Raw genomic sequence first — 59,638 nt, forward strand, 5'->3', positions numbered from 1 at the left:
TCCGAGTCACGAGTCAATCCACATTTCTGATACGCCGAGTCAAGTCAAGTCAAGTCATTTTTAGCAAAGTGACTCGAGTCAATTCAAGTCATACGAAAAAGGTGACTCGAGTCATCCCAACACTGGTACACACTGGCTTTCAAGCTCATTTTGTGCGACATGTGAACTCTGATTATTTCTGCTCGGTGACGTCATAGTGGTGCGACAGTAATTTTTACCCTGTGACACTGGTCTTTACAAGTGTGTTGATGTGGAAACAATGGTCCGAGCTGCTAGTCAAGCAGAAGTCAGGCAAAAATCTCTTCTCAATTAGAGATAGAGGTAGACATTTCAATGACATGCATGACAAAACAATTCAATTAGAATCAAGATCAAGATCTGAAAAAGAATCAGGCAAATAAGTAGTGCAATTGGTCAAGAAGTCGCATATACGTAGCAGTTATTCGGAGCTGGCTACTTCCGAAATTAAATGATGTGCCTTCCCGACTCATGCGAAATGATTAATGACACTGCAAATAATGAAAATATTCGAAAATATATTCCGTTACGGTGATATATGATTATTTGAAGTTGTTTTTATACTTTTTAAGTATATATAGAAGTGGCAGTAGTCTACCACTTTGTACTGCTGCAAGTATAGGTAGAACCTTCTTGTGTACTCCAAAAAAGTAGAAATACTTAGGTACAGACCACCTCTGGGTACAATTGTAATGTTTTAATTCCAGCAGTAAGGTCATTATAAACTCTCACGGCAGAATCTCGTCTATTATTGTATTCAAACGGTGAAGCAAGCATGGACGCAGCTGTGGGTTGACAGTTTGTCGCGACATGGGCAAAATTACTCAAGTACTCAATCTGAATCTAGTACATATTGTAATGACTCGAGAAGACTATAGTGTCCGATTTCCCAAAAAAAGTAAGACAAATCCTGCTGAAGGAGAATATATGGTAACCCTATGTAAACCACGATTGGTCGAATCGCGGCATTAGAAACATGGGTGACATCTCCATGAAGTTGTGATCAACCCATAGCATTCCCACAATGAAATAGGTATATGGTCGAAAAAAAACACCAAAATGCGTAAAAGGGACTTCTATGGACTATTTAGAAAACTGTATTAAAATACGAAATTAACAGCTCTATTTGTGCACCAAGATAAGATGTAAGAATACGTGGTCACGTCGCTCACGGCTGTGCAAGGCGTACTCAATTGGAAATTGTCATCAACGCTCAACATTCCCTGTTATGTAACAATCATAGTTTTCTAACCCAGTAATCACTCACTGAACAGACTTATTAGCCTGCGAGGTATATGATCCCGAATTAAGACGCCTGTAAAACGAAAATGGCGAAGAATGATTTATAGCGCTTACACGGCACAACAATGGAGTGCGACGAATTTGGACCGGGAACTTTCCTGGCACGATTTTTGTCGCTGAATGTCTCTGTCGCGGAATGCCTACAGGGTTGACTCTGACATACAGCGTGCATCGACCTGCTTACAATTTAAGTCAATCATTTCCGCGTGAAGGGAACTTCTAAGCCTTACATGGCTCACAATATCACAGTATTCCGTCGCATGTAGTCAATTGAAACTATGATTTCGATATCATAGTTATTTTATTATCACGTAAGAGTGCACGATGCAAACGTTATGTGTCATAGCGTCGGTCATTGACTAAGGTATTTTTTCGTCGGACTGCTACCACGTTCTATCATCGTGGTCCTTTCCTCCCCACGTGGCGAACGAAGAGAATATAGGAAACTTATTGTAGCTTTTAGAGTTGATATGAGTAGCAATTCTATCTAATGCTTCAAATCGCTCGATGAACTGATTAATGTTTCCGAGATCGTTCAATATGTCTGGGAAAAGAAGCCGGTGCCAATCCACGATCTCGTAAAGAGCGAAGTCCACATACGTTAATGTGCTGCCAGAGACATAATCCCGTCCTTCAAAAAACTTGTTGATCATCTTCAGTTTGCTCGAAAACGAAGGTCTTATTTCATCCAGCTTTTTCACCATGTCCGCATCGTACGCTAGAGTGGCAAATTCGAAAAGCATACTTTGAAGGACTCCATCTACCATATCGCAGTCCCTTTCTTCGGCATCATTAGTTGGCGCCAGGTCCAATTTACGCGCCAGATATCGGTTTATTGCCCCGCTCTCTGTCAGCTTTACGTCGTCGTCTATCAGGTAAGGAAGATTCGGAAACGCGAGTCCAAGAGATTCCTTCTCCTTGAACCACTGACATTGATATATATCAGATTTGTTGAAAGTATATGTCGCATTTTCGTACTTCGTTCCCTTGTACGCCAGCATAAGACGCGCGCATCCAGCGCGGCCACGGATATCCCAGTAACCTAGTTTCATGATATTGCGCAGTGTAAACACTCTTGCTACGTTCCAACGAACACTATATAGTACTGGATGGTCTGAATGTAACCAAGTCGCAGCCCTACGTACATCACTAAAATGCCCCGTCATGATTGAACATTCTATTTGTGGATACAGATCAAACTAACTCAAGTCGTTCGGCAAACACTCTAATGACAATAGAAAGCGATATCCTAATTCAATATTTATCTATACGTAGATATTAATATATGAAACATGGATCGCATTTAAAATTGCTAGGCATACCATATTCATAGTACCTGAAAAGATGACATTTTTGTCGGCAAGTAAACGAAAGAATAATTCTAATGATTCAATTTGATGATGTTTTACATTTCCTTGCTATTTCCAGCAGATGTTACAAAAACAAAGCAAAGCAATATGTACAAAAACAGACAAAAAAAACAGATCCACTTTCTTTTTCAGAATGAGCCGATAAATATACTTGGCGATTCCCGTAGCTTTTGCCAATAAGGAGATATCATTTTGAAAGAGTTCGTGGAATTGTTCACACCAACCGATGCAACTAATAGGTCTGCAAATTTCGAACTTGGACCAGAAAAATTGCGACAGATCCTCACATGTAGTGTAGGGGTGCATTAAAAAAAATTCAAAACAAACAAGGTGTGAGCGTGAGCTTCACGTTCGCGTTCGGTGTGTGCACCTCAGAAATTTGGAGGAGGTTCGCATTCGCAAACAAACCTTTGTAGGTTTCTGCACTGTGAACCAGTGGTGGGATGACTCTCGAGTCATGACATGACTCGAGTCACCTTTTTCGTACGACTTGACTTGACTCGAGTCACTTTGCTAAAATGACTTGACTCGGCATATCAGAAATGTGGATTGACTCGTGACTCGGAGCTAAATTAACGAGTCCATTTCAAGTCATCAAGCAATCGATGTCAATAAGAATCACTGTATCTTGTACATGGTCGGATTGTTCACGAAATGCTGGTGTAACCCGTGAGAGCGACCAATCATTCAATGATCGTGCGTTTTACTGAGCCTCCATTGTTCTCTCACAAATAAATTGACCGCAAACGAAGTGATCAAAGAGCTTACGCTGTCGTAAACTAGTATAGTAAAGTAATTCAATAGCAAAATGTCTATATCTGTTCTCTGTTCTTACCTTAACCAAACCCATTGTATTATTAAAATTCAATTCGAATATAGTTTATGTAGTCCTCAACTATTGGCGCAGGCTCGAATCGTGTCACATCAATTTGTAAATGGGTAATGTATTGCATCTTATCAATTCGTTTCGCTATTCTCTATTTTGGCTTGCAACTATAAACTGAGGCTATGCAATTACTTCAGTCGTTTAGCGATACATCGCCTTCTTGCGTGTATATTTAACTCTATACGTTTCACGACAAGCTGTACCAATTATTTATTGAGAAAAGGAAATAGAGATATGCATTTCGCGGACATGACGTGCAAAACCTCTAATAATGCCGACGTTAAACTGCTTTCATGCGCTCTTAAATTTTACTGCGTTGAACACTGTAAGTCATAATTCGGAATTTTTATAAAGGGCAGCTATCAGTTAATTCCCAGCAATCCGATGCTGATTTTACTGTCCTCGTTACCAGGTCCTGTCGTCGTGATCCTTGCCGCCCCAAGCAGCCATTGGAGCAAATATCGGGAATCTCTTGTATTTGTCAGAACTAATGTAAGCAGCTACTGTTGGCAGAGCTTCAAATCTTTTGATGTACGATTGCAAATTATTCAGGTCGATGAATATACTCGGATATAGCATGCGGTACCAATCCATGACTTCGTACGCCACGAAGTCCACGTACGTCAATCTGGCGCCCGCCGCAAAATCCCGTCCCACCAAAAACTTATCCAGCAATTTGAATTTTGCCGATTGCGTAACCCGCGTGCCTTCCCGTTTTTCCGCTACTTCTTTGCCGTACACCAGAGTACCAATTGCGACGATTAGATCTTGAAGCACTCCGGCCACCATGTCAATATCGCGCTCCTCGCAATCGCTAGTTGGTACCAGGCCGAACTTTCTAGCCAAATAACGCATGACCGCCCAGCTTTCCGTTAGCTTCACGTCGCCGTCGATAAGATAAGGTAAATTGGGGAATGCGAATCCGAACGTTTCCTTTTCTTTAGACCATTGCCTTTCAGCTGGATCGGAGACGTTGAATTTGTATCTGACGTCTTCGTAATCGACTTCCTTGTATGCCAGCATGAGCCGTGTTGGCCCAACCCTGCCTCGAATATCCCAATAGCCAAGCTTCATACTTTATCAGATTTCTTGTTCCTCTTCTCAAATTAAGTCACCTCGATTGACTTATTACCTGGTATTTTTAGAGTTCGCCTGATGGAAATAGAAGTTTAGAGTGGACATGCCTCGGTCAAAGATATTCAAGGTTATCTGAGCTTAGCAGCTGCGCCCCAAATTTATAAAGCACAAGACTGTCTCTGTGATATTGCAATGTGTTTTGTTTATACTATATTAGGAAGTAACAGGTCTTACAATATTCCAAATCAAAACATAAGCTGGTTGGGATTTGGGAAGATATCCTCTTCGCTTATTACATCAACTCAGTCTGCTTGTAACTACTATTCTACTAGGTATAAGTGTTTCGTGACGTTTTCAGTAAAAGCGAATTCAAACACGTCGAGTGATACCACAATAACACAGCGTACACATTGCATCAGTGCTCTACAGTTCTTCATTACGTAAGGAAATATACTGATGCCGACAAAGCTCAGACGCGTCGTCAATGAAGCATAACCGTGTTTTGTCAATGCGTAAACGGATATCAAAGGTCAAACGAGATCAGACATGGCCATGGATCAGATCATATATTAACATTGCATGCCCACTTCATCAGACTTCTGCGAATATCTGCGAAACCGTTGCAATGTATTTAAATACTCCGAGGTGTTACCATATCCAAACCGTCAAATAAAAAGCAAATAAAATCCGTCACCGTGTGAAGATCCACATTGCGCCCTGCAGCTTACGGAACTGAAGACATTAACGACATGCCAAGTACGTATAGCGTTAATCAAATTAATATTATGAATGTCCTTATCGGCCTGATCGTTTTAATGAACGTGTCTATTCTGCAATATACTATCGTCTACCACAATGATAGCCGGCATCCCACTCGCTGTTTTCATAATGCTTCTGAATATCCGGGAATTGGTAGTGTATGCAGATCGAGTTTCAATGTACAAACCCGGATACTTATCGGGTTTAAGATCATTACTCAGAATAACTAAATAAGACTAATAAATATCCATATAGCATGGCTCGTGGCTCAAGCACATATAGATAAAGTTGTGGTCTATGTACCTTACGGAAAGCTCAAACCATATGTTGAGATTTTACCGAAGGTCCACAATCAGCAAAACTCCCTGAAAGCAATCCGTAGATTCGAAAAATATGTTTAGATTTGTAGCTGCTGCCACAAAGTGGCAACGAAACAAAAACCACGGGGCAAGGTCAAAGGAAAAATAACTTTTGGTCTCTCGATTAGCGAACGGTACGTCTGAGCTACCCGACATACGCAGCACTTGCCATAACCTGTTCAAGAGCGCATGCGGCAGAATCTGCGCTGTTGCCCAATCGAATTAATTGAAAAGAATACACTACGCAGTATGCACTACGCCGGGGTAGTACGCACACACGCACGGATTCAGAGCATGGAGATCCCAGTATCCTAGTTTGGTGATATAGCGCAATTTAAGCCCAAGCCCTCTTGCTACCATTCCAACGAGAACATTATTTCCATATCTTACCTAAGTCTCCGTCCTACTTAAATCACTTGAATGCCCAATCGTGCTCGCAACTTCTATTTGTAGATACAGATCAAATAACTAACTATATTAGTTCGGCAAACACGCTAATGACAATAGAAAGAGACAATGGTATTCAATATCTATCTACGCGGAGCTTAATATGAAATACGCATGTGCAGGTGTGAAATATTATTATATTCAAGTGTAGTAATCCATTAAAAGTAGAAGTATCAGAGAATTTAGTTTGGACTTGCCACCACTAAAAGTAAAAAATGGAAAACGAACCTTTTGTTATAGTCAATCGCCGGTGATTGATATCAAAATTGTGTGATGGTTGATGATACATCGCCAGGAGTAACGCAGAATTCATGGGGATGCCACAGTTTCGTTCATAAAACTGATGCATATCCATCCAAACACTTGACAAAATAAAATACAGGCCTACTAAATGTGGAATGTGAGAAGCAGTTACATAGTTTGCCTTCAAAATCAGTTGAACTAAAAAAGGAAGTATTCTTCACCATCATCACTGAACTCGGTAACGTGAGTACAAAAAAACCTGCAAAAGTACTCCGAAAATGCAGAAGCAGACACTTCATTACTGACCTCTTTATTTATTCTACCGTCGTACCTACTCGACTCCGCGGTAGGACCGCATATTATTCTCTTGTAATGGGTTCTTCGTACTTCATTGACGTGCACCCTACACATAGTCATATATTTCGCGATATGCTGTGCGTACAATTTATTGTGAAAAGGAAATAGCGTCTTCTATCAGTGTTGGGATCAAGTCACTACCTTCGAGTCATTACACATTTTGACTCGAGTCAAGTCAAGTCAACCGATTTTCGAAGGTGACTCGAGTCAAGTCAAGTCACTCGATTTTTGGAGGTGACTCGATTCAAGTCGAGTCAAGTCAAGTCAAGTCACGAGTCAAGTCACGAGTCAAGTCACAATTCAAGTCAAGTTGTCTTTTCGAAGTATGAAGCATGCTTACGTCATTACATTTTGCTAGCTGTCTGAAATACAAATTGAGTGGTCATTGATTCCGGGCCTATGAACGAATATAGAGTTAAATATAAACGCAAGAAGGCGCTTTATCGCCCACATATAGGTAGAAATGCTAAACTATACGTGTAATTTCATACCCTCGGATTATAGTTACCAGTCAAAATAGAGAATAGAGAAACGAATAGATAAGATGCAATACATTACCCATTTAAAAATTGATATGATACAATTCCAGTCTGCACCAATGGTCGAGGACTATATAAACTATATTGGAATTCAATTTCAATAAAAGTAAAAGAGTAAAGAACAGAGAACAGAAATATACATTTTGCTCTTAAATTACTATACTATTCTAGTTTACGACAGCGTAAGCTGTAAGCTTCGATCACTTCGTTTGCGATCAATATATTTGTGAGAGAACAATGGAGGCTCAGTAAACGCACGATCACGATCATTGAATGATTGGTCGCTCTCACGGGTTACACCAGCGTTTCGCGTACAATCCGAACATATACAAGATAAAATGATTTTTATCGAAATCGATTGCTTGATGACTCGAAATTGACTCGTGAATTTTGCTCCGAGTCACGAGTCAATCCACATTTCTGATACGCCGAGTCAAGTCAAGTCATTTTAGCAAAGTGACTCGAGTCAAGTCAAGTCATGCCAAAAAGGTGACTCGAGTCTGACTCGATTCATCCCAACACTGTCATCTATCTCTTGCATGATGTACAATTCATTTCACAATGCCGACGTTCAACTTTTTCGTATATGCTTACAAATTTTACTGCATAGTCCCAATTTTGCATATTCATCAAAGGAGATGATTTGGCTCCTTTGACGAAGATACGGACAAAAATATATTTAACCAGTGCAGTATACTATGTCGGTATGCAGCACTTTTATGATCATCAGAACATCCCACGACGATTTCGAGGGTTCTAACCATGCACGCCATATTGTATACGTCGACTGTATCTGGTGAAAGTCGTCCTTATGCAGATGCTACATCATGCTTTTCGAAAATATTGACACAATTGCGGCATAATTATACTGCTTTAAAAATAACTCGCCTTTTCTGTAATTTGTTGAAACACTGTTTAAAACATGTTTTAAACAAAGTGGTTTAAAACACCACTCGCATGTCGAAAGGCCCACACGTTACAGAGAACGTCGAAAAATGTCTGCAATAACAATCAAGAAGGTAGAGCTGGCAGGGCGGTTCGTTGGAAAACCATTTTAAACCATCAATTTAGCTTGTTTAATGGCTATGCAGTGTTTTGTGGGAAATATATACAACGTCTCACTCAAAAGTCTTTATTTAGTGATGTAGAAATAAGCAACTAACTCGAAATGCGATAAATGCTTAGGCTACCACATTCCCTCTTTTAGGATGATTTGTCCTCTTCTTTCAAGATAAGTAAATTGTCCTTTGAGGATGCCTAAATGTCAGAGGTGGTCAGTAACGAAGTACTTCTACTTTTTCGAAGTACTCAAGTAGTTTTCCTCTACTTCTGGTACTTACTCAAGTAGATCTGATTTTCGCTACTTCTACTTCTACTTCGTAATATGTCGTGAGCTACTTACTTCCTTTTCGCTATTTTCAGTTTGTCAAGTAGAAGTAGTTCAATCTTCCAATCAGGAAGATAGCCTGAGGAATCTCGGGGCTGTTTTTACGGAGTATCAACATTTAATTTTCATAAAAGTTTAGAAAAGCCCAGAATTTTCGTCGCGCTTCGCGCGCAGTGGATACGGGGTGACCAGTGTGATTTCACGAAAGTATCGGTAGATATAATTTAGGTAGAGGGTTGGCGTGGTTCCGTTCACACCACATTGTCGCCCTTCACCCATATGAAATAATTCATCACAGTATATATGGCTCATCCTAACGTTTGAAACTGATGTTTCGCAATCCAGCATTTACTTGTCATATCGTAATCTAGCATGTCCATGGCGTGTCCTAATCTAGGAAAGTGGACTCTGACTTTTTTTAGTTTTAGAGCTGTTTTAGAATACCACCTTTGAAACTTTCTGGACTAAAAACATGAAATACATGTTCTGCTTTTAGAAGTAGTATTTATATTTCACTTTCAATTCCCAGTATCATATAGTTTGAGTTATAATTAATTTCAGTTCTTTTGTCTGGATAACATACATGTTGAAGTATAAAAGCAAGTGTAGTAATGCCTTTAATTTCTGGAAATAAAGCTACACAATATGGCATTTTTACGGTCCACCATATTTTTTATTTACGTTTACTAATCGCGCAAAGTGTTTACACCGTATCCTATACAACTGCTCCGTATTGCTCTTCGACTAAACTACGGGCCTTATAGCAGTGGTTCTCAACCGCCGGTCCGCGACGACCTTCCTGCCGGTCCGGCAGGTATATTACAATTTTATACCTTAATTTCAAGATGCAATGTTGAAGGTGACAGGTACAAAACAGATACGAGCTGACTCATCGCTAAACAGCGCAGTTTGCGCGATCATTCGTTTTCGATTCATTCATTTTGTGCAGGACCGTAACTGGGGCACCCCGAACCGCCCAATTGGAGAGGGCCGAGCTTGAAATGGGCCCGAAAGTCGTTTGCAAATGAACATAAATCATAGAGTTTTTTTTTTAAACATTTCCCAAAATTTTTCAATTTCCATTCGCGCTTTGCGCGATTTAGTGTCACTAAATGCCGTGCTTATAGGTGCCCTTCTCCGAGAAATACGCATGGTCTATAGCAGTGGTTCCCAACCTTTTTGCCTTCATTCGAGCCTTCATTCCCCACCAGGACCGTAGCAGCACTTCGTCAGCCGCGCCAAAAAAACGTTGATCCTGGGCCCCCGCAGCCCCGCCGAGCCTGTACGCTTTCCCCCGCTACTTATCAGCTATATTGGGTCTACTGTTTAGTGCGTCGCCTTATTTCGACTAAACGCGCGAAGCGCGCAAAATTTATATAATTCGTGTTTGAATCGGTCAATATGATCGGGAATTGCATATATTTTGATATCAATTTTTTATCCGCTCTCTGCTCACGTAATCACATTTACAGGAAGAGCTGAGTGAGGGGTGTTAGAAAAGGTAAGATCCCTAATTAAGAAATAAACATCTTCGGGAGGACCCGTTGGTATATTGACTTCATTACATTATGCTATTTCGTGACCTCCTATATCTGCTATGTCAAAAGATATGGAAATCGCCAAAACTAAAAGGCACACACGATTTCAAATTGGTATTGCTTTACCGGCAATTAATTTTTCTTTGCGGGATGGCATTTGCCCTGCGTGGGGTTCAGATCGCCAGGACAGGAACATTCGGCACCAGCCATTTTGTCACCTATGGACAATTAAGCATATATGTATATTGTATATATATCGAAGTTTTCGGTCACCACAAGGCCATTCCGTCTCCGCCCAGGTCTTCTCGCTGCTGATCGTTCTGGCACACTTCTCGGAGTTGCATGTTATATGACCTATAACTCCATATGCCTTGGTGCGTCGTGGCGCAGTAATGGCCGACGCCGAAGTCTCCATTTCTATAAATTCTACGTGTTTTCGAGGGAAAAGGGTACCCAATAATCAGATAATCGGCAATATCAAATCACGCAACCAGCGCGAAATTCTTTTGAAAAAGTGGCATAAATTTCCAAAAAATACTTTAATTTATGCTAAATTCACGAAATAATTTTGGGCCTCTTCGAGCTCGATTGGGGGGTTTGGAATGCGCCAGTTTCAGTCCTGTTCCCCACTACCCAGTACTTTTGTCATCACAGAGCAGCTATCTGCTGGTTTGACTACACCAGACACACAACCACACCAGTACGCAAGACAATCGCCTATAACTGCAACAACAAACCTATTGTGAACCGATACCAGTAACGCTCAAAATTTCGCGAAAGCGGTATTTCACGTCAAACTAGTCGTGCTGGATGCGTTTGTGACGCCATCATTGGCCATCCAGAGTTAAAAATGAGGTTTGTAAACAACACGCAATATAATTCTCGATACATATATTCCAGAGCAGTCAACTGGTAATGGTAATTGTGCATGTGTCTCCGTGACTATGTAGAATGTCCTGTATATCCTTTTGAACAAATGCGTCTATTCCCCACCAGAAACCATTGAATACCCCACCAGTGGGGAATTCCCCACCGTTTGGGAACCACTGGTCTATAGAAATAGGCATTTTGGCGTCAGCCATTACCGCGCCACGACGTAGCAACACATAATGAAGTTCAGGCTAGCATGGGACTCCGAAAGTTGTGCCAAAAATTCGGCAGCGATGAAACCGATTCAGTTATGAATGATCGAAAATTTTCGCCATTGGCGCGATTAGGCTTCATAAACTCTCTGTTTACACTGAGTAGTATGAATGTGCTCACAAGGTGAAAACATCCACCCAACTTTAGGGTTTGGGGGAGAAGCCCCGGACGTTTGGCTTATCGACCTGTGGGGGCCCGAGACAAACGTTTTTAGAGGTGGGCTGACGAAGTAATTTTTCGGCCCGGATTTACCCATGGCCAGTATAGCTGCTGTAAGGTGTTTTCTTGCGGCATGCATTGTATTCGTATAGTTGCCAGAGTAGCCTGTGTCTGGTGACAGTGGGCAATGAGCAAGGTAGCACCACAAGGTGCTTGGTTCTACTCCGAAACGCTTCTTCTCTCGATATTGTCAAAGACAAGAATATTATTCGTGTTGGCGTGGTCGGCTATACCGACGATCTTCGGCGCGAAACACTGTAAACGACTCAGGGCGGTACCACGTTTACCTGGACAAGGCAATTTTACCTCGATTCAACAGACTCACTACCATAAAATCACATGGATGGCATCATTAAGATAATTATTTACGATCACAACGCTCTAAATGTCACTCTCTAGCAACATATAATCGCAAAAAAACGGTTGCAAACGGTTGCATTTTGACTTCATTTCAATTTTAAAAGTTCACCGGTCCGCCAGACGTTCTTTGAAATTTTACCGGTCCACGAGGTGAAAAAGGTTGAGAACCACTGCCTTATAGTATGGGGGATGGCGCCATACCATGCTATTTTCTAGAACGTGCTGTTCGAGAAAACAGAGGATTAGCATCGCATTTTCATATCAATACTATCATTTTCATCACATGATGTGGACGAATGCTTATTGCTTATGCTATCGAAAATTGGATACCTGCTGGTATGCATCAATATGAATCAAGCTCGTCACCTATCGCATAGCTCAATTTGCACTTTTTTACAATCCATGTGAACGGATCAGGACCGTTTTCACAACTACTTACTTACTTTGAGTACTTTTAAAGTCAGTCAATTTTACTTCTACTTCAAGTAGTTTTAGGTTGCTTATGGAAGAAGTACTTCTACTCGTACTTGAGTAGATTTTTTCGTCGCTACTTCTACTTGAGTAGCTTTCTTGACTACTTTGACCACCTCTGCTAAATGTCCACATGTCATTAGTTGCTTATACTTTTAATGAGACTTTTAGGGGAGACGTATCCCCCCGCCTGTCTGCCAGCTACGAAAAATCTATTCCAAAATAAGTTTGAGTTTATTGTTGCTGTGTCTGTTATTGTAACTTTTTAAACTACCAAACAAATGCAAAACTTCATGAAACTCAAACTTGACAACACTACTTACGCTTTACTTGTCCTCTTATGGGGTTTTGAAAATATGGAAGGCCTAACATTTCTATTAGATTACTTTGCTACTGTATACTTTACGACAACGTAAACTGTAAGCTCTGATCACTTCGTTTGCGGTCAATTAGTTTGAGATGTAACCAGGGCGTGGTATGGTATGGTATGGAAGTATGGTTTGGTATGGAATGAAATTTCAGCATGGAATAGGGAAGTGTGCAAGTATGGTATAGGAATTTTTTAAGTATGATGCGGAATGTTCTTTCCATACTTCCATACTTTTTCCATACGTTGGCAGTTTTTTCCAGAATCATGACAATGATCCTACTTTCGATTTGTCAAATTGATTGCATACCTCAGAAAATCGCTCACTGTCTATTTTCATATCTCAAATTGCGATTTATCACTCAACCACCCGGTCGACATCTATTTGACGACAACAAAGTAGCGCTACGCGCATAAGAAGGAAAATAATATTAATAATGAATATTCAAATCAAATCTAACTATCATAAAAACGAATGATAATCGACCGCTGTCGCGTTACAACTTGCATTTCGCATATCGTAACTTCCACTCCGTAAACATACCAAGGGAGGTTTAAAATCGTAGATACTGAGAATGTAAAAGTTACATGAATATTTTTATTTGTTGAACTTGGAAATAATTTTCTGCGCTTTGGTAGGATGATCATCACGCTATATCTATTTCACATAACCATCATTGTAATTCAAAAATATGAAGTTTTTCTTGGAGCGACGTTACGATATGCCGACTTCCAACACGCATTAAACTTCATGAAATTTGATTATCTCTGATAAAAGAATAGACACTCTGATCTGGGCCTATGAATTTAATGTGTGGCCACAGATTGGCGGGAAAAATGAACATTTGATAGGCTACGATGTACCAAAATGATTGTAGCGATGTCAATTTATATTCTAAGATATATTCTAATGCAGTGGTTTCGAACCGGTGGGTAATTTAGGGGTTTCCGGTCGCGTATAGACTCACTTGTAAAAAAAAAATCACATTATTACCCTCGTTTATTAAACGTCTGTATGAAATGCTGATCGTATCGCGAATATTTAGGCCTATTAGCTCATTTGCAATTCAGCAATTCGTATTATCAGTGCCTCCAATTAGCGAGAATCGACTGGACAGCGGCACGCGATCTCCCGCATCTACGTTGTTATTCAGTCGCATGCGAAATGGTGTGATTGAAATCACCTGATTCGTTATAATACGATTTCATATGTATCATGTATGTGTATATATATTCAGGGAGATCGCGGACTTGCTAATTGATAGCTTAGCCGGACTCGTTACAGTGCGGCTTATATCTAACAGCAGGAAGTTTATCTTGCCCATGCATTGTTTGTCATTTACACATGTAAATGGATGCTACCTCGGTACATTTGGAAATATTTCAAACCCTTTCTATTTTTCTGGCGTCTTACACATACATTTGACTGAGGCGTAACATTGCGTTTACGATTACCAGTTCGCTGCTCATTCATTTCATTGCGTGCTGTTCAATTCTGGGGGTCTTAACTTTCACCAATAGCAAGTCTTTACAAAACTAAGTCTCACCAAATTTTATTGGAGAGAAAAAATTCAAAGGGTGGAAATATAGGTTACAGGATGTGGGGAATAAAGAAAAAAGGGTTGGGAACCAATCTTCTAATTTCACAATACCTATGGTTTATGTAATTTTGTAGGAGATGTTACTCCTAGCAGTCCGTTACCACACTACATTTACATGTCAGGAGATTCTTTTGTGATTTCCGAAAAATCCCGTGTGTAGGCCTATCTATAATACGTTCCATCTTCGATGATTAGGTAACATACATTGATGACGACATATGATATCTAAAGAAACTGGGGATATCATAAAAATGCCACAACATTCCCACATATCAAAAATAGAATATCACTGGAGAGTTTGGGCAAGTTGCGAAAGTATGAAAAAAGCAGGGATATATAGTTCTATATATCCCTGGGAAAAAGTATCAAATATGGTATGGAAGAAGGTTGCTATGGTATGGAAAATTTTCAAGAATGGTATGGAACGATTGAGTGGGTATATGGAGTATGAAAAATTCCCATTCCATTCCATATCATACCATACCATGCCGTGGATATAACAATGAATGCTCATTAATACTGAGTCAGTATAACGGAGCACCACTGATGACTGGTTGTTCACGCTCACGCAGTTCGCACCAGCGCATAACTAACAAACCGAATATATACAATGTGGGGCGACTTAATCGACACCAATTACCTGATGACTTGAAATTAACCCGTAAATTTCACTCCGAGTCCCGAGTCAACCCATTGTTCTGTAGCGTCGAGTCAAGTCAAAACAAGTCATAGGAAAACGTTGACTCGAGGCAAATCATGATTTGAGTTAGGGTTGCGTTTAAAACAAATGGTTGTTTAAAACACTTTGTTTAAAACATGTTTTAAACATTGTTTTAAACAAAGGCCTTTTAAATAACAATTGTGTTATATATGTTGTATAATTATGCCATAATTATGTAAATACTACTTAAAAAACATGTTGTATCAGCCTACGTACGATTACCCCCGATATACCCGACGTGTACGGTATGGGGTGGTTGGAAACCTCAAAATAGTCGGTATAGTACGTAGATATTTCAGCAAAGGAGCTATATTTACTCTAAATTTTTAATTGTCAATGTCAATCCAATATGACGTCACAATTGAATATTCATGACTTGAAGAAACAGTAAAATCACGTTTTAAACAAGGGCCTTGTTTTAAATGGATTTTCGTTTTGAATGCAACCCTATAATTTCAGTCATCCCACACTGCTACATGGTATGGCCGCACCATATTGTGTTATTCTTAATCCACCTACGAGCTCACTGCATATATAGGTACGTTTCACGACATGCTATACAAACTATTTATTGCGAAAAGGAAATAGAGGTATGCATTTTCACGGACACGACGTGCAAAACCTTTCATAATGCCGACGTTAAACTGCATTCGTGTGCTCGTAAATTTTACTACGTCGCAGACTGTAAGTCATAATTTCGAATTTTGATTAAAGAAAGCTGTCAGCTCATGCCCATAGCCATTCGATAATGATTTTACTTTCCTCGTTACCAGGTCCTGTCGTCGTGATCCTTGCCTCCCCAAGTGGCCACTGGACCAAATATCGGGAATCTCTTGTATTTGTCAGAACTAAGGTGAGCAGCTACTGTTGGCAGAGCTTCAAATCTTTTGATGTAATATTGCAAATTGTTCAGGTCGGTGAATATACTCGGATATAGAGTGCGGTGCCAATCCATGGCTTCGTACGCCACAAAATCCACGTACGTCAATCTGGTACCTGCCGCAAAATCCCGTCCCGCCAAAAACTTATCCAGCAATTTGAAATTTGAAATTGACGGGGGAGATAGTGTAGTGATTACGATAAGCGTCGGAGGTTCATCTGGGCTCCTCTTCCCCCGTCGTTGCCGTTCTTACGGCGACAAAAAAGCCCAGTAAAAGACCCGACGAAAGAAAGCACTCACAAGGAATGGAAAGAACTAGTAGAAAGGGTCCCGGCTTCAAAGAAGATCAACATCGAAAAGAACTGTGAGATCGGGCACTCTAGGCCGAGGGGGTGTTAGAATAAAGGATCGCTACTGATGCGTGTCGTTCGACATCCTCCTATCTGTTCATGACATCGCATTGTGTCTTATCGCATTGTACATTGTGTGTGACTTGTTCAGATAAAAATAATAACCCAACGATGTTATGTTATGTTATGTTGCCAATTGCGTAACCCGCGTGCCTTCCCGTTTTCCCCTACGTCTTTTGCCAATTGCGTACGCCAGAGTACCAATTGCGACGATTAGATCTTGAAGCACCCCGGCCACCATGTCAATATCGCGCTCCTCGCAATCGCTAGTTGGCGCCAGGTCGAACTTTCTAGCCAAATAACGCATGACCGCCCAGCTTTCCGTTAGCTTCACGTCGCCGTCGATAAGATAAGGTAAATTGGGGAATGCGACTCCGAACTTTTCCTTTTCCTTAGACCAGTGGTTCCCAAACTTTTTCGGTGTGAGGGCCAAATTTAGAATTTCAGAGTACGGTCGGGGCCGCTCGAATACTACGGCTATGATACGGACCCAAACAGTCATCATGGCTATTTCGGAGTAGTTTTATTGCCCTGGCGAGATTTCAAAACTGTACACTGTTTACCGCTACTTATCTGCTGCATTGGGTGTCCGTTGAGTGAATCAGCTTTTCTCGCCTAAACGCGCTAGGCGCGAGAAATTTCTTTAGTTTCATGACTGAATCGGTCAATATGATCGGGAAATGCATGTATTGCTATCAATTTTCATCCTGTCTCTGTTCACGTAATCTGATTTACCGGTAGAGCTGAGTGAGGTGTGTTTGAAAAGGTATAGGCCCCCTCAATAGTAATTAAACATATCCGGGGGTATACCCGTTGGCAGGAACGTAACAGCACTTCGTCAGGACCCCAGGCTCCCATAGGGTGATTAGCTGAACCTGCATCACGTTGTTCGCTTTTGCCACGAAATTAAAGTTGGACTGTTTAGTGAGACAGCGCGACGCGCGAAAATTTCAATAATTCATGATAAAATCGGTGAATAAGATCGGGAATTGCACGGTTGTCCTCTTTGCCCACGTAATCAGATTTACCGGTAGAGCTGAGTGAGAGGTGTCTTTGAAACTGCAGACCCCGTAAAATTAATCATCTTAGGGCGGGCGGACCCCTAGGTATGACTTCTTTACATGATGTTATTTCGTGACCTCCTGTCAGCTATATCAAAAAATGTAGAATTGCCTAAATCTACTAAACTGAAAGATCACACGATTTCAGATTGGTATTTCTTCACTGGCATATAATTTTCTTTCCTGCGGGATGGCATTTGTCTTGTGAGGTTCAGATTGCCAAGACGAGAATATTCGGCGCCAGTCATTTAGGCGCCTATATGGACAATTAAACCTATAGGTATTTTGTATATATAACGAAGTTTTTGGTATTTCGAAGTTTTTGGTCAGCATAAAAGCAGTCCTTTACGGCCAACGCTTCCTCGCTGCCAATCGTTCTGACACACTTCTTGGAGTCACATGTTACATGGCCTATAACTTTATATGTCTTGTCACATTGTGGTGCGGTCATGGCTCACGCTGATATGCCCATTTCTATAAATCTTGTGTATTTTTTCTTGGGGAAGAGTACCCAATAATCAAGATATGTGGCGAATTGAAATCGCGCGCAGCGCGTAAATGTTTAAAAAAAGTTGCATAAATTTTCAAAAAATACTCTATAATTCATGCTAATTCACGAAATAATTTTGGGCCCCCTTCGAGCTCGGCCCCCTCAATTGGGGGGTTTGGGGTGCGGCAGTTACGGCCCCGACTAATTATGCTGCTTTTAGCCGGCTAAGCAGTATGCATCTCGGCGTATTCAACCGTTAGTCACGTGTTGCATATCTAGTTATCATAGGGTTACCATACGTCCTCTTTTAAATTGATTTGTCCTCTTTTTTGATTTTTTTCAAAGTGTCCTCGGAGGACGCCAAAATGTCTTCTTTGTTTGAGATTTTTTCTTCTTTTTTGGGGATTTTGGTTCCATATAGGGCCAAATTCGTCTGATATACATTAAGTCAGCACTGTATGGACGCTACGGCGGCTATTTCGGAAGCTGGACCGGAAAGTTGACCTTTTTTTCAGTCAACCACCTGTTAATGGGAAAGAAAAACTGTATTTTCCGGGAGTTGAGCCTCTTTTTCTTTTGTAGTCAAGCTACCACGAAGTGGGAAAAATTTACCATTTTTTCAGGATTTTCCTCCGGTTTTGAAAGTTATCAATACCTATTTATATCTATAGCTACTGCTCGTTCAACTGGAAAGTTGGGCACATTGAATTGAAACAGCAGTGACGTAACGTTAGCAGTCTATACACACAACTTTCCTGCAATTCTATAATTAAAAACTACAGAGGCCAAGCCAAGCAAGAGTATTTTATAAATATAAATTTTAAATTTTGTCATAAATCGATTTCTTAACATATTTTGAGGGCCGCAAGAAGGCTATCTGGGGGCCGCGCTTGGGAATCACTGCTTTAGACCATTGCCTTTCAGCTGGATCGGAAACGTTGAATTTGTATCTCACATATTCGTAATCGACTTCCTTGTATGCCAACATGAGCCGTGTTGGCTCAACCCTGCCTCGAATATCCCAATAGCCAAGCTTCATACTTTATCGGATCCCTTGTTCCTCTTCTCAAATTAAGTCACCCGGTTGACTTATTATACCTGCTATTTTTCGAGTTCACCTGATGGAAATAGAGATGATGTTTAGAGATGAAATGGGACAAGCTACGCCTCGGGTAAATATATTCAAGGTTATCTGAGCTTAGCAGCTACGAACAAAATATATAACGCACACACGGTCTCTGTGATATTGCAATGTGTCTTGTTTGAAAGTAACCAACCAAATTAAAACATATGCTAGTTGTTACAATATTATCCTCGCTTATTACATCAACTCAGTCTGCCTGTTACTACGATCCTGCTAGGTAGAAGCGTTTCGCTACGTTTTCAGTGAAAGAGAATTCAAACATGTCGAGTTATACCACAACAATAAAGCGTAAGCTTTGAATTAGCGCCAGTGTTGCCAAAACCGGACGGACAAAAATCGCTAAAACTGGTGTGGAAAATCGCTAGATGTCGCTAAATCCCGAAACAAAATCGCTAAAAAATGTCGGTAAATCTGCATTTATTCCCAAAGTTGATAGGTTGAACCAGAATATCCATTCAGTCTCGTCAGCTGTGTGTTAAACGTTTGTTTCAAATGGCACTTATCATATTTCTAGTTCGTAATACGCAATATTCATGACAGTAATCTCAAAAATGATCAAATGTGCGATGCATTCCATCACAGAAGATCGCTCCGCGCAATGATCGCCCTGCGTGACCAGATTTGCAGTCATGACCCCTCGCACTCATTACATAGGAGTGATACGAACTGCCGCTGGAAGAGAATATGAGGTGGAAAACATCTTAGGTATAAAAGTGCCTTGCTCGATGAGTCCGTGAATACGAGATGCGATATACCGATGATCGCGGAAAGGATATTGCCTTCCCTAACTGGGTAGGAATACTTGATCACGACATGCACCGGGTTTGCAGGCCATGTAGCGATGCGAATACTCCCTAATTTCTGTTCATTCACGAAATAATTTTGGGCTCCCTTCGAGCTCACCCCACCCCCCTAATTGGGGGTTTGGGGTGAAGCAATTACGTTCCTGTCACTACCTATACCGCCTGACCATCGAATTACAGTTCTATTTGCGAGGGATGGTGTGAACGTGAGGTTCACGTTCGCGTTCTGTGTGTGAACCCCGGAAATTTAGAGGTTCACGTTCACAAACGAACCTTGGCAGGTTCTGCACTGTGAACCTTTTTTCTATATTACAATTTTCGCATCATTATAACATCTTTGGTTGAAATTTATTGCATTTCGACTGCGGGCCACTCTATGAATGGAGTTGGCAGCATAAAAAAATCAACACTAAACGAGCATGCACCCTGACAATCTCAAATATTTTACATGCTTTGTTGCAAAAGTTTGCTCGAAATATCTACCTTTCCGTTTGTGAATATTTAGTGAATCTTCGCTGTGAGCTTGACCCGCAATCACACAACATCAAGAGTGAAATACACTGCATAGGTGGTCAGTGAATGATGCTTATTCAACCAATCAATGATATTGATATAGTTGTCTGATGTGTTCGGGGTCAATATTGATTTCATATGTTTATTGTATCATAAAAACCAAATCCGTGCGATCGGGATGTTGGGTACTGCTGTGCAACTTTTCAAAGGGTAATATCGGTAGCAAGTACAGAAACCCGTTTTCCACTGTGCTCATATCAACGTATAGCAATACTCAGACGCCGAATACATTGTCCGGTCTGGCCCAGACCGTTGAGACGTAAGCTTACATTGCCTTGCAAGTCCTCGTCGAAATTATTGGCAAAGCGATGAAAGATATCGATTTTGTGGGATTGATACATTTGGCGACGTTTAAAACGGCAATATGTACTTCGGCATTGCGGCATTGTGGCCCGAGTCGTCGCTATGTATCGTTTACATTAATACAAGCTATCCCTTCATTGAAATGTAGGGTTGGAATTAGCAATATGACGTCACGTGACGTCATGAAGTTCGCGTTCACACAGAACCTTTCGAAAAGGTTCGCGTTCACACGAACCTGAACCTTTCAGAGGTTCACACCATCCCTACTATTTGCCGATCCATCCATCCGATCAATGGTATAACAAATCGTTTATTTTTGTTTCAATTATCTTACGATAATCTGATAGAAAACTCGGCATTCAAGTACTGTGGGGGGATTGGATCTAGATAGAATTAGGTACGGATATCGTTATAGTAGCTTACTACCACTGCTATGTGGTCGTAAAGAATTCATATATCGGACCTTGTATAGCACATTACATTGGGCGAGCATGATTGTGATTACTCCTATTGTGTTAGGGGTCAATAGCTCAGGATTTTGACGAGTTCGTTGAACTGGACACTGTAGATTTTTGTGGCGGGAAGTTTTGGCGAAATTCACTGAAATGACCAGGAAAGTCACCATATAGACGTTTCGATTCATGCACGCTACCTGAACGCAGATCGGCGATGCGTGCTGACGCTGTGGCGCGCATAAGATATGGTAAACTTGCATGATAATTACCGTTCAAAATTGATTGCTATCAGATATTTTCGTAAAAAATCGCTAGAAAATCGCTGAATATTTTTCACAAGTCGCTAGATCGACATTTTCTGTCGCCAAACCGAATGAAAAATCGCTAGATCAAGCGACAAAATCGCTAAATTGGCAACACTGATCAGCGCTCTACAACTCAGTCTTACGTAAGGAAAAAGATTGATGCCGACAACGCTCTGACGCATCGTCAATGAAGCATAACCTTGTTTTGTCCAGGCGTAAACGGATATCAATCAATCGATAACTAACCTACGGTAGGTTAGTTATTTATAATCAAACGAGATCAGATCATATATTAACATTGCATGCCCAATTCAACAGACTTCTGCGAATCCGCTGCAATGTATTTTTTAAATGCTCCGAGGTGTGACCATTTCCAAACGGTGAAATAATAGATCCAAACGGTTAAATATAACTTGTGTGAAGATCCACATTGCGCCCTTCAGCTTCTGGAACTGAAGACATGCACGCCATGCCAAGTAGGTATAGCGTTGGTCAAATTAATATTATAAATATCCTCATTTACCCGATCATTTTAATTAAGGTGGACGGTTCAGTGATTATATTCTGCAATATACTATCATAATGATAGCCGGCATGACACTGTTTTCATAACGCTTCTGAATATCCGGGAATTGGTTAGTGCTTCCAGATCGGGTTTCAACGTATAATCCCGGATATTTATCGGGTTTATGATCATTACTCATAATAACAAAATAAGACTAGAAAATATCCACATAGCGTTGCTCGTGGCGCAATCATAGCTACAAATATGGCCAATGTACCTCACGGAAAACTCAAACCACATGTTGAGATTTTACCGAAGGCTCACAATCAGCAAAACTCCCTGAAAGCAATCGGTAGATTCGAATAATCTGTTTAGATTTTTAGCCGAGACCACAATGTGGCAACGAAACAAAAACAACGGGGCAAGATCGTTGATTAATAAAACGAAAAATAACTTTCGGTCTCTTGATTGGCGAACGGCTCGTTTGAGCTACCCAAGATGCTTACTATAACCTGTAGTGTTCATTATAGCGCATGTGCTAGAAATTGCGCTGTTGCCCAATCGGGTTACTTGAAAAGACCACAGAACGCAGAACGCAGTACGCACTACGCCACCACACTCGCAGATATTCAGTGCGTGGAGATAGTGAGATACCAGTAACCTGGTTTCATGATATAGCGTAATGTAAGCCCTCTTGCTACGTTTCCAAACAAAGTTTACATTACCATATGTTACCTATTAGTCGCCGCCCTACGTAAATCACTTAGATGCCCAATCGCGCTTGAAAATTCAATTTGTAGATACAGATCAAATAACTAACTGAATTCGTTAGGCAAACACGCTAATAACAATAAAAAGCGATACTGATGTTCAATATCTATCTACGTGAAGCTTAATATGAAATACGCATGCGTAGGTGTGTAGGTATAGGTGTGAAATATTATTATACTCAAGTATAGTAAAAAGAGTTATACGTGAGTTTCACATGAAAAAACTAATATTTTAACGACATCTGGCCATATGAAGAATTCCAGTTGTTAAAATACGTATCATGGTAGAAATAATCAATTGTTTTTGTAGTACAACGAGAGATACTTTCCTACATTCTTGGGTAGAAAGTGCATGTCCTTATACTAAGAAGCTTGCCAAGAATGGAGAAAGAACGTTCAACAGCAGCAGTTGTTGGCTGACAACACTCAAGTTGTGCGTACACTGCTGCTGACACACCGTGTTGCTTCATTCTGACAATGTTGTCCACATCACAATTTTTCATCATGCGCTTCTTAATATAAGAATGATGCAATGCCCAGGAAGTCTTCCTTCAGTTATGATATTGCGGTGCGTTGACCATAACACCATGTCTGCCTATTTGTTTTATTTGACCGTTTATGATTCACAATGAACAGACAATTGGCCGTTTACAACGGTAGGCCTATGAAGTAAAATATCAAATGATAAGTTCACCGACGGTGCAAAATCTACGATACAAAGGAAATGCAGACGTCACAAAAATTTGACTTTGTGAACAATTTTGACAAATTTTGACCTAACGCTACAATTTTGACAAAATTTTGACAAATTTTGATATGTCAAAAACAATCGCCCTAGTGATGATACATCGTCAGGAGTAACGCAGAGGTCAGAAGGATGCCAAAGTATCGTTCATAAAACTGATGCATATCCATCCAAACACTTGACAAAATATAATATACTAAATCTGGAATGCGAGAAGCAGGTACATAGTTTGCCTTCAAGATCAGTTGAACTTGAAATGGAATCATTCTACACCATCATTCAGTAGCGTGAGTAGACAAAACCTGCAAGAGTACTCCGGAAACGTGGAAGTCGACACTTCCTTACCATCAACCTCTGTATTTATTCTACCGTCGTACCTCCTCGACACTGTGGTAAGACCGCATAATATTCTCTTGTAACAGATTCTTAGTACTCCTTCGACATGCACCCTACACGGCTGCACATAGTCATATATTTCACGACATAGATATCCGTGCTGTGCGTGAATTCATTGTGAAAAGCGTCATATATGTCTTGCATGCTGTACAATTAATTTCACAATGCCATCGTTTAACTGTTTCGTATATATGTGTACAAAATTTACTGCATTGAAGAGTTACAGTCCCGATTTTGCGTATTCATCAAATGAGATGCTGGTTCATTATCAGTCAATCCAGGGTAATTCTATACTTTCTTCTTTACCAGGTCCTATCGTCGTGATCTTGGCCTCCCCAAGTTGCAAGTGGAGAAAATATCGGAAACTTCTTGTAGTTGACAGAATTTAGATGAGCAGCAACTGTTGGCAGAGTTTCAATTCGTTTCATATAAGATTGCAAATTACTTAGGTCGCTGAATACATCCGTAGATAGCAAACGATACCAGTCCATGGCTTCGTACGCCACGAAGTCAATGTATGTCAATCTAGTGCCTGCCGCAAAATCCCGTCCCGCTAAAAATTTATCCAACAATTTGAATTTTGTTAATTGCTTAATCACCATGTCATTCAGTTTTTCGGCTATGTCTTTGCCGTACGCTAGAGTAGCAATTGAAACAATTAGATCTTGAATCACCCCAGCTACCATATCGCAATCTCGCTCCTCAGTATCGCTAGTTGGCGCCAGGTCAAATTTACGAGACAAATATCGCGTGATAGCCCAGCTTTCCGTTAGCTTCACTTCGCCATCGATAAGGTATGGTAGATTGGGAAACGCGAATCCGAACGATTCCTTCACTGTAAACCATTGGCTTTGAGATGGATCGCTAACGTTGACTTTGTACCTCACGTCTTCGTAATTGACTCCCTTGAATGCCAGTATTAGCCGTGCTGGCCCAGCCCTGCCTCGAAGATCCCAATATCCAAGCTTCATATTTGTAGATGGATTACCTGTCCCTCTTCTTTAATTAGAAAATTGCTCGATTGTATAATTGCCTGGTCTGGTATCCTAGGAACTAACCTGATCGAAAGGAAGTGTAGCGATGAAAATGTAAAAAATAACGCCGCGGGCAGTCAAGGCAAACCGGTGCGCGAAGCTGGCTACGTTTCAAGTATGTAAAGCACATGAACGGATCAGCTATATTGCGATGCGTTTATACTTTACAATAAAGCAACAGGGTCTTACACTACTGCAAAGTAAAACATACATTTACAGAATTGAGATATAACCGTTAGCTGACATTACATCCTTGGTGCTGCTTATTGTGTACTACTCTACGCCACCGTAACTATTCATGTCATGGTTCTGGGAATAACATTTCTCACAAATGCTTACCAGAACCCCTCTATGAGAATATGATACTGGTTTTCCGGGGCGGTATGAACGCGCTTATTTTCGGAAATTTTTACGGGACTGACTGTGTATGAACATTGAACAGTGACCACGAATGGCGCAGCTTTGTTCCCAGAATGCTGTCAATCAAATCCAGTGTTGCCAATTTAGCGATTTTCGCGCTAGATCTAGCGATTTTTCATCCGGTTTAGCGCCAAAAAATATGGATCTAGCGCCTAGCGATAAATCTAGCGATTTTTGAAAAGTATTTGGCGATTATTTAGCGCTTTTTTACCGAAAATGACTAATAAAGATCAGTTCTGGCCAACGACGGCATAGGCTATACCGACCACCAGAGTGCGGACTCCGATGATATATAATTATAGATTACTAACCTACAGAGATATATATAGATACGCACATAGATAGAACTATATACATATATAGATACTCCCGGCGGTTACGCATGGGCAAACAGTAATAGGCTATCTCTTGTCAGTAATTTAAAAGTAGCATAATTGGCAGTGTTATATCTTTCGACCTGAGCGCTGAAATTTTATATAATTGGTCTTCATCGAAAGCTAGTGTCCCGGTGATTTCGGAAATAGAAATTAAAATCTCGCCAGGACAATGGAACCACCCCGAAACAACCCTCAAACTCTGAAAACCGGCATTGATCCAACAATGGCACCGCCGCAACACGATGAACATAACAATGACCAACTTCGTCCAGCGATTGTTCGGATCAATGCCGATTTTTAGACTTTGGGGGCTGTTTTGAGGTCGTTCCATTGTCTTGACAATAATTTAATTCGTATTGCCGGAATCAGTGTGACACTAGCTTTCGTTTAAGACCAGTTTTATTACATTTCATACCCCGGGTTGGTCCTCGGATTATTTTCTTAAGGTCTCTACTTGTAGTGGCTGGCAAACCAGGTTCAAGTCGTGTTGTGTCGGGTCAAGTCGCATGTCGTGTACAAGTAGGCTACTCCTGCACAGTTTAGAGAAGTCAAGCGCATTTCAACAGTACATCGCATCACGTATTCACGAACGCATCGAGCAAGACACGCTTATATAGTGAGCGGTTATGCCTGCAAACCTGGTCAGTGGTCACGCAGAGCGATAATTGCGAAACGCGATCTGCATTATCGAAATGCACTGCATGTTTTGTCCCGCTTATAGATGACTCTTACGTATTATGAACTAGAAATATGATAAGTGACTTTTGCCCCAGACGAGTAGAATATAGCTGAGGAGAATGTATTGATATTATGGTTCAATTTAACACCTTTAGCAATTAATGCAGATTTAGCGCTATTTTTCAGCGCTTTTTTCTCAATATTTAGCGACATCTAGCGATTTTTGACAGCAGTTTTAACGATTTTCTTCCATCCGGAGTTGGCAACACTGAATTCAAATCATTCAGTTACTTATACGGTAACACTCTGTTCATTCAAGCTGCGTATATTCCGAAGTCGGCTATCTCTATCTGCAGAAATTTGGATATTCATGGTTAATAGAATGGGGAGGCATTTTTCTTGAATATTTCTTCTTTATACTCACATCAAAGCCAGCTTTTTTCTGTGGTTTCGTAAAGAGGGCAGGGCCAAAAAAGCAACACGATCTCCAAATGATGCAGTTACTAATTGGGCGAGTTGCCTGGATATTTCATGACTTAACACTAATTTGGCAGCTAATTTAAACTCATGGCAATTTTGTTACGGGCATATGAGGGGTATGTTGTGCGGAGGTTAGTCACCGTCATATACTGAATATGGGATTTGGTAACATCTGCATTGATAGCGGCAACACAGCAGAGAATCATGTTTTAGCTCTGACTCACTAATCACAATTGAAATTGTACGAACGAATTGGTAAACCATGACTACTCACTACTCACTAATCCAAGCCATAACTGCATTCTCGCCTGTGCCTTCACTCTTCCTAATTCAAGGATAGAAATGAATCATTATTTGGCTTTAAAGTACGTTCTCACGAAGCTATACTACCAAGTCCTTGCTCTGTTATTCAATGTTAGGCAAGTGTAACATATATCTGATCTACTTGTTGGCCGCCTGGATGATCCTGATGAAAATAGGTGGTACCTTGCATTGAGTTGTTATTTCTTTCTTGAACAAAATGAACCAGCAGAGCAGACACAGTCTGGTCAAGCAAGAGCATCATTCATTTTCATTACATCGTTCAAACTAGTTATAGCTTATACACCAATCATAAAGACAAACCGACTTCCACATACGCAGATATGATCTGCAGTTCTTTTCATTTCAGGACTCCTCCCGATAGTCTATGTTAGCTGCGTTTGACAATGTCTGGAGCACGTTCGGGCTCTATAACGGATACCGGTAAGCCTCTCCCATATCCGCTTTCTACAAATCTGTGACACTGAAATCCTCACCAAGTCGAAGTATATAACAACAAGAACACCCCACTGACATGATTTCGTAACTATCAACATTTACGGGGAAGCATGTTAAATGTTCATACTGGCCAAGATTTCCCGCGAATTTACCGGAAGAGCAACTTGTCAACATATGTTCGCGGCAACTCTGAATAGGTGTGAACACGACCTGTTCCTCGGAATGTTACCGTAATTTCTGTTCTCTGTGAACATTGTCTGTTTCGGCACATGTTACCGACGACAACAATCAAACTTACTCATTCAGCAATCTTACGGTAAATCGTGGTGTGTACTGTGTAGACGGAGGCTGGATAGGAAGTCAAAATGATTTAGTGACGCTGACAGAGCTTCCTTACACGCTCAACAGAAGCATGAACTTGTATTGCTCAGGCGAAAACGGTCTCAAACCGCTGCGGTGGTACTCGTGGGCGATGCATGTATGTAAAAAATTTGTCATTGTACACTGTGCAAGATGTGCACTGCCGTACGCAAGCGATGTTCATGTTCGAAATCTATTTCTATTTCTATTTTGGACTATGAGCTGCGCACAATACCTCACGACACTTTTCAGCGACAAAAGATTCGATATTAGGGTTCGCAAGAGACGGTATTTGCTGAAAAACTTGTTTCTGCGCGACAGTCTGAATCCTCTGCTGTCGATGATAGGTGCAGAAGAAGAATGGATTATCTACGGATGCTAATGCTTAATTCTTGTTATTCATACATGTTTCCCACCAGAATAATAACCCGTTCAAGTCGGATTCAAATGAGGATAGCTGACTCGAACAGCAACATACAGTTTACACGAAGATAACAGACACCTAGTACAGCAGCAGCAACATGCAACATACAACCGAATGAAGATAGCTGGCACGTAGTACACTAAAATCAACACACAACCGAAGGAACGTAATAACAACGTAGGTTAAGTAAAAGAGGAACGTAAGCTAAGTAAGTAAGAACGTATCGGATTTACCAATTAATTTTGCGACAACATAAATAACCAACAAACGGTGGTTAGTAGTGAGGGTACCTGAAATTGTTGCAGGCCAATCAGAGAGCGCCACGTCATCCTAATTGCCACGCCCATTTTCATCCCCTAAGGGAACATTCATCTGCTACGTCATCTGTGCCACATCATCAAGCGTCACGCCTATAGTGCCACATCATCCATCCATTGCTATATCATCGCCGCATTGATTGCCGCATCTTGATACTTTTCTCAGATATTGTATTATGTGTATTTAGGACTAATATCATCCGTCCATATTTTTTAAACTTGATTTTATGTGTACAAGTTACGGTTTCTGCAGTTTCCACATTTTACGACTTATGATTGCTGCGTCAAAACTTACCTTGGCTAGAATCGACAGATTTTCTATTATGTGTATTTAGGACTATGTATTTAAATTCCTATTCAGATTATACATAAATGCGAAAACTATGATGTCTATGTAAGGTTATATTCTCCGGATAATATTATTAATATCAAAATTCTACACATCATCACTAATTACTTAATATAAAATGCGATTTTGAGCGCTGCGACTTGATAATATGAACCCCTACGCTTCTGATGCATGATTTTTTGTGATAAGGACCTAGGTAACATTCAGAGTCTGCAACGATTGTTTGGATATACATTATAGCAATACCCCACTAAACTATAGGCGGTTATATTACTCTATTGGTCAGAGATAACTCATCCGTCTATATTTTTAAACTTGATTTTATGTATACAAGTTACTGTCTCTGCAGCCTCCACATTTTACGACTTATTTTCATTAGACGCAGGCAAGCGATTCTCCAGTTCGGAGCTACGGAAACAAATCACTCGCATGTGCGCGTTCCGAATAGTCTTGTAGAATAACAGCTTAGTAGCATATACGCGAATCCCAAGGTGAAAATAATCGAACGCACTATAGCCGTAGGCGTGCGATTCGCAGGGCTTTATTTATACAAACTCTATCGATGCCTGTACGCGAACCCCAGCGTTAAAACGATTAGGCCTAATTAACACGTTCTGAAGCCGAAAATTTAGTCAACATCATTGAGATAGCCATGATTTGAAGATGGTGATCGAGTGTGACAATAGCACTCGCCAAGGTTAGACAAACATAACCTTAAACTACTCTCTACTTCACAAAATATAAAGTTATAAAAGTAAGCAGATTTCTATGAAAACCCGTGAAATAGAAGTAAAAGTAGCCTAGAAACATAACTACTTAATGAAAAATCGTGATTCTTGAAGTGACCACATTTCATACGATTCAGTCCTTTTCATGTCACTAGAATAAGGTGATTAAACTGACAGTGAAACGCCGCCGGCGTCTTATAACGTAATAATGTAAGCTGCGTCGGGTGCTGCTATAATGTTAGGAGCGAATATAGTAGAAAGTTCACGTCTGGACACCTGTAAGCAGGTGCGCATACTACCGTAGTAAAACGCATAACAGAATTCACGCAAAAGTCGATATTGCTTTGTGATGCTTTTGATGTTGTTCCATACCGATTGGGAAGATAGGACTCCTAATTTCCTAACTAACTACATAATCCCTAGTAACGTAGTCAGACGCATAACGGAATTTACGCAAAATCGGTATTGCTCTGCGATAATTTTGACCACTATGTTTTGATAATAACTTGCTTCCGAGAAATAAATAACATTCATTATACGTTAGATGATACTTTTCCTTGATATTCTATTATGTGTATTTACGGCTAATGCGACATCACTATATTGCCGACAGGCCTGATTCGAACACACTAATTTTGCGAATTAAACTTTTATCGCGGAACGCAACAAGATAAATCATATGAATTTGTAAACTACTTATTCGTGACATAGTAATAATTCTACTTGTGTACTTTTTCATATTTTGCAGCAATTTTAGTAGTACTTAAATAAAATTCGGAATATAAACTAATCGAAAAATTCGGTAACCAATTTCGCATAGGCTATGCATACAAATGAGGAAAGTTACATCAACGCGTGTTAACTAATTGAATTATGTAGCTTGTAATTCATGCAAGTTGCGAAACTTCTACACTGAATCCTTTAAAGTAGATAGAATCGAAAAAACTAATCGAAAATATTCACGAAGTTTGGATGCGACATATTTGGGTTTTTTAAAATCATTCATACCCATGATTCGAAATACTTTAACTAACTTATGTTTTCGACATAAGATAAGCGTGAAATGTACAAATTTCTATGTTGCGCAAATACCACAAACTTTGCTTGCTTTCAGAGCCGGCAACTAAATGCAAGACAGAATTTACGCAAAAGTTGCTATTCTGAAAATTTTTTCAAGGTAATAGTTTAAAAACTTACACTTGAGCACTACGAAATGTTCAAGTACTTTATCTTTACACGACGTTTTTTGTAAAATGAATACTAATATTATTGAAAAAATAAAAAATAAAAAGAGCGAAAAATTACATTTTATCCCGGAACGCAACAAGAGAAATCGTATGAATTTGTAAACTACTTATTCATGACATAATATTAATTCTACTTGTACACTTTTTCACACTTTATAACACTTTAAGTAGTACTTAACAGTTTCAGTTTTAAATAAAATACGGAATATAAACTAATCGAAAAATTCGGTTACCAATTTCGCGTAGGCTATGCATACAAATGAGGAAAGTTACATCAACGCGTGTTAACTAGTTGTATCGAGTTATCGAATGATTTTTTTCTTTACATCAAAATAACCAGAGTGTGTAACTACATTAAAAACGTATCTAAATGAGCTCCAGGTCATTGTAATTATGCAGCATACCAAATTTCATCACACATTTCATGATGGAACAACTTTAAAACTAACGCAGTTCTATAGCAACTTTTGCCTAAATCTGTTTTCGGTAGCATGTACATATCCATAGTCAGCTTTAATAACAGAATTACCATGCTAATATGTGACTCCTCACCTTGAAACTTGGTACGTAGTTGTAGGGCATTGTGATTATGCAGCATACCAAATTTCTTCACGCATTTCATAATGGAACAACTTTAAAACTAACGCGGCTCTACATCGACTTTTTGCGTACATCTGTTTGCGGGAGCGTATAGCACGTACCTATACATAGTCAACTTTAATAACGGAATTACCATGCTTAACATTGAATCCCAACTCTAAACTTGATTCGTAGTTGTAGGACATTGTGACAATGCACCATGCTAAATTTCATCGCACATCTAATGATGGATCACCTTTAAAATTAACGCAGTCGAATACCGACTTTTAAGCATATCTGTTTTGCGTGAACATAGCATATACCTATGCATAGTCAATTTTAATAGCAGAATTACCGTGTTAAACATTGAATTCCCACCTTGAAAGTTGGTACGCGATTATAGGACACTATAACAATGCACCATACCAAATCCCATCACACATTTCATGATGGAACAACTTTAAAACTAACGCGGCTCTACATCGACTTTTTGCGTATATCTGTTTTGCGGGGGCGTATAGCACGTACTCATACATAGCTAACTTTAATAACGGAATTACCATGCTTAACATTGAATCCCAACTCTAAACTTGATACGTAGTTGTAGGACATTATGGCAATGAACCATGCTAAATTTCATCACACATCTAATGATGGAACACCTTTGAAACTATCGCAGTCGAATACCGACTTTTACACATATCTGTTGTTCGTGAACATAGCATATACCCATACATAGTCAATTTTAATAACAGAATTAGCATGCTAAACCTTAAATTCTCACCTTGAACGTTGGTACCCAGTTGTAGGACATAATAACAATGCACCATACCAAATTTCGTCAGGCATTTCATGATGTAACACTTTCAAAAACCAACGCAGTTCTATGCAGGCTTTTGGCTAAAGCTGTGTTTCCGTAGCGTAGCACGTACCTATACATAGTCAACTTTAATATCAATACATGTTTATCGTAAGTCCTACACAGTCATGATATCCGGCCGAGTTTGACTTTTAGAAAACATTATACCGACAACGCGACATCTTACAAAATTGAAACCACGGTGACTGCTTGAGAGACCTACCAGTGATATCGCGGTAATCTAGTTACTTCCACAAAATAGTATGTATTCAACTTACTTTCCACAAATCTAACGCGCAAAACAATTTACTTTGCTAACGAAAAGTGCTGAATCATCATATCATTATCCACGCAACAATACACCTAAAACATACTATCGTACAAAATGGTCGCTAACCTCTTTGTGCACCAGCTGTAAATCTCACAAGCAACAAGTTTCAAGATTCCAGTTATTGAAAAAATGTTAAAGTGTTTCTCCTGCGCCAAGTCGGTATGTTGACGAAAGCGTATATTGTAATATCATGATCGATTTGCATTCGTTGGTCACAAACTGTCACTACTCTAAATAATTATTTTTCACTCAAACACAACAGCATACTTGTCGCCATTCGTTTTCATCAAGCACGAGTTCAATAAACTTACTTACTACGACATGAATTGGTATTTTTATGTTGTGTAAATAGGTAATAATTAATTTTAGAAACACTATACCAACATCATCGAGTTGTGCGAATAGATTTACATGTGGTGTTATGGTTTTAATCGAAGTACACTGCACGATCTAATGTAGAGTCATCTCTATTGTATAGCAACTCGGTAATCGAAATGCATGCATTAACATTTAAACAGCGATCGTGTTTCGTCACGCGAAAAATATGTTCACTACTGCGATACTCCGCACAGGGCATGCAAATCCTTTTCACACTCGTAATAGTATACCAACGGCTACCGGCGACAACGTTTAACAATACCAACGACACTAAACATACGATACCTACCAAATCTGCAAATTGTTTCGATTTATTCTGTCCGTTTCAATTTAAGATAAGGAAGCCCATTTCACTCAATGTATCGATGCCTACGGTACTCTACAAAATTTTCTGATTAATTCTCCCTATGCTTATTTATCACAAGAAAGATGATTTGACACCTAAAGTACGAAATACTTTTTCGCTTGAGCTAAGCCGCAGCGCCTGGAGTGGAATTTTACGGGGTATGTGGACTCATTTCGTAGGGCTCTATGCCATAGGAGCATACTTTACGCTCCAATTAGATTCCCACACATTCCATATAATTACTAACAAAACCATTGAGTACCAGCCTTGACATTTTCCGTAGTACTAGATGGCATGTATACAATTTCACGACATCCGACATTACGACGAAGACTATCAAAATATCGAAAGAAGCCCTCTATTCTTTTCTGAAATAATCAAGGTTTTATCAGGACTTCCCTTCATCTAAACTCCAGCAGAATCACTAATAACCTCTCAAGTGTACTCAATTTACTCTAATTTGATACTCGTGTACCAAATCCCTATTTTCCGCAAGTATGATAGAGGCTATCGCTCGATACTCAACGATTCGTAATTTTGCTGGAATACAAGTACAATTAGTTTAAAGTAGTTTGAGGTTACGTTTGTATCACCTTGACAAGTGCTATTATCAAAAAATACTTTTGCTAAACTCTTACACTTTCACTAAACTTCTACACTGAATCTTGGAAAGTAGATAGAAAAGGAAAACTATTAACATAAGCTAAGTGAGAAGCACGCAAATTTCGATTGCATACAAATGCCACAAACTGCGCTAACTTCCAGAGTTGTTAAGTATAGAAGTACTCGTACGTCTTGAGAATACCCAAGTAGGTTTTTTGCCTACATGTACCAAATACTCTCAAGTCCTTATGATATTGGATTTACATGCCCAAGTTGGGGATTCTCGTTACATTGTATTCTTGTGTGTTGATGATTAAATACATTGCGACGCTGTCACTTGGCTCTTAATTGGATTGTTTCATCTGAAAGAACTAATTTTGTCTGTTATAATACTTTATTAGACTTGTATGGCGAGGCGTCTGGTATCGAGAAGTAAGATCGCAAGCAATCATTGAGTCAGTCGTGATGTCTGATTGGGAGTGTCGGCCTCTTATATCCAGCAAGTGTAATGTGCCATATTAGGCCATAAGTATCGTAGGCCCCGCGTGAAGTGTACAAATTTCGATGTTGCGCAAATACCACAAACTTTGCTTGCTTTCAGAGCCGGCAACTAAATGCAAGACAGACTTTACGCAAAAGTTGCTATTCTGAAAATTTTGTCAAGGTAATGGTTTGAAAACTTATACTTGAGCACTCGTACTTCTTGAGAATACCCAAGTAGGTTTTTTGCCTAGATGCACCACATAGTCTCAAGTCCTTATGATATTGGAGTACATCAACTTCATGATAGCTAGAGTATTAAACAGTAATATACCTAGAGTACTAATGTTTTACTTACTCGGAAATGGCTACTTCTACCTTATTTTAAGGGATACCTCGTTCGAAGCGAAATTGTATGTGGTTTTGGATAACATCCAAGATGTAGGCTCACTTTGAAGGTTACTTCGTAAAACTCAAATATTGCGCAGTGAGAGTTCGCAAATTCTCGAAGTATTTTTGTTATTTTTATTGCGATAAGTCATTCTGCAGCGCGAAAATGCGTCGTAGGATATAGATGAAACTAGCACCACTCATCAAGACCGCTGAAAACAGTACGTTTCAACATTTAGTAGCAGTAAATTTCTAGTAAAGTACAAGACGTGATGATTTCCGAGTGAGTTAAAAAGTATTGCAGGTATAGTTTACCTGAAAACCGAATACTCTGAAATAGAAGTAGATGCAGTGTAAATAGTTAATCACTTGATTAAGTTTAGCGCAAGCAGATAAAACCTATACTTGAGTATAGTACAAAATGCACGAGTACTTCGCTATCGCCTCCCTGCACGTAATAAGTGCTTTTACCGATACTCGTCGGTTTCAGTTTTAGATAGAATTCAGAAACCAAATAATTTCATAAACATAAGCTAATATAATGAATTTACTCGAATGTACTATGCCGCGCTGATAAGATTAATTATAATATACTTATCATGTTACAGCGATTTTTCTAGCGTAGAAAATCGGACAATCGGACATCGTGTCTGGGGCGTGTTCGGCCATTCAAACAGAGTTGAATAACCATAAAAAATATTCCCGCGCCCTAGGTTGTAGGGGTTAGGAATAGTTGGGTTTAGGAGGGCGCGGGAATATTTTTTATGGTTATTCAACTCTGTTTGAATGGCCGAACACGCCCCAGACACGATGTCCGATTGGCAGCACAGGGCGAACACACCCCAGACACGATATCCGAGTGTCAACTCAGTCGGAACACAACCCAGACACCATGTTTGAATGGCCGAACACGCCCCAGACACGATGTCCGATTGGCAGCACAGGGCGAACAAACCCCAGACAGGATGTCCAAACACGCACCTGACATGATGTCCGAACACGACCAAGACACCATGTCCGAATGGCAGCACAGGCCGAACACACCCTAGACATGATGTCCGAACACGTCCCTATCATTTTCATGTCTGATAATGTTACTTGTCAAGGTGATACAAACGTAAGCTCAAACTACTTTAAAATTTAAAGTCTTACCAAATTTTATCTAAACTGAAACTGTCGAGTACCAATAAAGTAGTCTAAAACCTAGTCACTTTTTACGTGGAGGGAGAACATAGCGAAGTACTTGTACATTTTGCAGTACTCAAGTATAGGTTTGGCCTGCTTGCGCTATACTTAATGAAGTGATTACCTATTTACACTGCATCTACTTCGATTTCAGAGTTTTTCGCTTTTTCCAGCAAACTATACCTTCAATACTTACTTTTCAACTAACTGGGAAATCATTACTTCTTGTACTTTAGTAGGACTTTACTGCTACAATGTACTTTTTTCAGTGGACCAGCGGTCTTGGTGAGTGTTGTCAGTTTCATCTATATCCTACGAAAAGCTACTCGAGTACTTCACGGGTTCGTATCATCGCAAATAATATATTCTAAACATGTTTAGATAGCGAGGAGTTGTAATTATAGGTGAAAGGGACAAATTTTATCTAAAACTGAAACTGTAAAGTACCGATAAAGTGGTCTAGAGTATTTTTTATGTTTATTCAACTCAACGAATATCTTCATTTGGCCTGCTTACTACATTTTAAAGATTTTCTACGCTAGAAAAATCGCTGTAACATGATAAGTATATTATAATTAATCTTATCAGCGCGGCATAGTACATTCGAGTAAATTCATTATATTAGCTTATGTTTATGAAATTATTTGGTTTCTGAATTCTATCTAAAACTGAAACCGACGAGTATCGGTAAAAGCACTTATTACGTGCAGGGAGGCGATAGCGAAGTACTCGTGCATTTTGTACTATACTCAAGTATAGGTTTTATCTGCTTGCGCTAAACTTAATCAAGTGATTAACTATTTACACTGCATCTACTTCTATTTCAGAGTATTCGGTTTTCAGGTAAACTATACCTGCAATACTTTTTAACTCACTCGGAAATCATCACGTCTTGTACTTTACTAGAAATTTACTGCTACTAAATGTTGAAACGTACTGTTTTCAGCGGTCTTGATGAGTGGTGCTAGTTTCATCTATATCCTACGACGCATTTTCGCGCTGCAGAATGACTTATCGCAATAAAAATAACAAAAATACTTCGAGAATTTGCGAACTCTCACTGCGCAATATTTGAGTTTTACGAAGTAACCTTCAAAGTGAGCCTACATCTTGGATGTTATCCAAAACCACATACAATTTCGCTTCGAACGAGGTATCCCTTAAAATAAGGTAGAAGTAGCCATTTCCGAGTAAGTAAAACATTAGTACTCTAGGTATATTACTGTTTAATACTCTAGCTATCATGAAGTTGATGTACTCCAATATCATAAGGACTTGAGACTATGTGGTGCATCTAGGCAAAAAACCTACTTGGGTATTCTCAAGAAGTACGAGTGCTCAAGTATAAGTTTTCAAACCATTACCTTGACAAAATTTTCAGAATAGCAACTTTTGCGTAAAGTCTGTCTTGCATTTAGTTGCCGGCTCTGAAAGCAAGCAAAGTTTGTGGTATTTGCGCAACATCGAAATTTGTACACTTCACGCGGGGCCTACGATACTTATGGCCTAATATGGCACATTACACTTGCTGGATATAAGAGGCCGACACTCCCAATCAGACATCACGACTGACTCAATGATTGCTTGCGATCTTACTTCTCGATACCAGACGCCTCGCCATACAAGTCTAATAAAGTATTATAACAGACAAAATTAGTTCTTTCAGATGAAACAATCCAATTAAGAGCCAAGTGACAGCGTCGCAATGTATTTAATCATCAACACACAAGAATACAATGTAACGAGAATCCCCAACTTGGGCATGTAAATCCAATATCATAAGGACTTGAGAGTATTTGGTACATGTAGGCAAAAAACCTACTTGGGTATTCTCAAGACGTACGAGTACTTCTATACTTAACAACTCTGGAAGTTAGCGCAGTTTGTGGCATTTGTATGCAATCGAAATTTGCGTGCTTCTCACTTAGCTTATGTTAATAGTTTTCCTTTTCTATCTACTTTCCAAGATTCAGTGTAGAAGTTTCGTGAAAGTGTAAGAGTTTAGCAAAAGTATTTTTTGATAATAGCACTTGTCAAGGTGATACAAACGTAACCTCAAACTACTTTAAACTAATTGTACTTGTATTCCAGCAAAATTACGAATCGTTGAGTATCGAGCGATAGCCTCTATCATACTTGCGGAAAATAGGGATTTGGTACACGAGTATCAAATTAGAGTAAATTGAGTACACTTGAGAGGTTATTAGTGATTCTGCTGGAGTTTAGATGAAGGGAAGTCCTGATAAAACCTTGATTATTTCAGAAAAGAATAGAGGGCTTCTTTCGATATTTTGATAGTCTTCGTCGTAATGTCGGATGTCGTGAAATTGTATACATGCCATCTAGTACTACGGAAAATGTCAAGGCTGGTACTCAATGGTTTTGTTAGTAATTATATGGAATGTGTGGGAATCTAATTGGAGCGTAAAGTATGCTCCTATGGCATAGAGCCCTACGAAATGAGTCCACATACCCCGTAAAATTCCACTCCAGGCGCTGCGGCTTAGCTCAAGCGAAAAAGTATTTCGTACTTTAGGTGTCAAATCATCTTTCTTGTGATAAATAAGCATAGGGAGAATTAATCAGAAAATTTTGTAGAGTACCGTAGGCATCGATACATTGAGTGAAATGGGCTTCCTTATCTTAAATTGAAACGGACAGAATAAATCGAAACAATTTGCAGATTTGGTAGGTATCGTATGTTTAGTGTCGTTGGTATTGTTAAACGTTGTCGCCGGTAGCCGTTGGTATACTATTACGAGTGTGAAAAGGATTTGCATGCCCTGTGCGGAGTATCGCAGTAGTGAACATATTTTTCGCGTGACGAAACACGATCGCTGTTTAAATGTTAATGCATGCATTTCGATTACCGAGTTGCTATACAATAGAGATGACTCTACATTAGATCGTGCAGTGTACTTCGATTAAAACCATAACACCACATGTAAATCTATTCGCACAACTCGATGATGTTGGTATAGTGTTTCTAAAATTAATTATTACCTATTTACACAACATAAAAATACCAATTCATGTCGTAGTAAGTAAGTTTATTGAACTCGTGCTTGATGAAAACGAATGGCGACAAGTATGCTGTTGTGTTTGAGTGAAAAATAATTATTTAGAGTAGTGACAGTTTGTGACCAACGAATGCAAATCGATCATGATATTACAATATACGCTTTCGTCAACATACCGACTTGGCGCAGGAGAAACACTTTAACATTTTTTCAATAACTGGAATCTTGAAACTTGTTGCTTGTGAGATTTACAGCTGGTGCACAAAGAGGTTAGCGACCATTTTGTACGATAGTATGTTTTAGGTGTATTGTTGCGTGGATAATGATATGATGATTCAGCACTTTTCGTTAGCAAAGTAAATTGTTTTGCGCGTTAGATTTGTGGAAAGTAAGTTGAATACATACTATTTTGTGGAAGTAACTAGATTACCGCGATATCACTGGTAGGTCTCTCAAGCAGTCACCGTGGTTTCAATTTTGTAAGATGTCGCGTTGTCGGTATAATGTTTTCTAAAAGTCAAACTCGGCCGGATATCATGACTGTGTAGGACTTACGATAAACATGTATTGATATTAAAGTTGACTATGTATAGGTACGTGCTACGCTACGGAAACACAGCTTTAGCCAAAAGCCTGCATAGAACTGCGTTGGTTTTTGAAAGTGTTACATCATGAAATGCCTGACGAAATTTGGTATGGTGCATTGTTATTATGTCCTACAACTGGGTACCAACGTTCAAGGTGAGAATTTAAGGTTTAGCATGCTAATTCTGTTATTAAAATTGACTATGTATGGGTATATGCTATGTTCACGAACAACAGATATGTGTAAAAGTCGGTATTCGACTGCGATAGTTTCAAAGGTGTTCCATCATTAGATGTGTGATGAAATTTAGCATGGTTCATTGCCATAATGTCCTACAACTACGTATCAAGTTTAGAGTTGGGATTCAATGTTAAGCATGGTAATTCCGTTATTAAAGTTAGCTATGTATGAGTACGTGCTATACGCCCCCGCAAAACAGATATACGCAAAAAGTCGATGTAGAGCCGCGTTAGTTTTAAAGTTGTTCCATCATGAAATGTGTGATGGGATTTGGTATGGTGCATTGTTATAGTGTCCTATAATCGCGTACCAACTTTCAAGGTGGGAATTCAATGTTTAACACGGTAATTCTGCTATTAAAATTGACTATGCATAGGTATATGCTATGTTCACGCAAAACAGATATGCTTAAAAGTCGGTATTCGACTGCGTTAATTTTAAAGGTGATCCATCATTAGATGTGCGATGAAATTTAGCATGGTGCATTGTCACAATGTCCTACAACTACGAATCAAGTTTAGAGTTGGGATTCAATGTTAAGCATGGTAATTCCGTTATTAAAGTTGACTATGTATAGGTACGTGCTATACGCTCCCGCAAACAGATGTACGCAAAAAGTCGATGTAGAGCCGCGTTAGTTTTAAAGTTGTTCCATTATGAAATGCGTGAAGAAATTTGGTATGCTGCATAATCACAATGCCCTACAACTACGTACCAAGTTTCAAGGTGAGGAGTCACATATTAGCATGGTAATTCTGTTATTAAAGCTGACTATGGATATGTACATGCTACCGAAAACAGATTTAGGCAAAAGTTGCTATAGAACTGCGTTAGTTTTAAAGTTGTTCCATCATGAAATGTGTGATGAAATTTGGTATGCTGCATAATTACAATGACCTGGAGCTCATTTAGATACGTTTTTAATGTAGTTACACACTCTGGTTATTTTGATGTAAAGAAAAAAATCATTCGATAACTCGATACAACTAGTTAACACGCGTTGATGTAACTTTCCTCATTTGTATGCATAGCCTACGCGAAATTGGTAACCGAATTTTTCGATTAGTTTATATTCCGTATTTTATTTAAAACTGAAACTGTTAAGTACTACTTAAAGTGTTATAAAGTGTGAAAAAGTGTACAAGTAGAATTAATATTATGTCATGAATAAGTAGTTTACAAATTCATACGATTTCTCTTGTTGCGTTCCGGGATAAAATGTAATTTTTCGCTCTTTTTATTTTTTATTTTTTCAATAATATTAGTATTCATTTTACAAAAAACGTCGTGTAAAGATAAAGTACTTGAACATTTCGTAGTGCTCAAGTGTAAGTTTTTAAACTATTACCTTGAAAAAATTTTCAGAATAGCAACTTTTGCGTAAATTCTGTCTTGCATTTAGTTGCCGGCTCTGAAAGCAAGCAAAGTTTGTGGTATTTGCGCAACATAGAAATTTGTACATTTCACGCTTATCTTATGTCGAAAACATAAGTTAGTTAAAGTATTTCGAATCATGGGTATGAATGATTTTAAAAAACCCAAATATGTCGCATCCAAACTTCGTGAATATTTTCGATTAGTTTTTTCGATTCTATCTACTTTAAAGGATTCAGTGTAGAAGTTTCGCAACTTGCATGAATTACAAGCTACATAATTCAATTAGTTAACACGCGTTGATGTAACTTTCCTCATTTGTATGCATAGCCTATGCGAAATTGGTTACCGAATTTTTCGATTAGTTTATATTCCGAATTTTATTTAAGTACTACTAAAATTGCTGCAAAATATGAAAAAGTACACAAGTAGAATTATTACTATGTCACGAATAAGTAGTTTACAAATTCATATGATTTATCTTGTTGCGTTCCGCGATAAAAGTTTAATTCGCAAAATTAGTGTGTTCGAATCAGGCCTGTCGGCAATATAGTGATGTCGCATTAGCCGTAAATACACATAATAGAATATCAAGGAAAAGTATCATCTAACGTATAATGAATGTTATTTATTTCTCGGAAGCAAGTTATTATCAAAACATAGTGGTCAAAATTATCGCAGAGCAATACCGATTTTGCGTAAATTCCGTTATGCGTCTGACTACGTTACTAGGGATTATGTAGTTAGTTAGGAAATTAGGAGTCCTATCTTCCCAATCGGTATGGAACAACATCAAAAGCATCACAAAGCAATATCGACTTTTGCGTGAATTCTGTTATGCGTTTTACTACGGTAGTATGCGCACCTGCTTACAGGTGTCCAGACGTGAACTTTCTACTATATTCGCTCCTAACATTATAGCAGCACCCGACGCAGCTTACATTATTACGTTATAAGACGCCGGCGGCGTTTCACTGTCAGTTTAATCACCTTATTCTAGTGACATGAAAAGGACTGAATCGTATGAAATGTGGTCACTTCAAGAATCACGATTTTTCATTAAGTAGTTATGTTTCTAGGCTACTTTTACTTCTATTTCACGGGTTTTCATAGAAATCTGCTTACTTTTATAACTTTATATTTTGTGAAGTAGAGAGTAGTTTAAGGTTATGTTTGTCTAACCTTGGCGAGTGCTATTGTCACACTCGATCACCATCTTCAAATCATGGCTATCTCAATGATGTTGACTAAATTTTCGGCTTCAGAACGTGTTAATTAGGCCTAATCGTTTTAACGCTGGGGTTCGCGTACAGGCATCGATAGAGTTTGTATAAATAAAGCCCTGCGAATCGCACGCCTACGGCTATAGTGCGTTCGATTATTTTCACCTTGGGATTCGCGTATATGCTACTAAGCTGTTATTCTACAAGACTATTCGGAACGCGCACATGCGAGTGATTTGTTTCCGTAGCTCCGAACTGGAGAATCGCTTGCCTGCGTCTAATGAAAATAAGTCGTAAAATGTGGAGGCTGCAGAGACAGTAACTTGTATACATAAAATCAAGTTTAAAAATATAGACGGATGAGTTATCTCTGACCAATAGAGTAATATAACCGCCTATAGTTTAGTGGGGTATTGCTATAATGTATATCCAAACAATCGTTGCAGACTCTGAATGTTACCTAGGTCCTTATCACAAAAAATCATGCATCAGAAGCGTAGGGGTTCATATTATCAAGTCGCAGCGCTCAAAATCGCATTTTATATTAAGTAATTAGTGATGATGTGTAGAATTTTGATATTAATAATATTATCCGGAGAATATAACCTTACATAGACATCATAGTTTTCGCATTTATGTATAATCTGAATAGGAATTTAAATACATAGTCCTAAATACACATAATAGAAAATCTGTCGATTCTAGCCAAGGTAAGTTTTGACGCAGCAATCATAAGTCGTAAAATGTGGAAACTGCAGAAACCGTAACTTGTACACATAAAATCAAGTTTAAAAAATATGGACGGATGATATTAGTCCTAAATACACATAATACAATATCTGAGAAAAGTATCAAGATGCGGCAATCAATGCGGCGATGATATAGCAATGGATGGATGATGTGGCACTATAGGCGTGACGCTTGATGATGTGGCACAGATGACGTAGCAGATGAATGTTCCCTTAGGGGATGAAAATGGGCGTGGCAATTAGGATGACGTGGCGCTCTCTGATTGGCCTGCAACAATTTCAGGTACCCTCACTACTGTGGTTTGCCGACATGCCAAGGCAATATGCCCAATTGCCCATTCATATCAGCTAATTCTTCCTCCATGGAATGCTTTTGCCATTGCCGAAGCCGTATATCAGCTAGTGAGAAATATTGAGATAAATCAATTTCAGCATTTCAAATTGCTTTACTAAGCGTTCTTCTAAAATCTCGAATCAGGTCGCTATGGCCTCGTGTCAGAGACCCCTGATTTACAACTTAATTTGTAATTACGCAATTGGGATTACGCTGTTGCGTTTCGACCGAACAATGCGATGACACTTTCTCGGGTGAAGCCACGCGTGTCTGAACTGGTATCTGAAAAGGATCAACTGAAGTCTCACTGATTCCCAATAAATATTCATAACAATGTTTTGGTTTTGTGTGAAAATTATATATTAATGGGTTTGTTCTATTAATACCCTGCTGCTGCATAGTTCATTCTGTGAACCGGTCGGTATAGTAATGTATTAGATGTGTAGTTAAACGTATATTGTTGTAAATTTTTGCTTGCAGATTAGCGTAGCGTTCCGCAGGCTAGTAAAGGTAAAAACCACTGATATAAACTTTCCGAAGTACTTCCATTGCCAAACCATCAAACTGGAGACATCTACATGTCAGCGATATGAAGTAGGTATGACATTGATGTCGTTATAATTATAAATATCCTTATCCGTTCAAACGTTTTAAAGTCACGAGAGCGACACAGTGACGTTATTCGACAATAATAATGGCAGTCGGAATTCAAAACATAATGACGATCTCGTCTATTTACTCTTCGATATATATATATATATATATATTTACCTATTAGGCTACTTTGGGAGACAATCGTACTTATTTTTGTGGCAGTTGGGGGACGAAAAAAATTGGGAGACAATTTTGTGTCTCCCTAATTCTTGGCGACATTTTTCCCTCAGTTGTTATCGTCTGTCAAGCAAATCCGTTTGGGACCACGGTTATTGGTCCCTCATTTGTCCTTACAAAAGAAATCAACCCAGGAAGTAGCAGGAATTTCGAGTTACAATGGCGACATTTTGACCCCTGTATAAACCCCGTATTTTGAAAAGTGGCATTAAGTCGACAACCAATAGGGGGGATTTTCTTCCACTTTTCGCGTGTATAAAATGACACCGCTTTGCATACATGATAGTTTTTCTTTTGGAATTACTCAGTTAAGAGCATCCCCGCATATATAGGGATTTTAAGCCTTTATACACTGTGTTAAAAAATGGCGACATAAAAAATGCTGACTACCATTGAGATGACTCGACATAAAGTCTAGTTGCGATCTTGGTAGACGCCGCGGGTCGTACGATTTTAATGTCGACTCCTAATATTGGGCCCTGGTTAGCTCTTAGCAAAGGCGAAAAGGCATTATATCATTGTTACATGTTGTTGTTTAACACGCGTGATACATATTGTTAATAAGAATCACTGCTCTACCTTAATATAACTCCATCAAATATATGTATTGGTTATAGCATGATAAATATTCTGTAGTATGTCCCGCACCCGATATGTCGAGCTGATAGGTCGTTGATTTGCTTGTGTCAAGACCGCTTGAAGATGCTCTGTCAGTTGTGAGCAGAAGGCATATACTTTATGTCAGTGATTATCAACCCTTCTGTCTTTGCAGACCCCTTTTGGACCGTCGCGAGCCTCCGCGGACCCCCTACTTTTATTTCTAATTTAGCTCAAATTATTGTTTCCGCTCAAGCCAGACAATGTACAATGCGGTACAAAAGATGCATTGCGACATATTGAGCAGAGAGGATAATGCTGAAACTATCAAGCACGCGCGGTCTTCAATCTAGCATCCATCTCGGCCTAATAATGGCCAAGGTGATTGGCTTCTATTTTGATCTCTTCAGCTGTGTTTCAGTTGCCTATCCTTGCAATTCACTGTTCACTTTTCTGGCATTCGCAAAGCCATGTCTTTGTCAAAGAATTAGCCAAGATAAACCGAGGAGGGTTGTTGTTCTGATCGTACAAATAAGAAAGGATTCCCTTGCAAATGCTCAAGAGAGAGCGAGAGTGAAAGAGAGAGAGAGAGAGTGAGAGAGGAAGCGAACAAACTTATTTTTATCCTAACCAGCGGATACCGTGGATACCAGTTTTCGAATCTTAGGTCTAACCCGCCCGGAGATTGAACCCATGATTTACAGATCAAACAGAGGCGCGCAGCACTGCTATGCTACCCCCCCCCCCCCATTCCTTCCATCAGTTCCGCCACACACAGGTAATCCTACCCCACTTGGGAGGGGGTGCCGAAGGGTGTCGAAAATTATTTCGTGGAAGAACATTAATGATACGCTCTATATTTGAAAGTTTTTGCAACTTTTTAATCTTTCTCGCGCTGGGCGCGATTTCATGTAGATAAATGTTTTGATTATCAGCCACCCTTCCTCCACGATAAATACGCATCATTTATGGAAGTAGACATTTAAGGGTTGGCCATTAACACGCCACGATGTATGAAGACATATGAAGTTTGGGCCAACATGGGTCTCAGAGAAGTGTGCCAAAAAGATCGTCAGCGAGAAAGCATTATCCGAAAGAGGATTGCCCTTATGTAGACCGTAAACTTCGTTATAAAAATGTCTTTGTCCGGGTGCCTAAATTGCTGGCGCCGAATATTCATGTCGTGACAATCTGGACCTCACATGACAAATGACATCTCATCCCAAATAATTGTTTGACAGTGAAGAAATACCAATTTTGAATCGTGTGCTTCTTTTAGTTTAGTAGCCTACATATAGGCGAGTTCAATATCTTTTGATTACATAGCGCGCATGAAGTCAAGAAATAACAACATGTAGCTAAGTAATTCGTTGAACCGATAGCAGACGATATAGATAATAATAAGATCTTGGTTGCTTTCACACCTTATCTAACGTCCACTTGCAAAGTAATAAATATATTTATTATACGAGCTTTCGGAGCGCCGCTCCTTCATCAGGTGTTAAAGTGAAAGTAACGCAAAAGATTTTGAATCCAAACATATAAGCATATTGTGACATCATAGACAAAAGTACTTTCAGATCAGAAAAATGTGTACATTTATGACGTCATAAACAGGAAACTCGAAGTTCATATTTTAAACGGCTACAGCAAGTTGTGGCACTGAAAATGAGATTTGATAGAGTGTTTACAGTAATTGAATGCACACCCGCTGAATATATCAACTGCAGCTTCGCATGGTGTAATGTGACATGGAGCCTCGATCTATATTTAGCCCTTGATGGAACATGTTAAATATGTCGATGTATTTTTGTTCTGTGGCCTTGCGCATGATTGAGTTCTCGATGTTCCCGGCCAACACGTTGATTATCATATCATTTTCTTAGTGTCCTGCTGAAGAAAAGTGCTCATCGACAGGCTTCGATCTGTTGCATTTAGAAATGTCGTGTCGATGCTGACATTCTCTTATGGAGTGGTTGACCAGTTTCTCCAACGTACCAGGCATTGCCACATCCATTTCGGCAACGAATTAAATATATCAAGTCATTGGACTTGCATGTGTAGCTAAGTAATTGCACCAACGGGCCCGCCCGATTATGTTCATTTGTTCAATTATTAATTACGTGCCCTGAATATTCCTAGACAATACCTCACTCAGCTCTACAGGTAAATCTGATTACGTGGACTGAGAGGATACAAAATTTATAGCAATATATACGCAATTATCAATACTATTGACCGAATCAATCATTAATTATACAAAATTTTACGTGGTCGCATCTGAGTTGAAATTACATAGGTCAAAAGTGCTACATTCGGTCAAAGTTGGCGGTCACCGGATAGATATATGATTCTTGATTGTATCAATGTGAGGCGTGATGCTATGTAACAGTCACTGGATTAATGTCTTTTCCCTATACAAGAATAATATATTGCTCGGAGTGCAGTAGTCAACGCAGATGAATATAAAATGTGATCTAATATAGCCGCGGGTGTAATCATCCCCTTTCCGCATCCACACCAGTTTCGTTGCTAGCACCGACTAGCATCGCCATAGAAACTGCTTTACCGTCTGCGAAGTAACACGTGCTAATGATAACAATATATCTCGTCGTAATTCTCGGCCTACGGACCATGTGACCTCAATCAGCTTTCCATACCTTCGTAAGTTTGTAGCAATTCCATAAATGATTGTAATCACCCTATCATCGTCACCAGAAACGCATAGTTGAAAACGTGTGATATCAACCCAGCGTACGTTTAACAATAAATTCAACTGAAGTAGCTCATGTCATCCGCTCATACCATGCAGCAGTGTTGATTGAAAAATCGAGCTGGTTTATTCGTCATCACATACAAGGATAAAATGACTCTGCAAAGCTAACATAAACAAATATTGATGATCAGGCTGAAATGTGGCGATATAGGATTGGAAAGCAGCCAAGTGCAAATAGTTAATTAGTTGACTTGTTTGGCATTTCATAACGTCACAATGCTGCGACAGGAGAATGTCAAATCAAACAGCTATCAAACATATTGTGGTATCAGCTATAAATACTCAGAGTGTCGGATTCGCATCAAGCGCCGGTTACAAAGCTCAGTATAGGCTTCAAACTCACAATCCTACATTATATGCGTTACATTAATACTTTCCATGGGTACAGATATTTTAGTTTCCTTATATTAAAACAAGGTAAGAAGCAGTCTGATACGGGTATCGATTACGGCCCCCGTCTGTTCAAGTCAAGGCAAGGGCAACATTACATATATTGAATGACTGATGTTGAAGTGATCAGAGGGTATAACGTCATCATCGTTGCTCATTATGGCAGACTAGGGAGTGATATTCACATTTGCGTCTGGTTATAATGAAGCCTCCGCAGGCACTTATCGGTCACGCATTGAACAGAATTGCGTGACGGCAAATTCATTGAAGTGTCTTCCCAGCTACATTAACGTCTCGATTGTTTGCAGTGGCTGAAAAACAAGGCAGCGATGTAATGCCAAATTGTTAACTACATGCAAAGTACACACGTTTGGAGATGATACACAACTCCAGTAAATTGCAAAACAAAAATGCAACATGATAAGTTGCTTCATCAAGATTGAGCTTTACAATAGGCCACACACTGAATTTTACAACGAATCAATAAAACGAAAAGGCAGATGTTATCGTAACTATATGCTCCCTCACACAGCGTTTAAATACGATTTATCAATATTCATATTTATCAGTATCTAGTTGAATTATTTGAAATTAATCGGGAAACAATATAAAGTTAACGTTACGCGATCAAAATATTCTCAGATATATTGAGCGGGCAGTCAACATTTTACTAATTGAGTTATGTGAACACGTTATCAAGGAGGATTCTGAATCCGTTGCTACTCACATAGACGTTTAAAAATGTATCAGAAAGCGCGTTACGAAGTGAAAATCTATTACGACATGAATTGAATTAGTGAGGGAAAGATCATAGGCTGCAGTATCCGTTTGGCGACTGTCCTGTCCAGTATTTACCCGTTCGCGTGAAATATAACACAACAGAAGAGAAATGCGTTCTATATTCAATACTCACTTTTTGTCATGGAAATGGAGTCGGCGTGGCGATCCAAATCTATACGCCATTGTACGCAGAATTCAGCAGCTATGTGGAATACTCTTCAATACGCAGAACGAATCGTTCGATGAAAACACTGATTGGGAAGTAACTCATTCACGCATGTTTGCATCTTAAACTTTTCTTATAAGATTCGTGTTTATAGGATTCATGCTAATATACTTGTCATGAAACTTTAGGGCCATGAGGTGCTAATACATCTTCTGCATCATTCTACATCATCTGCTAGTCCATCGTCCAAAGTAACGTCCATTTACAATAACCTGCTAATACGCTGAAACTAATCTTTCAATCACTCGGTGACAGCGGACATGAGACCTTACCAGTTGATGGCACGCAATTGGTCGCGCGTACGTATACAATACTAAAGTCATCGACCTAATTCAACATTGTGAATTGTGCCTATCTCTGTAAGAAAGGCGGCATGTTAAATTTTTGTGATAAAAGTAGGCTATTCCTAAGCTACTGATCGATCTGTATATTCTGCGAATTCGGTAGCCTTTGGGAGACAAAAACCGACTTTTCAAACGCCAATACCGGGCCAACCCCGGGTCCCAAGCCGTTGAATCGGATATCATCGCGTTCAGTTCGACGAGAGGAAAACGGGGATAACTCTGTCGAACCCCTTAGACCAGCGGTTGTCGATCGGTATTTCGATCTCTGTTCTGATACCGACCCATCGAAAAACCAATTGCGTAACCCGTATTGGCGTACCATCACGGGTTTTTGGAAGAAAACTTTTTTCTACGCGTCCCAGCCCCATTTCCCGGGCATCGTTGGAATCGTAATCGAATTACGCGTCTGCCGGTACCAAATTTATCCGGCTACGATATTCGGTTGGCGAGAAATCGGTGATTAAAAAAACTGTGAAAAAAGCGCTATACACTGTTTTTTGAAGGCCGATCCCGAGTCGGCTGAAAGTCCGATACGATCGTATCGGGTATCGGTCTACGCGGGGCCCGAAGACGAACGCAGCGGTACCTCGTATGGCCCAGTGGTGTGAACGACCGAGACGGAACCTCGGATAGCCCGCCTATGAAAAACGTGAACTTCTCGGATGATCCACCGATCCAGGATAATCCGAGGATTATAATCGAAAAACTCACATAACTCCGCTTCTACTGGTCGGAATTGAGTCAAATTTGTTTTGCATCGTCTTTGAAAACAGCTCAACAATTTCATGGGGTTGGCAGAAAAATTTGATTTTTTTTAAATTTTACCTAATAAATTAAAAATTCTAATTTGATCTGCGGAGTCCTATGCTTGTTAGAATTGAACCAAATTTGGTGTGCAGTGTTTTTTTAGAGTAAGCTGACAATTTAATAAGTGAATGGCTGGAATCTGGAATTATTTTTTATGACATTTATGATCAGTGCGGGATTTGAAGCACAGGCCTGCAGACATGGGCGGAGCCTGGAGCCTATTAAATCATATTACGTCGCGTGCAATACCTCGGTTACAATGATGATGACCCCATCAAGCGCCAAGGTAATCAAGGAGGTTCGCAATTCGAAATGAAGATAGGTTGGGATTGGTTTATACAGGGTTTGACGCTTTGGCCATGTTGATAATTGTAATTATAATTGATCGGGCAGGGTTATTACCCGTAACATTTATGATACCTTACAAAACGCGTATTCAACGTAGTATTGGCGACAAATATAGCTTTAGTTACGAAATTACACATGAAGGAAATCTATCGGTATCAAGGTCAATATTAGGCTACATGACTTCACTATTTCGAATCTGGTTTTACTGGTGGATGACTGCATCAACAAACCCACTCTGACTGTTTTAGTATAGATTAGTGAAGATTCATTCGACTCCGAGCCGGTAAATCTAGGTTAATGTGTTTCAACTGCGAAAGTATGAACAGTGAACATAGACGATATCAGATCGATGCGATTCATGAAAGCAATTTTCACGCCGCAATATAGCGTACCCCAACAATTTTGGTCGTTATTGTTTGATATTCACGGTGCTCGACTACATTGTTCACATTTTACACCATGCCGGTGTTTTTTATGCCATATTTACCTTCGTAAGACAATGAATGGGATGCTACGTAGAAGCCGAGATAAACCTTTATTACCTTAGTACAAATTCTGGAGTCGACCTCGGTCGGACCCGAAACCGCAACCAGCTGGTCTTGCGGTTGTGGATTATTCCACTATACGCTATCTCGCCACGCTCTCACTAGCGAGCATGATTGAATTGGCGATCTAGGCGTGTCTATGAATGCGGCGAATGTTCGGTTAGGTTTGCTGGATTTCCCGCTGCGTAGAAGCCAAGGCCAGTCAAATGGAAATTTCGGTCATTTTTGAAATAATAGTATTTACGGTGACCAATTTCGTCACACCGACATGACCAAAAATCGTGTTTCATTTATGCCTGAAGAGGCAGGGATGTCTTTTGGACTTGTTCTGATCTTGACAAGGGCCTACATCGCCAGTAAATGAAAGAAATTGATGACACATATTAGCTGTAAATTAGTCCACTTCATTGAAATAGACACGTTAAAACGATGGTGAGATAATTTTCCAATAGAGTAGTTTACACACTGAAATTCACGACCACAATAAGCACGCAAAATACGGGTAAATATATTTTTCCAGAGATAGTCAATATCTATATTCTTTATCGGTCCAAGGTGGATTCCTTCACGCTACAATTTGATATTTATGATATTCTATCATTTGCTCTGCAGCACTCCTATAGTACTCTTACAGGCGGATTATAAGACTAATTGGCATCGTGACAGATCTTATTCCTATCAAAAGTCATCGTCCTTTTTTCATGTCATCCTCCACATTCGGTGAATACCATCTAATAACTAATTGTATCCATATATCGTGTTAAATCACGAATGTTTTTTATTACTTTATGACAAGAAGGGGGTTCTGGTGATATTGAAAGACCAGAAAATATCTAATGTGCTTTATAAGCTCAGTGGGTTACCATTTAGTTTCCCTGAAGCTCGCAAAGTTTCCAGCACATACACAGCTCTAGTATCAACGCCTAAGTGAAGTGCCATAAATGCTTTTTCTACTCATAAATACCATTCATTGGCATAGCCCATTCTCAATTGCAATCGGCATCATTTACGCCCTGGATCAGTCAATGTCAAGTGGCAGAGAAATATTCGAACGCTGAGTTGCTGAGGAATGCAATTGATGTCTCTGTGGATGAGATTTTAGGAATGGCGACTTTGCAATCAGTAAAAACTTCGAATCAAGGCAGAGAGACATCGGTGTGCCCTGCATAACTGGGATTGATTTCATGAAATCTAAATTGGTCCGACAAAAATACATGCTACTATCACTGGAGAAATATATTTACCCGTATTTTACCTGCTTGTCAGCTCATTTCATTTTCGTCGTCCTGAATTTCAAAAAATTATCCCATCACCCTTTAATGGAGTTATTTTAATGAAGTGGACTAATTTCCAGCTAATCCGTAACGATTTGAAGCGGCTATAACATGACGAGAGTCTGAGATAGGAGGTAGAGACATGTTAAAGTGGTCTTTATTCGAAGGTTTCTGTCTTGCAGCACTAGTAATAATTGATCAAAAAGTGTGCCTTACGTTAAGCCGAAAATTGCCTTATACCTGCTAATACACTCCAAGTCCATGAAACAAGAAGCTTCCGATGGATATTAGGGTCGATTATAATAAATGAATATATTTATTATTTTATGGTAACTGAGATCTGCTATCGCAGCAAGGTAGCTATTGAATGTCGTAGTTATTTGCATACTAGCCGTTGAGAACTGGTGATCTAATCTGCAGCATGGCCAACTGTAGCTTCTTATAAAGACACATGTTCCGTATTTTCACAGCAGTTTTCAAACGCAAATATGTGCGTGGTGAAATGGCGTGGTCATTGGTATAATCCACACCTGCAACACCAATGGGTTGTTGGTTCGAGTCCGGCTGAGGACGACACGAGAATTCCTACCCAAGTGTTGGAGGTTTATCTAGGCTCCTCGTCGTCATGTGATCCGCGTAAGCGGTGATTTATAAAAGCCTAGGAGTGGGCTGTGCTAAAAGTCGGTGAATACGGAATCAAAAAATGAATATAGGCATACTCTAAAACTACCAAATTAGTCAAAACACCATGAATAAAAAACAAACAAACGGCGAATTATATATCGCGATCATCGATATCGTACAAGGATGACGTCGTGGATTTCAAATAGTGACGTCAAAAGTGATTGTCATTGGTAAATGACTCTTTTGACGAAACTGGTTCCCGAACCTTGTCATATAATACGAGGTCAATGTCCACCTTAGTTCAGTAACAGCAATGGTCATGGTCTGGTAATTCAAAATGGCGAATTGTCTCCCTAAGTAACAAATGTCCACTAAAGTGGTCTATTAGATATTGCAAAAGTTGGGAAAAATTAGGGCGACCGCAGTTGGAGGACATTTCGTGTATATTCTAAACGCTGCGATATAAACCGCAAATCACCAGTGACAAAGCGCGGAATCGATATTCCAAAACCAATCGAGTTATTTTCAGACGCCTAGCTTGTCTCCTTCTGTTGGCGATAATTGTCGCCCAACTGCTTCAAAACAGGACTGTCCACCAAAGTAGTCTAATAGGTAAATATATATACATTATACATATACATATATCAAGAGAGCATGGCATTCAATCATAATTGGGGAAGCGAGCGGCGCAGTTGGTTAAACACCAGCGTCACGACATCAATGGAAGTGGTTTCGAATCCCTGTTCTTGCAACCTCCTATATAACGGAGGTTTATCTGGGCTCCTCGTCGCCGGCGTAAAAAGTTAGCCTAGCTACAAATCGGCAGCAACGACCACTATCGGGACGCATCGGAGTGAGAGCGACAGAATAATGGGTCTCTTCAAAAATGACTTTTTTTCTCAAATCGTACTGGCTACTTGATAAAATTGTTAAGTTACCTAATTTAAGCCTACACACAAAATTTGGTTCTCTTCAAAAATGACTTTTTTTCTCAAATCATACTGGCTACTTGATAAAATTATTAGGTTACCTAATTTAAGCCTAAACACAAAATTTGGTTCAATTCCAGCCAGTAACCGCTTTGCTACAGGAGAAGTAAGTTTCTGTTTATTATATAAAAATAAATAACAAAAAATTTAAAAATTTTCTGTTCACCCCATGAAAGTGTTAGGCTGTCTATAGAAACGATGCCCACCAAATTTGGTTCAATTCCAACCAGTGGAGGCGGAGTTATTGCCGTCGAAAAATTTGGATTTGAATAAAATAGTATTTACGGTGACCGATTCTTCGTTTATTTATTATAATTGTGCTCACCGTAAATACTATTTTATTCAAATCCAAATTTCTCGACGGCAATAACTCCGCTTTCACTGGTTGAAATTGAACCAAATTTGGTGAGCATCGTTTCTATAGACAGCCTAACACTTTCATGGGGCGAACAGAAAATTTTCAAATTTTTTAATATTTATTTTTATATAATAAACAGAAACTTACTTCTCCTGTAGCAAAGCGGTTACTGGCTGGAATTGAACCAAATTTTGTGTGTAGGCTTAAATTAGGTAACCTAACAATTTTATCAAGTAGCCAGTATGATTTGAAAAATAAGTCATTTTTGAAGAGCCCTACCGAATAATCACTGCGAGTAGTGCGAAAGAGGCTGAAACTGAAAGACGTTCCCGAGAATATAAGAAATCAAAGACCCATGAACATTATGAAATTTGTCTCGTGGAGGGTGGAGCACAAGGCCTAAAAGGCGATAAGCTCCACTCTGTTGTGCCCTATTAATACAATACAATATCAATCAAAATTTATTTTTAAATGATTGACAGCAATGATTGGCCGATGGTGTTGTTTATTTGTTTGTTTGATTGGCATGAACCAAGTGATAACAGCCTATCACCTAATTGTAACGAAGCTGTGTATTTTATTAAATCGAAATACAACGGCCCCATCCCCATCAGCACCACGACACCCTATAACCAACCTATCGCTTCTCTGTTTTTCTACATGCACTTCGGTATAATGGACTTGTGGTACAAATAGATCGCACGATGATGCAGACCAAGTCGCCAAACAAATTGTATGCTTTAACATGTCATAACATGTGACATTGGGTATCGGACTGATGGTGCCATGACACCGTGGCTCAGGTTACCCACAATTAGAAATCTCACACGGACACATCATCCTCTTAAAGAGATCCCGTAATTAACATGAGCAGTTTTATGCATTATGTATGCTATTTAATCGACGTTAAGAGTTACGGAAGGCATAAGAAAGGCGCATGGCAGGCATTGGCAGCAATACGTGCACGCGATATACAATCAATGACGTGAAAATGTACTGATGACAAAGCTGCTGTCTACCACGTTCTGTCGTCATAACATTTTCCGCCCCAATTGGCTTCGGGTCCGTTGATCGGAAATGTCTTATATGACTCGGATTTTAGGTATCGGTCAATCGGATCCAAAGCGCTGAAACATCGCACGTAACGTTTAACGTTAGTCTTGTCCTCGCAAATGTCACTGAACAGGATTTCGATTCGAGTCAGGAACTCAAACAGCATGAAATCCACGTAAGTTAACCGTTCGCCGGCTACGAATTGCTTTCCCGAAAGAAAACGATCAACTTGGCCAGTTCTCTCCATACAGAACGATTGGGTGTCTTGTAGATTCTTAGTTATGTCTGGTGTGAGATACGCCATCAGGCTCATTCTTAGCCTCAAGTCGTTGGCAACACTTTCTATAACATCACAATCGCGATTTTCCGCTTCACTTCTTGGGAACAGTCCCGTCTTCCGGCCGAGGTACCTGTATATCGCCACGCTCTCAGTTAGCTTGATATCTCCATCAATGAGATACGGCAAGTTAGGGAATTCCAATCCAAGAGCGTATTTTTCGGCTTTCCAATCGCTAACATCTTTGTATCTTTTGTTTTCGAAGTCCACACCCTTGAAATTAAGCATCAGCCTCGCAGGCTCTGCTAAACCACGAAAATCCCAGTAACCAAGTATCATACTCAAGCTGTTGCTTTTGTACAGTACAATATATCATTGCGTGCTATGCGAGTCTTATTTATATGGAAAACGCGTCACGATTATTGAGCGTCGAATCCTGTTCAAACTTGTTTTTAACTAGACTGGGGGCGGCGTTGGCGTGATCATTCGGGTAACGTTGCTTCAGAACTGATTCCCAATCATGGCTCGAAGCTAGACTTTTTGCGGTTTTTATTGACCCCTGTGAATTCCACAAAATTATGATAGTCAGTTGCTGTTTGTTTCTGTAAATAATTCCCGTCAATTTCGGTACATCAATGGTAAAATAACGGCTATTAGCAGTCATGATTATTTTTGGAAATTATTGGAAAACCGCTGCAGAATGTTAAATGCCTAAAATACGACATCTTGAAAACTTGATTTAATAATTTTGTTATGCAAAAACCTCAACAGGACCGCGTTACAAGTGCGAAAAGCACGCGTGTAAAGCGAGGGTCCTTCATCTGGGATCAGTGAGCGAAACCCATCAGGGCCCAGGGGTGCAAATTTAATTATGAAGTATTGTCGTGGCCACCAAGTGTCTAGCACTGAGTATGGTGACTGGACACCTGATGGGCGCAAGAGAAAGCAATCCATGGAGAGGTACGGGTCACGATTATTTGTGAGCTGGATCTAAAAAAATCCTGTTTGAGGGTGAGCATGAAGGAGCATATATTGCCTCTGTCGTCGATAGAGGTGGTCACTGGTCAGTCACGAAGTACTTCTACTTCATCAGAGTAGCCTAATCAATAATGTTTTTCCTGCTTACTCAAGTGCATATATTTGTCGACTACTTTCACTTGTGAGAAGCGAAAGGTTTATCTATAGGCTTCTTCTCGAAATCTCATCCGCGCCATCGGTGTCTTATAACAAGACTAGAAGTGTGCCGTGCTACAAGTCGGCAGCTACGGAATAAATATGAAGAAAATTTGCCTGGTGTGAATAACTATAGTAGTCGACAAACGCCATGAATACCACAAGCAGCAACAACAACAAAAACTACAAAGTCACTTTCGTATACGCCATAATTTAAAAACCTGTTCTGATCTGGATACGGCACTTGGGCAAACAATACGAATACTGATCCGCTCACGATCTATAGTGGTCACGATCTGGTTCCAGAGTCGCGGATTATCTGGATTTTTAATTTGCATTGAATTTTAGCAGGAAAGTTCCATTGAATTGTGTACAATCAGTATGGTTTAAGTAGGAACATTACGGACATTGAATCGACAATTCACCAGCCGGATTTTTTCGGACTCTGAATTTCGAATTGCCAGTCGTAGCCGGATGAATTTGGCTACTGGTGAAGCTAATTTTTCCATAATTCGTTAGGAGAAATTGAATTCATGAGAAATTTAACTGACCTGCGTTTAGAAGCAGTGATACAGTGCAAACAAGGTATAGTTCTATTAACAATCAGTTGTTGAGTGTTTTTCTTATACCTTATTGACACTGATTCCGAGTGGATACTGCACAGTGCAGATTTTGTGGTTTCGTTTGATAACATGAACCTATGAAACTAGGGTTGCATTTAAAACAAACGGTGTTTTAAAACCCTTTGTTTATAACATGTTTTAAACGGTGTTTTAAACAAAGGCCTTTAAAAAAAAATTGTATTTTTTACAAGTTGTAAAATTATGCCATAATTGTGTGAATACTTTCCAAAAAACATGTTGTATGAGCCCACGGACAATTACCACCCGATATAGGCGACGTATATCGGTATGGGATGTTTGGAACCCTTAAAATAGTGAGTTCAACATTAATAGTACAGATATTTCGTCAGAGGAGCTATATTTACCCTATATTTTCAATTGTCAATGTCAAGCCAGTATGACGCCACAATTGAATATTCGTGGCGTCATGGCTTTAAAAAACACAAAAAAACAACAACAAAAAAAACATGTTTTAAATTAGGGCCTTGTTTGTTTTAAATTGATTTTTTGTTTAAAATTCAACCCTATATGAAACTCTTACGCCGTTTCTTGTTGTTTGTTTGCACATTATGTGGTTTCGTTTGATATTATTGACCATGTAGCGTTTTATATGACTAATTCGCCAAAAATAATCATGCCTGGGTATTAGTTATGTCTAAGCCGCTTGTGAAAATTGGGAAGAGAATTCCTGCACACGTCAAGAGGCATGGACGAATACTTGTCACATAACGCGATATATCTAGAGTTCTACTGGTAATACATATTTATAGATTGTTTATGCGCCCTGACAATTTTACTTACATCAAAATAACGGCTAATGGTCAAGTATAAATCGCAGTAAGTCCAATATAACTCCGCGTATATTCACCTGCAGACATTGAATAGGACCCATCAATCAGCGTCTATCAATGCTAAAATAACCGAAATAGAATTTATAGACGACTATGCCCATTGTGCATCGACATGCTTTAAAAGGTTCCTTATAAGTACTTGCGTATTAGCCCGAACCTCTATACCGTGTTCTGAAGTTTGAAATGCGTCTCCAACACCAGAAAAGGTTGTCAGCCACTGCATCAGACCACAACGCTACACGGATTTGACAAGATTACGGCGGTTTTGACTTGCTTCAAATTCACAACAGTGAGAAAGATACAGATGAATCGGAAAAATACCAGCCTAATCCCACTTTTCGGTAGACTTAGAGGAAAAGTCACTGTATTGATTGTACAGTATTTCAGACAACTCTGTGCTGAGGCGTACAACGCATATCGATTTCTATAGCAACTCACACCTGAAAGCTCTGACGCGTTTTCAGACAAATTCGTACTTGACGTGAAACCGGTATATTGGTAACTTAGTTACTAAAAGCTTGCTAAAAGAGTGAATTTCGCGGATCGTTACATATTATAAGGCAACAGAGTAGTTACTATGCGGTTTAGCATATATAAAGTCACTATAACACCTTTCGCAGTCACCGCATTCAGTTAGGTGCGGGTAGGTTTGCGATGGTGGATGTGTCCTAATTCGGACCTGCCTTGTGAGTTTTGGAAATGATAGTGAAAATGTTAGGTAATATATATATATATGTAAATGCTTATAATCAAGTTAATAGTATTATTAAGGGGCAAATCATCTTATTTTAAAAGGATACACATTGACTTGATCCAGAATACTCGTAATCTTGGTTGATAGAGCGATATCATCTAGATATCGAGGCGTTGAACGTATGTCCTTATGCTCTCGTGACTATGATCTCGTTGGTGATTCAC

The 59,638-nt window shown here is 39.5% G+C and overlaps 1 protein-coding gene and 4 pseudogenes across 1 annotated transcript; all 5 read right to left on the reverse strand.

Annotated features, from left to right (window-relative positions):
- Positions 1-1,614: 1,614 nt before the first annotated feature.
- LOC145432667 (glutathione S-transferase 2 pseudogene) lies at positions 1,615-3,427 on the reverse strand (annotated as a pseudogene).
- A 334-nt stretch (positions 3,428-3,761) lies between these two features.
- Positions 3,762-4,730, reverse strand: LOC145432666 (glutathione S-transferase 2 pseudogene; annotated as a pseudogene).
- LOC145432668 (glutathione S-transferase 2-like) lies at positions 3,762-19,199 on the reverse strand. The gene is made up of 5 exons (XM_080309506.1): positions 18,896-19,199; positions 18,571-18,592; positions 16,600-16,953; positions 15,923-16,272; positions 3,762-3,972 (listed from the first exon to the last, which is right to left on the reverse strand). Exons 1-4 carry the CDS (start codon positions 19,042-19,044, stop codon positions 15,931-15,933), a joined length of 867 nt encoding a protein of 288 aa, XP_080165632.1. The 5' UTR covers positions 19,045-19,199; the 3' UTR covers positions 3,762-3,972; positions 15,923-15,930.
- Positions 19,200-24,038: 4,839 nt separating this feature from the next.
- Positions 24,039-25,206, reverse strand: LOC145432664 (glutathione S-transferase Mu 1 pseudogene; annotated as a pseudogene).
- Positions 25,207-55,697: 30,491 nt separating this feature from the next.
- On the reverse strand, positions 55,698-56,461 carry LOC145432665 (glutathione S-transferase pseudogene; annotated as a pseudogene).
- Positions 56,462-59,638: the final 3,177 nt, after the last annotated feature.

Source organism: Botryllus schlosseri, unplaced genomic scaffold (genome assembly GCF_051294905.1).
Source record: "Botryllus schlosseri isolate E-star unplaced genomic scaffold, Bs_hap1 Bs70a, whole genome shotgun sequence".
NCBI lineage: Eukaryota > Metazoa > Chordata > Ascidiacea > Stolidobranchia > Styelidae > Botryllus > Botryllus schlosseri.

Bases quoted from the DNA above. Each gene is read 5' to 3' on its own strand.
- LOC145432668 (XM_080309506.1), bottom strand. From the start codon at position 19,044: ATGAAGCTTGGCTATTGGGATATTCGAGGCAGGGTTGAGCCAACACGG. The intron at 18,593-18,895 runs GCGCGGCCCCCA...ACTTCGTGGTAG, and splicing joins TCTAAAGCAGTGATTCCCAA to CTTGACTACAAAAGAAAAAG. The intron at 16,954-18,570 runs GCTCAACTCCCG...ATAGCCATGATG, and splicing joins TGACTACAAAAGAAAAAGAG to ACTGTTTGGGTCCGTATCAT.